Raw genomic sequence first — 72,089 nt, 5'->3', positions numbered from 1 at the left:
AAAAATGGTTGATGAGCATGATACAAGGTTTAAGTACTTACCATTGGGGAGAAGGGGGGGGAGTTTGCTATGAATACATCAAACTGCACACTTCTATCTCATGGCCATGGATAAAAAAAGATTGTATTTGCCATTTTAAGGCCCCAGGGACCCTCAACAAGAGGGGCCACAAGGGCATGAGAATGGCCATCCAGGCCATAACAAAATGGGGAGGGAGGGAGGGGGGGGGGGGGGGGGGGGGGGGGGGGGGGGGGAGAGGAAGCTCTTGCTCTTTGTACATCCAACATAACATCTTTATATCATCCTCATACACAATATTTTTGCATTTTTTTGTCCATGTAAAAGCCCCCAAGGCCCTCAACAAGAATGGCCACAAGGGCGCACAAAATGCCCATCCGGGACTTTTGGATGGGCTTTTTGTGCGCCCTTGTGGCCAGTCTTGCTGAGGGCCATGGGGGTCTTTACAATGACAAAAATTGCAAAATTATTGTGTATGAGGATGATGCAAGGTTTGTCTTTTTTTGTTTTTTTTTTGAAGTGTTGAACTTTTAGGCTGCTTTCAACATCTTCTAGCTTCCAATCAGCTCCGAATCTTTCTAGGCTTGTCTCACATGAATTTGTTCATCTCGTCACACTCTTTGACCACTGTGTGATGCAAAAAAATCATATCTTGCTTGGATTCTCCAAAAATCAACGTGCAAGTTGGCAATTTCTAAAAAAATGATGTAAAACAGACATATCTTACTTTTTCCTTAATATATGGACTCCAACGAGCATTTAAACCTAGGGAATCTAAAAATACTCAAAGAACCAATGTTTTTTATTGTGTTAAGGACTATTTCCTACATACAAAACTTTCCGAAAATCTTGCCCTAACACCTTTAAAAGTGGCTTCCAAGGAGTGCCCTCGGTCAAAATTTGAAACTGAAGGAAAACAATCAGAATGAACTCCTAGATTGTGTACAATTTTTAAAATAACAAAAATTTTCTTCAAAAAAATTTATTGCTAAAAATTTGAAAATAGGCTTCCCTTAAACTTCCCACTATGATAGAAATCAAGGGTTCAAGGAGAGGTATGGTGTCACAAGTGCATGGTAGGAATCTCACCGTGGTTTTTTCCGTCAAGATATCTTGTACTTTATCATGTCTTCCCATGTACAATCTTACCAAACAAAAATAAATTTACACTTTAAATGACTACAAATCTTATTTAACTTATCAAACAATCTAAAATATGATAGACCTAGAGTGCTCTTACAGATCAACAAACAAAAAAGTCCAAATTTCTTCTCTTTAACTTTGATAAACATACATACGTGAACAACTTCCAGTGGGTAGTGCGGTCATAGTTCTTACATCCATTCCATGACATGGTATGCTCATGGGATGACCTATCAGATAAATATCTTTGGCGGGGGTGCCCTCATGTTAGGAAAGGGTGTGTTGCTGATGAAAAGATGTTGTATTGTCCTACTAGGGATCTCTCCATATTAGCATAATGATTTTTGGTGTAGTGGGAGCCACATTGCTTGAGGAGAGCTTTGTGCCATCCTAAAAGCTTCGTGTTATGCCAGTTCCTTAAGCCATTCTTGCAAACAACGCCACTCAACTAGCATAGTAAGAGGTCACCTTGTATCATGATGTGTTAGAGATTGTTCTTCAAACAAAAACATGTATGAATTCAACATTTTCAAGCTGTATAGAAAAGACACTTGTTAAGTTTATGATGTACAAATTTGCAAGTATTTCCATCCAATAATCCTAAAATATACATTAGGATGAGATTAGCCACCTCTAATAAGCATGGATTTGAAGCACCTACATGCAAGATGTAAGAAAGAAGGTTGTTTTAGAGAAAAAGTGGTGACACGTGACCTCTCTAACCTTTCACTATTTGTGTACAAAAGCAAACTTTGTGCTAAGCACTACAAAACAAGTAGAGGCAACACCTTAGACTTCAAAGTCTGTGATAAGAAGAACACAACCAAAAGTAAGAAGTATATTGTTACCTTGCACCAGGGGGTGTTTCTTTCAAATATGTGATGATATTGGCAAGCTTCATAATGTACACATCCTTTTCTTGCAATTGTTGTTGGAGAGTTTCAACCTCCCTCTTCGAAGAGGCAATATTGTCTTGTAATGCCACTCTTTTGAGCTCAAGAGCTTGACATTTCTGCATCCAACGAATGCAAAGATGCACCTGCACCCATACACAACAAATTGCAATAGTTTAACAAGCCTACTTCTCCCCTCCCAAGATATTGAAGAACCATCAACATTCATCTCACCGATGGTACGACATTCCTGGGATGACCTCTGCTCACCCTCATCGACGAACTTCGGTGCAAACGCCGCCGACAAGAAAATATGTACGCTTTTGTTGTGTGGAGTACATGGTGGTGGAGGCATACGATTTGTGATGTCCGTGAGCACCATGGCAATTGTTGCATGAGGAAGCACAGGATGAAAAGAGAGAGGGGGGAGGGAGAGGGAGGAACATGGAAGGAGAGAAGGGGGCATGGGGGGAGAGGGAGAGAGAGGGGAGGAGGAGGAGAGAAGGGAGCAGGGAGGAGGAGAGAAGAGGGAGAGAGGAGGGAGGAAGAGAGAGGGAGAGAGGAGAGAACAAAAGTTTTTTTTTGGGGATTTTATTTTTTTAAAAGTGGACTTTCAGTGTTTGTAGGTTTAGGAAAAGGTGAAAAGTGGAATTTCAATGTTTGTGGGTTTAGAAAAATGCCAAAAAATGATTTTTTCATATGTATATATGCTGGGGGGAAGTTTTCAGTAAAAAATTAGTTAAAAAAACTTTTTTGAGAAAAAAGTCAAATTTTGGCTCTTAATGACCCACGTTTTTGCTGATGTGGCCACTCCCTTACTCCCTTCACTTTCAAAAAGCTAGAGAGAGAAAGTGACCTCTTAGGTCCACATCCTACATGTGTCTAAAAACAGGGCTAGAAAAGCCTACTTAAAACTAGCTTCTTGAATGCCCTTGTCCCCTTAACCCTACACAACATTAGTTTTAATTCCTTAAAATTATGATTCTTTACAAGGCCCATGCAAGGTCCATATTTATCATAATGACATATGGCCTTATGGCCATGTAGATTGTCCTTGATGGTGCAATGGACACAAATTGTAATATAACGAACATTTTGAATCTTTTAATAAACTAGTATGTACAAAACTTTTGACTCTGCAATTCTTTGTCAAAATAGTGATTCTCACTTAAGTATTCTACAGTGTTGATTGGTATAACTAGAGGGTTAATTCCAACTAAACAACTGAATATAAGGACTTGGTTTCCTATGTGAGCTCTAAGCATTGATCTAAGGAGACGGATGGGATCCTAGGGTCACAAGGAAGGCTGTTAGTCAAGCAAAATCACTTCCTGTGTCCTAAAACGAGCCTCCAAACATCTTATGCACATGATGTTTAAGTGCTTAGAATTAGCCCAAACTTGAAATTTAGACTCTCCTTGATATGTAAGGTTCAATTATAGTCCTACTTTGTGCTTCCAACACACATGTAGGAATGCCAATCTCTCCTAATTTTGTCTTAGTTGTTGTCAAAGATGTCTTCTAAGTCAAAGATGCTCCACATTGGATGATACTTGGTCTCTAAGCTTGTTTTGTGGTGCTAAACACCTTGGTCAGCTCTGGTCCTTGAAATTTCCCTTCAAACATCATAGACTTATGATGTCTAGCTGGTCAAAATGAGGTGAAACTCACTGCAAAGGTCTTCCACCCCACAAGCAATTCACAACAACTTGCAAAACTCAATTTCAACACTTTTTGTCCTAGATATGATCAATTGAAGCATTCACTTTGCCTAGATCCATCCCCCCTTGACCTTTACATGCCCAAAAATGCTTCAAAATAAATGGAATTTTGCCTATTTGCTTCATAAGTGCTATTGATCACAAACGTGCACTCAGATTTATCTTTTGACCCAAATTTGGCCTCTAGGACATCATACACGTATGATGTCTATTTGGTCAGATTGAAATTTTGTTTTTACCCCATGTGCTCCTTGATGTGTATAGCATGCACATGTACTCACAACAAATTTGGAAGTCAAACTTGCACAAAATCACCACTTTGTGACAAGGAATTTCTCAGAAAGAGTAAAATTCTCTCAATACTCAATCTATATGTCCGAATGAAATGAAACTTGGTATATGTGCTCAGCACAACATGCCCAATCTTGATGTGGCTTTGTGATTGCAACGACAAACTTGGCACACTAAGCCTCTGTGTAAGTACTAGGGTTTAGAATCTTGAGACCACGTTGCCTCACCGGCCTCACTATGGCCTCCCCAACTTGCCCATTGCCAAGGCAATGAGTTTTTATCGTTGTTTTTCTAGAGGAATCTCTTCAGTAGTTTAAGTAGCTTCTTCCAATTTCATTTGGCTCTCTTGAGTAGCGGTCCATTAAATGATAAGTATGGGAGCATAATTAATGAATTGATTACTTTCAATATGCTCTCAAATGGGAGGAGTAGATACTCCCACCTTCATATCTTGCTCCTTATCTTATCATCACCCATGAGAATCTTTGCCCTTGGCTTATATCCACCTCTAGAGGGGCTCGCAGGTGCCCAAACACAGTCCTTTTGGACACAATCTCCCCGGACCACACTGCTAGATCGAATGAGTCACTTTCTGAGAGGGAGATCAATCTTGATTTTTCAATATTTCACTTTGAACCTGACGCAATTGCATACATTTGGACAATCTCTAGAGACTTCCTAATCACTTGAGGACAAGTTTTGAGGAAGATTAGTGAATCATTTGCAAACAAATTCACAAAATAGCCCTTGAATTTGCTGACGTCCATCGTCGCGTATCCGCCAACATTGGTGCTGCTGCCGGGGACGAAAACCCTAGGTAGGTGACCGAGACTAGTCCTTGAGGATAGGGATTCTCTGGCTTGCCGAAGTTTTGTTTTACATTTAGATAGGATCAGAGGGTGGAGGAATCTCTAGGTCTTAGGAGGAGTCTAGGGAGCGAGTGTCTGGCCTAGATCCTTCGACTCAGGTAGACTTAGGTAGTTTTAGGTATTAGTTAAGTTGTGGTGTAGAGAGTAGGAGTTGGAGTGGTAGAGGTGGTGAAAGGATAGCTTGAGAGTCCGGAGAGGCCAGGAAGCAACCGAGACACCGAAATCACCATCTCACATGATGAGTAGGAGTAGGGTAAGTATGACATCATGATTTATGATCGAGAGCACTTCATGCATGTTATATTTGCTGGTTAGACTCATCAAAGAGTTGTAAAAGACGGAAAAGAGTGTTTAGAAGTTGAAGTGAAGTTCAAAAGTTTCTGTGAGTATTTATGAGAGAGCTACAGGGCAATATAGGGAGCACTTCTATAAAAAAAAATAAAATAAAAATTTAAGCCACTAGACATCCTACGCGTAGGATGTCTACAGGGTGTCCTGGTGAGAACTTTGAAAATCTGAATTGACCAGTGTGTTTAGAAGGTAGGTTTTACCCTATTTTCACATCGAAAGTGGAAGTTTGACCATATCTTGACAGGATAAGGCCAAAACAAAGGAAATTGCCAGACATCCTACCCAAATTGTGCCAAGACATTAATTTAAGACCAAAACCATAGGATGGCTGCATGAGCATGATCTACATGATTTATTGAGTGCATGAGAAAGGTTTCATCTCAAATGCGTGAGAAAATTGGGTTTTAAGCAGACTTTAGCATTTTGATTGAAAAAGGCTAGGATAGCTAAAATTGGGGTCTTTTGAGCCTTCCAAACTAAAATCTAAGCATAGCATTGGGTTGCTGACATCAAGGGGAAGCTGTGGCTCAAGTTTGGGGTCAAACAAATCACTTAGACATCATACGTGTAGGATGTGTTCTATGTGATTTAGCACTCCAAATCCCACTTTGAGAATACCACAGTGATTAGCACCTTAAGAGGAGTCTGTGGTTTGCATTTGAAGCAATTTTGAGCAGTTAGACCTCCTACACGTAGGATGTCTACTGCATGATATTGAAGTCAAAAACTGACTATAGGCATAGCAGGGTGTTGTATAGCCTAAGGCAAGCCTCCTAGTCAATTTTGGTCCAAATTAGAGTTGATTTGACTGGTCAGACCAACATCAGGCTGCTGGAATAGATTTCTGATCAATTGACCAGCTTATAGGTGTCCAAATCAAAAAGTAAAAACAGATGTGGACTCAGCACATCAAGGGGAATCTATTGTGCAAAATTAAGCCAAAACAGAGCAGGTAGACATCCTACGCGTAGGATGTCTATAGAGGCTTATTGAGGTGAAAATCTGATTGTGGACATAGAGTGATGTTCCAATTGACTTAAGAGTTTTCAGAAGTGAAATTGGACCTTGTTTGACCTTTTGATGGAGCAAAGACTGAATTAAGACTTTCCCTGTAAACTGACAAACATTGGAGTGAAGTACAATTTCAAATAAGCAGATCAAACCAAGACAACCAAAGTGTATAAAGTACAGTAGTGGTTGAGGTTAACCCTCCAGTTATACCAATCATTACTAAGACCACCTCTAGCGGTTAAATGCTTTGATTCGATTTCCAAAATTAAACGCTTGTGTACATGTATATTCAGCGGGGCAAGGCAAGAAGTTGTGCGGAAACTGATCCTTTGCCAGGTGAGTGGTTGGATTTGTGATAAATTGCATGGCTAATTTTGATGAATTTGAGATCAGGAAGACACATTCCTAGAGACCAAAAAGTGGCAGGTGATCAAGGTAGCTTAGTGTCCATTGAGGAGAGTGTAACTTAGGCAAGGCTAGATCCATTAGCACCGGTCATTGAGGAGGGTAGTGATACTGGCACTTCATCAGATAAGTCCTTCTTCATGATGGGTAGTCAACAGCCACGAGGTTTCTCCGATGAAGGACCAATGCGAGGATGAAGTACCTCCCAAAACCCTTTGAACGATGCCAAATTCACTATAATCTTCTTAGGAGAAACAAACTCTAGGGGAGCCCTAGTTTATTCTGACTATTGGGGATGCAAGTGTATTTATATAGAAGAAAGACCTATTCAGAGACTGAAGATAATTCGAGTCTATGATGATGGAGATAGATCCCGAGACAAAAAGGGAAACCACTATCTGATAGTTAGTAACCCTGAGGATTACAACAGATATGGAGATAATGTGGCAAAAGAAAAAATGGTCTCAGAAACTCAAGAATCGCCTCCAAAAATTGATCGACCTGGAGATCTTTTTATGTATGATAAAAAAACAACCAGGGTCTCTACCTATAATGAGAATGTGGGAATTTACAAGCATGAGAGCGAGGGAGTAGTCTCTTATTTTCGATGCAAAGAACCCTACCCAAATGAATTAAGCAAAGACAAGGTTCTTTACTTATTCTCTAATGAAATTGCTATGGGGAAGAATATTATTTTTGTTGATAGGTACGGGCGAGAATACATTCTCCCAGAGGAGGTAGAAAAGGCAATAGTTCCAGTAACATCAACATATGCCCCCGAAGAAGTGCCAAGGTTCACCTATACCCCTAGCAAGTCAACAAGTCCATTTTTAGGAGAGTACGACGCGACCTCACATTCTAACCGACAACAGACGTTCAACTACGAGAAACAACAGGCAACCCAACCATCATTGCAGGCATGGCTTTGACAAAGTGCGATATTAGAACAAGACTGAAATCGAGATGGTTATCCAACCGCACGAGGGCTAAGAGATTTACAAGAACCACCACTCTATTCACAGTATCAATGCGAGAGTAAGCCAAAAACTCAAGAGTCGATAGAGCCTGGAAGACAACCCATAGAAGGAGTTCGAAGAGATGAACCACCTCTTGCAAAGACCATTAGAAATTATGGCTTAGGGGTACCTCTGGGAGAGGAACCCTCCCACTACCGAAGGCCAGAGGAGGTATATCAAGTAGGACGAGGAGAACCAATGATGAGTTTTGTAGACCATCGTAGAATTAGACCTTCTCAGGTGCAAAAATGGGTAAACAAGAAATACATGGGAAATAGAGATCCTAGGGACCATGTAGCAGCCTTTGTGCGTGTAATTAGAGCTGAAGAGGTGCTAGACTTCCCTACCCAATTTTCAGGGTTTGGACTTACCCTAGTGGAGGATGCCACTACTTGATTTGACTTTGTGGAGCGTAGAGACTTTGAGTCTATGGAGGAGGTGTTTGACAAGTTTATTGAGGAATTCTCACAAAGGGGGATAGCTCATAATACAGTCTCACAAATCCATAAATTCAAATAGAAAGAAGGAGAATCTGTACGAAAGGAAGTCTTACGACTAAAAAGATATGTGAAGTTCTGCCTTGTGGAAGAACTGCCAACTCAGTCCAGACTTATGCTTATATTTATTCAAGGACTAAGGAACGCAAATCTCCAGAAGGACTTACATATGAAGAGGAGCACAACATTAAATGAGTTAACAAAGGAGGCTCTTTACCTTGTAGATAATTGCGCGGTCTACAAGGAGGGTGAATTCAAGGATCTTGATGATGATTCATCCTCACAACAAAGTGGAAGCAAGTCCGCTCAGACAACACTGAAAGGAGAAGTGAAGGAGTACGAGCGGAAGTGCGACGCGAGAGAGAGTGCGTGAAGAAGAGCACGACGATATGGTGAACTCGCTCTACTGTAATGTGTAGAGCATAGTGAGTTCTTATTAGGTTTTTTACAAAAGAATATGTGTACATACCTGGCGGCCCGCCCACTTACCTGGGCGACCACATTGGGCTTTATACCCCAACAACCTCCCACTTAAAGTCCAATGTGGTACTTTAAGTGTGAGAGAAGCTACTATACAAGCTAATATACAAGAGATGTAGAGAAGTGATGTACTACCCTACACCTAACTGCTTGTGAAAATGCGCAAAGCTCTCTGAGGGAAGTCCTTTTGTAAGTAGATTAGCAGGATTTTCTGTGGTGTGAACTTTGACAAGCTGAAGTTGCTTATCCTCGAGCATTTCCCTAATGAAATGATACTTCACATCCACATGCTTTGTCTTTGAGTGATAAACTGGATTGCGAGCCAATTGTATAGCACTTTGACTATCACAATATAACACAGGCATCTCTTCTTTGATTCCCAAATCTGTTACTAGTCGATTAAGCCAAATTGATTCTTTGCATGCCTCTGATGCTGCAACATATTCAGCCTCTGTAGTAGACTGAGTAACACAATCTTGTAATCTAGAACGCCATGATACTGCTCCACCAGCCAATGTAAAGACATACCCTGACGTAGACCTTCGGTTGTCTAAGTCACCTGCATAATCTGAGTCTGTAAAACCCTTAACACTTAGCTCCTGACTCCCATAGCATATACGCATACTCTTTGTAGCTTTCAAGTATCTCAATATTCCTTTCACTGCCTCCCAATGTTTCTTGCCTGGGTTTGACATGTATCGACTTACTACTCCCACTGCAAATGCAATGTCTGGGCGAGTAGCAATCATTGCATACCTCAAACTACCCACTGCAGACGCATATGGAATCTTATCCATTTCAGCATGTTCTTCCTCAGACACAGGACAATATTGTTTGTTAAGTTTCACATATGGTGGCAATGGAACACTCAATGCCTTTCCCTTCTCCATATTGAAACGTTGCAAAACCTTGTCAATATACTATGTTTGAGATAACCAAATCAACTTCTTTGATCTGTCTCTCTCAATGCGAATACCAAGTATATGACTTGCCTCACCCATGTCTTTCATGTCAAACGATTTTGCCATCTTTGACTATAAAGCTGAAATTTCTTCCAAGTGCTTGCCAGCAATCAATATGTCATCCACATACAAAATAAGGATCAGCCAACTGCCATCCTTAGCCTTCTTTGTATATAGACAGTGATCGAACTCACTACGTTTGTAGCCTTGAGAAAGCATAAACTTGTGGAATTTATGGTACCATGCCCTCGGTGATTGTTTTAAGCCATAAAGACTCTTTAACAACTGGCATACCCAATCTTCCTTGCCTTTCTCAACAAACCCTTATGGCTGCTGCATGTAAATTTCCACATCTAAATCACCATGCAAGAACGCTGTCTTGACATCCATTTGGTGCAACACCAAATCTAATATGGCAACCAATGCAAGAAAGCATCTCAATGTAGTCATCTTGACCACCGGAGAGAAGACTTCATCAAAGTCAATGCCTTGTTCTTGCTTAAAGCCCTTGGCAACAAGCCTTGCTTTGTACTTTGGCTGACTATCATGAGCGGTGATCTTATACCTGTAAACCCATCTACAGGGTAGAGCCTTTTTGCCCCGTGGTAATTTAACTAACTTCCATGTCTAGTTTTTATGCAGAGCTGTCATCTCTAACTGCATGGCCAATTGCCAATTCCCGGAGTCCTTCATTTGCACTGCTTCCTTGTAACATGAAGGCTCATTGCAATCAGTCAACATGACATAATTCATAGATGGAACAAACCTATTAGGAGGTCGCGTGACACGTCCAGATCTACGCACAATAGGTGGCTTAGGCTGAGCCACAACCTGTGGTTCCACTCTATCTTGTCCTTGCTCCTCTTGAGCCCTGACATTTTGTCTTGCACGTGCAGGTCCATCTTCTTGGAAGACAACTCTTCTAATCTCCTCAACCCTCTCTGGTTTAGAATGATATTTGGATTCATTAAAGTGAACATCATTGATGCAGACAACCTTTCTGGATTCGGGATCCCAAAGTCTATACCCCATCTCACCAGAATTACCATAGCCTAGAAAGATGCACTTTCTACTCTTTGGCTCAAGTTTGTTCCTAAATTCCTTCGGAACGTGAGTATATGCCTCACAGCCAAAGACTCTGAGATGCTTGTATGAGGGCATTTTGCCTGACCATACCATCTCTGGCACTGAATCCTTCTGCGAAACCTTGCTAGGAGATCTATTTACAAGATGAACAGCTCTTGATACACCTTCAGCCCAAAACCCATTTGGCAGTTGTGCATTAGACAACATACTTCTGACCTTCTCTTGTATGGTCCTATTCATCCTCTCAGCAACACCATTTTGAGGAGGATTGTAAGGAGCAATAAGTTCACGTTTTATACCTTTTGACTCACAAAAGTCCTGAAAGGCCTTTGAAACATACTCTCCACCATTGTCAGTGCGTAAGCATTTAAGCTTCTTGCCACTCTGATTCTCCACAAGTGTCACAAACTTTTTGAAAACACTAAACGCTTCATCCTTGTGCTTGAGAAAGTAAACCCATACTTTCCTCGAGTAATCATCTATAAATGTCATAAAGTAAGAAGCTCCCCCTAGAGATAGGTTAGGCATAGGTCCACACAAATCACTATGAACAAGTGCCAACTGTGTATCTCTTCTACTGCTTCTATGCTTATGTGGCTGCTGTGTTTGCTTACCATATAAACAATGTTCACAGAATTCAAAATCATTAAATGAAAAGCCAGGAAAATAACCAGAACGAGACAAGATTTCCATTCCCTTCTTGGACATATGTCCTAACCGGCTATGCCACAAAGAAACGTTCGGCTGCTCGGTTACATTGATTACATTTTTAGAGACATTTGATACATAAATCATGTAAAGTCCTCCAGACTTTACTCCATGTGCTACTGTCATAGAACCCTTGAATATCTTCCACATGTTCTGTCCAAAAGTGGTGACGTAGCCAGCAGCATCAAGTAAACCTGTGCCGATCAAGCTCTTTGTAATTGCGGGAACATGTCTCACATTCTTCAGCGTGAAAGAAGAGCCATTCTGAAACTTCAATTGAACATCTCCAACACCTAAGATCTCACATGTCTGCCCATTGCCTAGCCGAACATGATCTTTAGTGGTCACATAAGAGGTAAACCACTCCTTGTTTGGAGACACATGAAGTGATGCCCCTGAGTCTATAATCCAGTCACTCAGTGCATTTCCATCAGATGCTATAAGAAGAGCTGAGTCCATTGTATTCTTCAAGAAGTAGATGTCTCCTGACACTAGACTGTCATCCTCTGCAACAATGTTTGTCACATTTATTTCTTGAATCTTCACTGAGGACTTGTTCTTCTCACTATGGTCTTCAGCTTTCTCTTTGCCTTTTTCTGTTTTCCATTCTCTGCAGTCTCTTTTCATGTGACCCTTCTTGCCACAATGGTAGCATTCTATGTCACTCTTGCCTTTAGCACTGCGGGACTTGCTACGAGACTGATTCCTCTTTCCACCTTTGTACTTTTCTTTGGTCCTTCCCCTGACAACTAAGGCTGTTCCTTTGCCTTTGTCCATTGTCTTTCTATTGGTTTCTTCAGTAAGCAGACTTCCTTCTACACCTGCTATGTTCAAACCATCTGGAGGTGCAGAATTACTCAAAGCTGTGCGAAAAGTGTCCCAACTTTACGGCAATGTGATCAACAAGAACATAGCTCTAACAGGTTCATCAAACTTGACACCTTGAGCTGACAACTGACTATAGATTGTGTTGAATTCATTCAGATGATTGGACATAGGTGTCCCTTCTTTCATCTTCAAGTCAACAAGCTTCTTAAGCCAGTATACCTGTGAAGCTGCACTCTGCTTCTCATAAAGATCACTCAGCTTTAACCATGCTTGATAAGTCGACATCTCGTCTGCTACATTGAAGTAAACGCTTTCTGCCAAAGTCAGCATAATGGTAGAAAGTGCCAATTCATCCATTTCGCTCCATTCATCATCGTCCATATCTTCTGGTTTTATCCCCTTGAGATTTATAGGTTTTATCTGCTTCTTTTGTACCAACACGTTGTCGAGAAATTTGCGGTCTTGCCAGGAAAGCACCGGGTTTATGGCTATGAGAGTTTGTGAGAGAACTCAACAAAAACTATATGAAGGAGTTAAACCATAGATGCCATGAAGACTAGGGTTTGGAAAGAAGTGCAATCAAAGAAGACTCACTCTTTCTCTCTTGCATTCACACACACAAAGAAAGAACGCAAAAGAGAATGTCAAAACAATACGAAGATGAAAACATCAAGGCTATGGTCATATCGTATCATGGGTAATATGAAAGGGTTAATGGATGAGTTAATGGCATTCAATCTTGGCTGACCAAATAGGCTACGAATTGTTCTTTGGAATTGTAGTTTTGTGCTTACCATAATATATATATTTTGTCTAGTGATTGGGATTAATTGTGTGTACAAATCCTCTTGGTTCATAGCAAGATAACTACGCTTACATCAAAAGAAAAATTATAGTCTATGAGAGGTAGTATGATGGGATCTGGTGATAGAAGTATTTCATTAAGCTTTTCTGGGCCAAAGAGAAACACTATACGTTGTTGAAAGTGTATTTTTCGGCTAATCCATACGTTAATTCTAATAGATCGTACAGAGTGAAAGCGATAGAAATGATCATCATGTGGGTTATTCATCTAGGATAGTATGTGAGAAATGTAGATATGAGAAAAATGTAGATATGAGAGAAGTGAAGAGATGAGAAGTTTCCCTCCCAAGCCCTATTCTTGCCCGTAGGCAATAAGGATACTGCGGGGAGAGATGTACCTGTAGCAAGGAGAACCTAAAATTTGTAGAGAGGATGAATTACTAAGAGTGAAAGAGATAGATTTGGTTAAAGAGATGAGATTAGATACATATATATATGTTGGATTAGAGATGAAAATGAAAACAACCAGAAATCAAGAAAACATCAATGTAGAACACATCTTACTTGAAACCCTTCGGCACCATTATTGATGGGAGAGAGAAGAAGAGGGGAGAATTCAACGTTGATTGATACGCCAAGTACAACACCTTCTTTGATTAGAGTTGATCCTCCAAGGATGGCATACAAGAATGGCTAGTTTTCCTCTATGAGAAAGTGTAGGCTTGGGCTTATGTTAATGGGGCTAAGTACAATTAGGCATTACTACTCACTCCCTCAAGAATTTCTCTCATCAATGGCTTGAATGCTTGAGTTTCTTCCAAGGAAGAAGAGGTCCCCTTTTATAGCTGAAGGGAACCCACAAGGGTTTACACAAGAAGAGAGGAGCCAATGTGAACAGGAATTGGAAAAGTTGGAAATGAGCTGTCCCTGCATGATGTGGGCAGACTGGGGTCCAGTATTTTGATCATATCTCCTCAAACGTAGCTCCAAATAAAAAAGTAAAAATATGGGCAGAAACTTCAGCTCATTAGCTACGATTTTTATTTTAAAATCATTTTCCAATTCGGATTGGAACCTTGTGTAAAAAATTCATCAAAATAGGGTCCATTTCTGGCAGCAAAAGTCTTCATGTGGTCCCCTTAGCTTAGACTTTCATTTGATTCCAAAGGACACCTCATGCCATATGAAAGCATGACATTGCTCCTTGACAAAGTTTTGTAATCATGCTCGCAATAATGCATTAAAATAAGTGTATCTTTGAAATCATGCCACCTAGTGTCCCACTAGGATTTGATTCCCTCCTAGTAGCTATTTAAAAAGAAATATAAGAAAAATATGAAAAATACATAGAATATATATAGATTGGAAATTACTCTAGATATAGGATCTAAATAGGATGTGAGATAATAATGAGATGGTAGAAAGAAAGAATCAATGCTTTTTGCCCCAAGTTAAAGAGGTGGAGCTATTGACACTTTTCCCATAGTATTTTTTTGATGGTAAAGTAAGAATACATTACCCTTGAGATAAATAATAAGATGAGATAGAAAGCTTATTTTTATACTTACATATGCATATGTACATTATAGGAAATATAATTATGTATCTAAAAAGTTACAAGATAACTCTTGTAGCATGTGTTCCCACTATGTACATGTCACAGCACGACATCCACCCCCTCTAAACCTGCACATCCTCCGGTATGTGCCAAATTATTTCTTTGTAAGATCAGCCCTCTTGTACATCTTCCTTGCTTTCATCTTCACTGGATGATTCTAGAGCTTCATTTTCACTTTGATCTTCACCTGTGTTTTGCTCTTCTTCCTCATCAACATTTTCTGGATCATTGTCTCCTCTTCTCTTAAACATTTTGATCCTTTTTCCTGCAATGGGAATCTTTACTTCTGTGCCATCTAGTTCAGACAAGATGTAAGTAGCATTTTCATGCACATGTTTTACAACATATGGTCCAAACCATCTTTTTGAAAACTTACGCATGACTGTGTGTTGGTTATCAAGGCTACTATCATACACTAAAACCCAGTCACCTTTGTCAATTGCTTTGCTCCTGAGCCGATGTCGATTATCAAAGTAGTCTTTGTTTTTCAATCTTGCATTTTTGAGTCGTTCTTTTGCAGCCTCAATGTCTCCAGGTCTTCTCTTTAGTTGCCTTATGCGCAATGCAAGGAGATCTTCCCTACTAAGCCCCTCTTGCCAAGGTAGTACATTCCATGTGGGAATTGTATCCTCAATCGGCATCACTGGCTTTTGACCATGCATTAGCTCCGCAGGCATGTAGCTAGTTACTGAGCTATGTGTTGTACGATCAGCCCATAAAGCGTATGGTAACAGTTTTGGCCACTCACCAACTCTTCCTTCACAAGCCTTGGCCAAAGCTTTGATGATAGGAGGATGCCCTCTTTCACTCTTTCCATTGCCTTCAGGGTTGTAAGCTGTAGTAAGAGAAAGCTTGATTCCTAATCTAGAAAAGAACTCCCTTGCTTCTTCGGCATCCAGTTCACCTCTGTCTGCAGTGATCTTTCCCACACAACCCTAACGGCAAATCACCTCATCAAGAAGGAATTTGCACACAGCTTCTGTGGTTTTAGCTCTTAATGCTCTTCCTTCAACCTGATTAGTTAGGTCCTCTCGTGCAAGAACCAAGTACGTCATCTGCCAGAGTCTTAAAGGCATCGTGACTAGATCCACAACCCATTTATAGTGCATGGCTAGTGGATATGTAGGGTGCAATCCATCACGATGTCGAACATTTGAATACATTTGACAAGTTACACATGACTCTACAAACTGAGATACATCTTTATACATACCCTTCCACCAGTATTTTTCTTTCAACTTGGAGAAGGTTGCCCACACACCCCTGTGTCCAGCCCATAGACTCTCATGAAACTCTTGCACGAGCTTTACTTGAGTCTCTTTTTTACATATAACCCGTTGTGGTGTAGCACCCTTTTGCTTAGGATGCTTCCACAAGTAACCATCCCTTAAAAAGTACCCATATGCTTTCCTGTGTATCCTCTTGAATTCTTGTTCAGACCAATCATCCTGTTTTGTTAGAGTACTCAAGTACCTTCCAATAGAAAGCCAATCACCTTCATAAAGATCTTTCAAGAACAATTCAAGTGAATTAGTCATGCAGACATTGTTACCTTTGACATGAGAGATAGAATAGAATTTTGTGCCTACATCATCTCCCTCATCAATCATTTGTGACTCATCTTCATACCTTGCCCTTGATAGCATATCTGCCACTGTATTGTCTTTACCTGCAATGTGCTTAAACTCGGGATTTAAGGACTTAATGTAGGCAATCCACCGCAACATAGCAATGTCTGGTGTTGAGCAGCTTGTAATCATCCCAAGAAGTGGTAGACAATCTGTTTCTACAACCACACATGCACCAATTAGGTACTCTTTTCCACTTTTCAAGGCTGTAACCATACCCCATAACTCTCTCTTTATCTGTGGATAGTTTCTTTGGCGAGCACTTAGTACCTTTGCTCCAAATCTTACCACATACCTATGTCCTTCTTTGTCATCTTGCCCTATTACCCATCCAATCCCTGTAGGACTGGTATCTACTGTCACAATCACTGGCCTTTGACACTCATAGTCTACCTTTCTCAAAGTCGTTGCTGACTGGAGTAACTCCTTTAGCTTTTTCATGGATTTTACATGTGCTTCTGTCCATTTAAACTTTTGATTCTTTCTAAGCAGCTGATAAAGAGGATCAGCTACATGTGCATAATGTGGAATCCAAATAACATAGAAGACACATGCTCCCAGAAACCTTCTAACCTCAGTGATGCTAGTGCATGTTTCTTTCATTCTTTGGATGGCATCTACCTTTGATGGACAAGATTTCCTACCATATGGCCCGCACATGTGCCCCACAATGAGCACTTCTTTGACACCAAACATAGACTTTTTCCCTGACAATGTAAGATTCACTTCTTCCAACCTAAACAAAATTTTATCACAATCATTTATGTGATTTACCACAAACCTGCGACATCCCTTGAGATCCAAAGCTTCATCTTTGTCACTTTCTTCACATCCTTTGATAGGCAAATCATCAATGAAAGGCATTGTGATTTGAGGAATAAAGTCACGTAAGACCTTATTCATCCCATTCATCATATGTGCAACCGAGTTGGTTGCTCCCTGTGGCAAGGTACACATCCTTACCAAACCCAAAGGTGTCCTCATGGTTGTCAAGTCTCTGCTTTTGATTGCAAGCTGAAATTGATCATACCCTGAGTAGAGATCCCCCATTGAGTAGATTGCCCTCCCTGAAAACGCCTCTGTAAATTCATCCACAATTGGACCTGTTCCTACATTTCTAATTGTCACCTTGTTCACTGGTTGCATATCTTGGATGAAGCGTAGAGAACCATTCTTCTTTGGAACTGTGAACCACCTGTTTGAGTATGGAGCACAAGAAGGCTCCAAGATTCCCATTTTGATTTTCTCATTTAGTAGCTCTACTAACTTTGGCAAATGAGCCTTTGGAACCGGAATAGGCCGCAGATTCCAAGGCACATGAGGTATTGTGAAAATTACCATAGGAGCTACAATATAAGGATCAACACATCCTATCTCATGTGGCTCAAATGCAAAAGCCTTACCATGCTTTGAAAGAATTTCTTTGAAGCACTTTGTCTCCTCCTGTGTTAGAAACTCCTTGCAACCAATCTGCAACTCTTGAAAAGACTCCTTTGTGAAGGTATGCCCGATCTTTTTAGGATTCCGCAAACTTGGTTGTAAAGAAGCCTGTTCAATCTTTTCCCTGTTGTTGGGTGGTAAGGGTGAAGCTACTGGTTTCACCTTCTTTGCTACACTCTTGTATTTAGTTTCAACATGGACTTCTGGGCCAACTGTTTGGCTTTCTTTAAAGGCTTCTATTACTTGATACATTTCCATAGAGCAAACTTCCACAACTTCATTTTCAAGATGCACACTAGACCTCATTATAGCATCAAGCTCACCCATAGTATCTACAAAAGAAACTTGTTCACACAAACCCAAAACATTTTCAGTAGGCTTTAGCAACCCACTCTTTTTCATGCCTATTTGTACATTATGCACATATTGCCTCTCATATCTCTTCAAATCTTCAAGTTTTGTAAAACATACTGATCCATTCCTTGTTACCAAGGATCTTATCGAGAAAGTTTCACCTATTTTTGGATCAGGCGAGACCCTTTTTCTTTCTGTACCATTGCAATCCCGCTTTACAATGGTACTTGGCCAAAACCCATCATTTCTCTATGATCATGAAACTCTTTGCTTACCTTTGGTAGAGGATGTTCTCTGAGGTTGTCACGATTTCTTTCATGGTTTACACAGACTGTGAGAAATTGGACAGCTCGTTTACCATCTTTGCTACGTATTCTAGCATATGCTGAACCATCGTCCATAACCTTTGTTTCCATTCGAACTCCCACAATGTAGGGTTGTCCAAGGATGAGATGATATGAAGATGTATCCTGTACAAAGAAGTTTTGGTCAATCTTTACATCACCTATTGTCACCTTCACACCTGGACATGATGCATACAATTCACCGGATGAATTGTTTGCCACTTTTACCACCCAACCATGATCTGTGTCCATTGGCCATTTGCACTTGTTGTAGAGACTCTTTGACATTATGTTTATTTCTGAACCATGGTCAATCAAGGCAACAAATGGCTCTTCAAGATCACCTACCTTGACCAAAGTTTCTGCAGTAGCCCTTGCCCAATGACTTCGTGAATAGTAACTCCTAGGAATATCTTCTACTTCTTCATCATCATTTGAGAAATGCACTTGCTTCACTCTCCCACTAGATTGGTAGCATCCTACCACATCTCCATCATTCTCCTTATTTTGCAGTTGCATCCCTTGTGTCTTTGAGGTTTCCCCTTCAACCTGTGGACGAGAAACTTCAGCAAGGGTTTGCCTTTTTCTCTTGATGATGTCAATGATCTCCTCATGGAATTCACGCTTTGCAATGCCAAGAACTTCTCCCAGAGTAAACTCAATCTTGCTATTCAAGATCCTTTCCTCCAAGACTTTCTTTAAATCTGTAGCAACCTCAATATCAGATTGTAGTTTATAAGTTGGTCCTTTTGTCTTACCTTTCATTGGCTCTTTCTTCTTTCCTGTTGTAGACTCCTCCATGAGTACTTCAGGTGGAGATGCTCCTTGTGTTGAGGGTGTTTGAGAAGGCATTGAGTCGCTTCTTCCCCCACTTCTAGAAGCTCTTTTTGATGGTCCTTCATCAACATTCTCACGTCTGCGCTTCTCTTCTACAATTGCCTCATTTTGTTGGCATTTTGTAATGTAGGCATGCACTGACAATGAGTCCACTGGATCATTCCATCCTGTTTCTAGACGTATGCAATCACCTGCTTCATGTAGAATCCCTTTTGTAAGCTTTCCCTTTGTAGGTAATTGCATGACATTTGGCCAAATTTGACCATGATGGTCACTCACCTCTTCATCACAAAAATGTTCAATTTTTACTCCATAAGTAGCTGCCTCAACTGAAGAGGTGGCATGCTTGGTTGCCATATCTTCAACTAAGGTTTGCATTCCCCCCTTCCCAAAGTTAGTTCTCAAGGGTAGACCTGTCTCTCTTAAGTGGATTTTACCATCCTTAAAAAAAACAACATCTTTTGACAAAGCATCACTAAAATCATCACAATCCTTTCTTACATGGTCTGTACTATCACACCAAATACATCTATTAACAAACCCTTCTTTGGGCTGTTGTCTTTGCCTAGGAAGTGGCCCTGATGGTTGGCCTTTTTCTTCAAGCTTTGCAAACTTCACCTTCAAGTCACGCATTCCCTTCACAAGCTCATCTAGCATGGACTCATCAAACTTAGGAGCGATAAAAGTAGGCTTTATCATTTTGTCAGAAGTTGAGGTGGAAGGACTTGTAGTGTTTACTACCATCTTGTCCCTTCTTCTTTGTCGTTTGGCAAGCAGTGAGACAACACCTTCAACCTCATTCCAGTCGATCTTTAGTCCTTGCTCAGCATCTTTATCTTCAAGAAGAAGCTCCAAATTTTCTTGAAACTCTTTACCTGCAGCTTGTAAGAAAAGATCTGTCTTCTCTGTATCTAGTGTGGCCCTTTCTGTCCTAGTGAGTTGTGCATAGCGCCGCTCAAATTCCCTAAGTAGCTCTGTTATTGATAGTCCTTGCTTTGGCTTGACTACCCATTCTAAGAATGTCCTTTTGGTCACTCTCTCAGAGTCCTCCATGAAATATTCCTCCTTTAAAGCTACTTTGAGTTCTTCCCAATTTCTCCCATGCCCATCTTTAATTGCCCTAACATGCTCCCTAATTTTTGGAGCAACAACTAGCCCAAAGCTTTGAATCATCTCACCTTCTGACATGCGATGCAGCTCCATCTCCTTCACATACTCGCGTAAGTACTTGGTTACATCTTTGCCATTGAACTGATCCATTCTGTTGACGACCGCTTGTATGGCCTTCGTTGCTGAAATCTCCCTTCTTTCAGTAGCATGTTGTTGTTGCATGAACATTGCAAATTCTTGAAACATTTGCATTGTTGCTGGGTAAAAATGCATATCCTGTTGCTCAACATGATCACCCATGGTTACCCACAAACTCTCACCCTAGCAGATTCACGTCGGGTTCACCAAAAATATGTCGAGAAATTTGCGGTCTTGCCAAGAAAGCACCGGGTTTATGGCTGTGAGAGTTTGTGAGAGAACTCAACAAAAAACTATATGAAGGAGTTAAACCATAGATGCCATGAAGACTAGGGTTTGGAAAGAAGTGCAATCAAAGAAGACTCACTCTTTCTCTCTTGCATTCACACACACAAAGAAACAACGCAAAAGAGAATGTCAAAACAATATGAAGATGAAAACATCAAGGCTATGGTCATATCGTATCATGGGTAATATGAAAGGGTTAATGGATGAGTTAATGGCATTCAATCTTGGCTGACCAAATAGGCTACGAATTGTTCTTTGGAATTGTAGTTTTGTGCTTACCATAATATATATATTTTGTCTAGTGATTGGGATTAATTGTGTGTACAAATCCTCTTGGTTCATAGCAAGATAACTACGCTTACATCAAAAGAAAAATTATAGTCTATGAGAGGTAGTATGATGGGATCCGGTGATAGAAGTATTTCATTAAGCCTTTCTGGGCCAAAGAGAAACACTATACGTTGTTGAAAGTGTATTTTTCGGCTAATCCATACGTTAATTCTAATAGATCGTACAGAGTGAAAGCGATAGAAATGATCATCATGTGGGTTATTCATCTAGGATAGTATGTGAGAAATGTAGATATGAGAAAAATGTAGATATGAGAGAAGTGAAGAGATGAGAAGTTTCCTTCCCAAGCCCTATTCTTGCCCGTAGGCAATAAGGATACTGCGGGGAGAGATGTACCTGTAGCAAGGAGAACCTAAAATTTGTAGAGAGGATGAATTACTAAGAGTGAAAGAGATAGATTTGGTTAAAGAGATGAGATTAGATACATATATATATGCTGGATTAGAGATGAAAATGAAAACAACAAGAAATCAAGAAAACATCAATGTAGAACACATCTTACTTGAAACCCTTCGGCACCATTATTGATGGGAGAGAGAAGAAGAGGGGAGAATTCAACGTTGATTGATACGCCAAGTACAACACCTTCTTTGATTAGAGTTGATCCTCCAAGGATGGCGTACAAGAATGGCTAGTTTTCCTCTAGGAGAAAGTGTAGGCTTGGGCTTATGTTAATGGGGCTAAGTACAATTAGGCATTACTACTCACTCCCTCAAGAATTTCTCTCATCAATGGCTTGAATGCTTGAGTTTCTTCCAAGGAAGAAGAGGTCCCCTTTTATAGGTGAAGGGAACCCACAAGGGTTTACACAAGAAGAGAGGAGCCAATGTGAACAGGAATTGGAAAAGTTGGAAATGAGCTGTCCCTGCATGATGTGGGCAGACTGGGGTCCAGTATTTTGATCATATCTCCTCAAACGTAGCTCCAAATAAAAAAGTAAAAATATGGGCAGAAACTTCAGCTCATTAGCTACGATTTTTATTTTAAAATCATTTTCCAATTCGGATTGGAACCTTGTGTAAAAAATTCATCAAAATAGGGTCCATTTCTGGCAGCAAAAGTCTTCATGTGGTCCCCTTAGCTTAGACTTTCATTTGATTCCAAAGGACACCTCATGCCATATGAAAGCATGACATTGCTCCTTGACAAAGTTTTGTAATTATGCTCGCAATAATGCATTAAAATAAGTGTATCTTTGAAATCATGCCACCTAGTGTCCCACCTAGTAGCTATTTAAAAAGAAATATAAGAAAAATATGAAAAATACATAGAATATATATAGATTGGAAATTACTCTAGATATAGGATCTAAATAGGGTGTGAGATAATAATGAGATGGTAGAAAGAAAGAATCAATGCTTTTTGCCCCAAGTTAAAGAGGTGGAGCTATTGACACTTTTCCCATAGTATTTTTTTGATGGTAAAGTAAGAATACATTACCCTTGAGATAAATAATAAGATGAGATAGAAAGCTTATTTTTATACTTACATATGCATATGTACATTATAGGAAATATAATTATGTATCTAAAAAGTTACAAGATAACTCTTGTAGCATGTGTTCCCACTATGTACATGTCACAGCACGACATCCACCCCCTCTAAACCTGCACATCCTCCGGTATGTGCCAAATTATTTCTTTGTAAGATCAGCCCTCTTGTACATCTTCCTTGCTTTCATCTTCACTGGATGATTCTAGAGCTTCATTTTCACTTTGATCTTCACCTGTGTTTTTCTCTTCTTCCTCATCAACATTTTCTGGATCATTGTCTCCTCTTCTCTTAAACATTTTGATCCTTTTTCCTGCAATGGGAATCTTTACTTCTGTGCCATCTAGTTCAGACAAGCTGTAAGTAGCATTTTCATGCACATGTTTTACAACATATGGTTCAAACCATCTTTTTGAAAACTTACGCATGACTGTGTGTTGGTTATCAAGGCTACTATCATACACTAAAACCCAGTCACCTTTGTCAATTGCTTTGCTCCTGAGCCGATGTCGCTTATCAAAGTAGTCCTTGTTTTTCAATCTTGCATTTTTGAGTCGTTCTTTTGCAGCCTCAATGTCTCCAGGTCTTCTCTTTAGTTGCCTTATGCGCAATGCAAGGAGATCTTCCCTACTAAGCCCCTCTTGCCAAGGTAGTACATTCCATGTGGGGATTGTATCCTCAATCGACCCTCAACAAAGGCTGCAGTAAATCTGACAGTACATAGACTTTCTACAAAGTCATACATCCACAAATTTTTCACTGTATGCTGTAACCGCTGCGACGGTTGTTTGCTGCGTGACTCACAGCCAGCAAACCCTCAACAAACATACATCATCTCTGAAAATACATCCCATGTGGAAGTACCTGCAATGTCAGGATGAAATCTAGAATATCAAGCAGCAAACACAAGCTACCTGAAGAACTAGTGGATGTCGCCTATAGTCTGTGTGTAGATGCGCCCGTGTCGTATGTGACACGCCTCCAAGAACTGTGAGCCGTCCTTCGATGTGTAGACAGCCACAAATCAACACTCTGGGAGTGTCGATATCCTCAGCACCTGCAGTCGTAGGCTGAAAACCCCAAATTTGGAGAGTCGGATCTGCACCCGCCGAGACCACGTAGTTGAAAATGGCCTGCGCAGATCTTTGTCGAAGCCGAACGGTGGCCGAGATGACCTCAGAATGAAATTCTAAGAGCACAAGATTTGGGGCCGTGTATTCGTCTGTCGAATTTCACTCCAATCTGAGCTGGTGGCTCTAGCCTCCTGCAGTGCTGCCTCGAGCCTCGATCTGAGCTCTGATACCAGCTGAAGGAGTACGAGCGGAAGTGCGACGCGAGAGAGAGTGCGAGAAGAAGAGCACGACGATATGGTGAACTCGCTCTACTGTAATGTGTAGAGCATAGTGAGTTCTTATTAGGTTTTTTACAAAAGAATATGTGTACATACCTGGCGGCCCGCCCACTTACCTGGGCGACCACATTGGGCTTTATACCCCAACAAGAAGGAGGTGTAAGCCAGGAGCAGCTTGTAGAGGAAGTGCTAAAAAAGATTAATATGTATGCCAAGCCTCAGGCTAAACAGCCGAAGTGGTGTGCTATTGAACAAAAATGGACGAACCATGTGACGGAGTAATGTTATTATAACAAGGGATACGTGAGAGAGAGACCATATGCTCCCCAAGTTCAGGTAGCATCTCCTCAACTTCCACCGATGCCTTGGTATCAAGCAGGCAATCTACCAGGACCTGTAGGTGTAGAAAGACCACCACCAGTATTGAGGGAGCAACCACCCCTACCAGGATTACGACCAATCAGCATAAGATACACAACAATGATAAAAAAATCAGAAGAGAAGGCTTTGGTACCTATGCATGCATATTACAAAGATTCCAATGGATATGCTGCAAATCCTGTTTATTATCCACCGGAAGGACCCCCAACGCCAGAACCTTGGAGCATGATGGGAAGTACATGACCACCAACAACTGTACATGCAGCAGGAGAAGGAAGAAATAGCTTAGATGAACGAACACTGTTGTTCATAGCAAACGGAGGCATGGGCGGGCAGAGGCATGCACACCAACAAAGAGGAGCTCAAGGAGCACCTCAATAGCCTAAGAGACCCTGCTACAAGTGTGGTGGCGACCATGGGCTAAGAGACTGTCCTCATGATGAAATCATTAGAGTCAATGCATATTGCACCAAGTGTGGAATTACTCATTTGATTCTTGATTTCCCTAAGAACCCGAGCAAAGGAGCAAAAAATACTTTGAACATGTTGGAAGCAGTGCCTTCCAGTGGATGGTCAGAAAACAAGACATTAATACCTATTCAGGTAGTGACACGAGCCCAAGCTCAAAGAATGACAAATGAACCCATAATTGAAGATGCAAAGATCGATGCCCCAAGTGCAGAAATGAAAAATCAGAGAAGCACTTGGAAATCTAGAAAGGCGCGTATGAAAGCCAGGAGAGAACGAGAGCAAACGGCTCTATCCGAGGAGTGAAAACACACAAAGGATAGATTAGAGCGGTTAGAGGATCTAACTAGTCTAAGCTCACACACTGCGGCAACCATAGGGCCGAAGGAAATAGTACAATCCAAAAGTGCAGGATCAAGAGGATCAGTGCTGCCAGAAAAAGTAAATGAGCAGTTAGACGCACTTTTAAAAGCATATGAAGCCAGACTCAAAAACAACCAAACCCAAGAGCAAAGATGGATGACTTATCCATATGCAGAAATAGAAAAACAGAGGTTGAAAATGTGTCAAAAGATGATTGAAATAGCCCAATCCTTGATAGAAAACCCGCTTGGTAAACCTGCAAGCTGGCATGAGGTACCAGCTCCAACCCTTATCAAACCAACTTTAGAGAAACAAGTAGATACGAAGGGGAGACTCACGACTGCCTCTGAGTCTAGGAGAGAACCTATCATAGTGCCAAATACAACAGATGAGACAATTGATGGTTTCCAGCCTAAAACATTGGTGGAAATGGGTAAGGATTGTAACAGTCTAGATGACCTGTGGAAGCAAATCCGGGAAGCCAATGAAGCTAACAGGGTGAGCCACCAAATAAATAGCACGAGAAAGGAGAAAAATGAGATCTTACCTCCCATTGAAGAATTTGAGGCAAGATCACAAATGAACTTTGATATGCATTCACAAGGGGGAGACCGCGGTTCAATTAGTTTGGGGCATAGCCAACCAGACTCGTTAAAAACTCTACCCTCTTACCTAGGGGAGTATGAAGCTAAGTCTGAGGTGAGAGAAATCCCATCTCAAATACTTTCTTCCAACAGAGTGATGGATTCACAAGGGTTGATTGAGTTATTGTCCACCCCTGTGGCATGCACAATCACATTAGCCAAACTCCTGAGGTTACGACCATCCATGTGGACCACCGTAGGCAAATGCTTAGAAAAATTTGAAGTAAAAGACCCCACCTCGAAGCTTCAAGAAGGGATCAGAGAATTGGACAAGCCTCAACTAAACTCTAGGCCAGTACCTTTAAACAAGGTTGGAGAAAATTGCGAGGGAGAAGATGGAAATACCACACTACCAGTAGAATTTCAAGGAGTAGTTTCCAAGGCTATTCTTGACAGTGGAGAAGGAGTCGCTATCGCCACCAAGGAAATCTAGAAAAAATGAAGAAAACCGGCTTTGAGAGCTACCAGAATGAAATTGCAACTGGCAGATGGGTTCATGGAAAAGCCTCTAGTACTTTTAGAAAAATTAATTGTCACCTCTTGCGGAATCCAGTATGAGCATACATTTGCAATAGTTGATTTTGACAAAAAGAACAATTACGAGATCATCTTGGGAAGACCATTCATGAGACAATTAAAGATGGTCCAAGATTGGGGTTACGACCACATATACCTCATACATGGCGAGACTACAACCCAAATATACCTAAAAGACCATAGTTACAAAGATGTGAACCAGACACCATTGGAACAGTTTGATTCAGCTACATTGGCAAGGTCCGAACCCCTAGCATGGTTAGGGCAGAAAAAAGAGCTATGGATGTGCGGAGCTTCACATTGTGGGAGCTTAAAAAGAGAGGAATGCGTCTTAGAAAGAGCTATTGAGGACAAGGATTACATTCTGGAACCTTTTTCCGAAGATGCCTTAGAACCTCTAGAATGGGAGCCAGGTTTGTGACCTTATTTTCTAACGCAAAACAGATTGATTTCTTAGGATTATTACCTTAAAAAGAGAAGGGTTAGTAAGAGGAATCCAATACTTGAATCTTCTTCTTGCAACACCAAAAGGAAGAGTGTAGAGGGGTGAAGTAGGGAAGAAAGTAGGAAAAAAGGGAGGAGGGGTCCAGGGACGAGGAAAAAGAGGTGATTTAGAAAAGAGCAGATGGACCCACGAAGAAGGCCTATGGCGGTGGGGTTTTTTCCAAGCACGATGGTGGAAGGAGGGGGAGAGGGAGAACGAGACGTGTTTTTAGGTTTTTTGAAGGGTTGACGGGGGGGTATTTTACAAGGGGGTCTTTATGCTTAGCAAGGAAAGATGCACGTTGCGAGAAAGGAGATTTATTGAAAGCAAAGGGTTTTTTAGCGGAAGGGGTTTTACAAAATTTTCAAGGTGTCTTTTGGGAGAGGAGTTTTCTCATTTGAGTGGTGACCTCATGTTGAACGAGTTCACTCACGGTGTCTTCTTTGGGTAATGCCATTGCTTTGGCAAAGAGAGTTTCTTGGGATCTCTTTCTAGCATTGTGAGCAGCCGATTCAATGGAAGTAGCTAAATATGCTTGTAGGATGGAATTTTGAACAAAAGAGTCTAGCTCCAAGAGAGAAGAATTCTTCCACAACACAAGTTGATTGGCCCAAGCTTTGGGTTGAACTCTAGGAAAGGATATGGGGTGAGAGATTTTTAACAAGATCTTCCACGCGTTCATCTACAAGATCATGGAAGTAGTCAAAAAGTTTTTGGAGGTCTTTTACAAGGAGGTCTTGGGCTTGTATATATGCGTCAGAAAACTCAAGTTGGTATTGTATATTGAGGTTGAAAAACTTAGCATTGAGAAGGGATTGGGCACTAGAATCTTCCAATATAATGCGTGGTGGTTTCATGCAAAGACTATTTGGGGCTTTATTATTAGCACGAAGATTTTGGAGGTGGAGGAGGTGAGATTTAGCTTTGGAAAGCTTAAGATTAATCGTCTTGAATTCTTCTAAGGAACAAGACACAATTTTTTGAACTATATAGGCTTGGTGATTGTGGGAAATGAGGGGAGAGGGGAAGAGGAGGGGATAGTGTTAAGGGAAGAGAGAGAGGAGAGGAAAGGGCAAGGGGTGGTGGTGGTGAATGAGGAGGAGAAAGCACCAAAAGAGAAATGGGGAATGAGGGGAGGATTGGGGAGCACTCCTCTTAGAGAGGTAGGGCCGACGGGTGCACCAAAGCTTTTGGAACCTTTTGAGGAAGGAGGGGAGAAATCAAATTCCTCCACAGGGAGAGCTTTCTTAGAGGAGGAAGAGGGAGTGCTAGGTTGATTGACAAGTGCAAAGGGATTGATGAGGGTTGCAACCGTAATGATCCCGGAAGAGTTGTAGGAAAAGTTAAAGAAGAGGATGTGCCTCTCTCTCTCTCTCTATTATCTCCCTCTCTCCCTATTTCTCTATTCTCTCTATCTCTCCCTCTTTCTCTACTCTCTCTCTCTCTCTCTCTCTCTCTTTCTCTTTTTACTCTCTTTCTATCTACTTCTCTCCCTATTTTCTCTCTACTCTCTTTCTATCTACTTTTCTCTCTCAATTTTCTCTTTCTCTCTCTATTTTCTCTAACTCCTTTCAATTTTGTCTTTCTACTTTCCTCTCTATTCAATTTTCTCTCTCTATTTCTATTTCTATATCTTTCTATCTCCCTCTTTTTCTCTCTATTTCCCTCACTTTCTCTCTATGTTTAACTCTCTCTCTCTCTCTCTCTCTCTCTCTCTCTCTCTCTCTCTCAATTTTTATATCTCTCTTTCTCTTTCTTTTAAAGTTCTTTTTTAGGTCTTTTGTTTATTGTTTAACTTCTTTGATCCTTCTCTCATTTTTTCAATTTTTTTTGAATTACACATCTTTCAAATATGATTTTTTTAAACATTAAACATACAAAAGAAAAAAGCTTTCATTTCTTTTCTCTATCTACTTCAATGTTAACTTAGCATTATGCATTAAATCTACACTAATATCTTCCCCCTTTCTTTTCCTCTCTCTCTCTCTCTCTCTCTCTCTCTCTCTCTCTCTCTCTCCCTCTCTCCTTTTTCTCTTTTCTTAATCACACACCAAACAAGAAAACACCTACAAGCTAATCACACACTCACAACAAGAAATCAAGCAATGCAAGTTAGGGTAACGAAGAACTCAAGCAAACAAGCAAAGTGAGGACAAGGAAGCAAACACCATCTACAAATATGCAAGAGGTATGCGATTTATTCATCTATCTATTCTAATGTATGTGTGTTTAAGACAATAGGATTGAGGTGGGTTGTTAAAGAAGCTTGCCTCTTGCACTATGTCCACGATTGTGTCTTTTTTCTGTCCTCTTGTGTAGAGCCCTTGCGCAATCAGTTCTTCTTGAGATCCCATGTTTTCTTCTCATAGTCCACCCTTTACTCTCCATCGACGATGATGTATTACTCCACCAATGTGTGTGTGTGTGTGTGTGTGTGTGTGTGTGTGAGAGAGAGAGAGAGAGAGAGAGAGAGAGAGAGAGAGAGAGAGAGAGAGAGAGAGAGAGAGAGAGAGAGAGAGAGAGAGAGAGAGAGAGAGTTTGCTTATATATGTGTGTCATAAAATATAATATCTCACTAGCCCAAATGATTTTCTCATATTAAACTAATCATTTAATGTGGGAGAATAAACGGGAACAAGAGTTAGAATAGAGACATGTGATTTTATATTTATCTTAGCACACAAGACCAAATGGGATATTGTCAAGCAAAGAGCAATGTCAGGTAATGGATCTTAAAAGACCTTAGGGTTAGATTCATATCATAGACGCTTCATAGCTGAATTATATGTGTCAAAATGTGTGGTATGCCAAAAGACAAAGTATGATAGGGGAAAGCAACTTGGATTTCTCCAGCCTTTGTTAATTCCTAATTCACCATGGGAAAGCATATCCATGGATTTTATCTCTGCATTACCCAAGTCCATCCATGGGAATAGGGGAATATGGACAATAGTAGGCAGGTTTAGTAAACAAGCACATTTTATACCTGACAAAAAGACTATTAGGGAACACCAAATGGCAACCCTCTTCATATCCCAAATTTTTAAACACCGTGGATTGCAACAAACATTAGTAGTGTTTGATAGAGATCCTCGAATGACCAGTATTTTTTGGAAGGGTCTCTTTGAAAATCTAAGTACTAGGCTTAATTTCTCTTCAGCTTATCACCCACAAATGGATGGCCAAAGTGAAATAGCCAACCTTACGATTCTAGATCTACTTAAGACCTATGTTACCGAAGTAGATCAATGTTCCCAATAGAGAAAGTACCTACCTCTTGTAGAGTATGCGTACAATAACACTGTCCATACTACTACAAGAAAGACACCTTTCAAAATCATTGAAGGAAGACCCAAAAGTACCTTGCTACTTAAGGTACATGGAAAGATCTTTGTTGTCGATGAGTATAGCCGAGACCTACAAGAGTCTTTCCAAAAGACTAAGGAGGCTATATCTATCTCGTAGCAAAGGAAAAAGGCTGTTGCTAACAAGAATAGAAGGGTCTTAGCTTTCAAGAAAAATGATTGATACCTACAAAATTATTTCCAAAAGATTAAGGAGGCTATATCCATCTCGTAGCAAAGGCAAAAGGTTGCTGCTAACAAGAATAGAAGGGCCTTAGCTTTTAGAAAAAATGATTGGGTCCATTTCATTTCTACGTACTCAGTTTTTCTTTTGTTGTAGTTTGATGGGAAAATTTCTTCCTAAAGATCACCACATGCCTTTGGATCATTGACAAGCGAGGTCATATGTCACCGCATTTGGCACGGAGTATGAGTGCACCCACACGTGCACCAATGATTACATACTATACCGCAATGAGCACACACATTCCCCGGGGGATTCACCATGTAAAACTTACCGCACCACGTAAGTGCAGGGGAGGGGGGTTTTTTAACAAGATACATAAGCGTATAAGTTAGGGGTACGCCCCTAATAATTTATCTCCCAAGCTTAAAAATAAGGGAGGGGATATCATATTTATGGGGGGGGGGGGGGGGGGGGGGGGGGGGGGGGGGGGGAGTGAGAAAAGGGAAAAATGAGAGAAAGTATTTGTGTTTCAAAATCATGGCTTCCCAAAAGAGTTTGCCCTCAACCTTGTGAGTCAATAGCTACAAAGATACATACAAGAACTAACACTGCTTTGTATCAATGGATTGTTTTGTGATTATAGTTCATTTGTTGAGAGATGAAAGCTACAAAGAGTTTGTATAGATGCAAATTTACATGGAGAACCTAACACAACTTTATAACCATGCTTTTTCAGTAACTTAGATAGATCAGAATTGGACAAGTAGCTAGAGTGTAGGTTGAATGGGCACATAGTTTGGAAGTCAAACTAAGACACTTGAAGGTACATCTAGTTATCAACAGAAGTGGTTTCTTAGTACGTTTCCAATCACTATGCTACACGCACTTTGAATAGTTTTACTCAGCTAGGTCCATGTCACATGAGGGAAGTAGACGTAGCCTCCATGGCTAGCAATGATCGGGTGCTTTTTGCATGAGAAAACACCATGTCCATCAGAGCAATCACATGAAGCGGTCACCTTTTCAACAAAACCTGACAAGTTCTGTGCGCATCTCCACTCTGATTGGTTGTTGTATAGGATGGGAGGGGCTGGGCTGCATAGAACCCTCGGACACAAATCTTCGTAGCATGCCCATCACATGGCTTCCAGCTCACCAGAAGGGAAGCTTGTCCATCGATCCATGTGACAGACATTCGGGAAGGCGGAATGCAGGATTGGTCCAGCTCAGTGTAGTACATGGCCATCCGGATACGTCTATAGAGGCCTTAGATCATGTGAGACCTAAATGTTATATGTAAGATAGGGTATGATAATTTTTTGCATTGATTGTCGTATAAGCATAGAAAGGGGGTCATATTCCCTAATATGATTCATATATAGGAGTTTTATCAAAGTTGTCCACTCGCAGGTGGCGTCCCATTTTGTATATAGAGTGAATCCCCCAGGGCACATTCTACCTCATGTCCCATGTGTAGGGAAGCACGCTCCAAGACTAGAGCAAACAAGGTGCACCTACCCCGCAAGGTATTGAGACACATTCCACTTAGCCCTTGAATACAATACATGTTTAAAAGCAGGTCTATAGTGGATCTTCTCATATGGCACACCAACCACCACCCAAATGTTGGGATGATGCATGTCCCTGCCGATTCACCAGCATGGAGGCACATTGGAACTCATTGGCCAAAGTTTGGGCTAGATCCTTGTCACTTGAGTCTTGGTTTGTCAAGTGACGATGTCAATCCCTTTGGCATCAAGTCTACATCATGGAGCACTTGTCCCGTGGTGATCATCAACTACAATATTACACCATGGGAGACAACCAAGAAGGGCAATATACTTCTCACTTTTCTTGTGTCAGGGAAGTACAAAGTGGAAAATATGGTTGTCTACCTCAAGCCCCTCATTGAGGAGTTGGAGGAGTTGTGGAAGGGCATTCCCATTGTGGATGTTTCAATTCCAAAGGAGAACAGAGAGGCCACTGAGGGACATTCTTATATAGACCATGCATGACTATCCTGGCCTTGGAGAGATTTTGGTATTTTACGTACATTCTTCTCTCTTTTTACCATTTGAAGTTTGAAGCTCCCTCTCTAACGATATGATATGAGTGTAGGATTCTCCACATTGGGTCATGATGCATGTCCTACTGGCCATCATTGGTGATAGAGTGGCCAAATTCCTTAAACAAGGTAATCTATCCAAACAACCATCATTTTCTACCCCAAAGTCACATCAAATACAAGGCTCCAACAAATGGGAAAACACCTCTAAAGCTTACAATGGAAGATTGGGCAACCATTTAGAAAGAGCACTAAAATAGTAATTCACCCTTGTCTACTCCACCAAAAGGTATGTCAAGGTGCTCCATATTTTTAAGGCTTCCATATTAGAAGGACTTAAAAATACAACATCTCTTGGACAAAAGGTAGAAAAGACATGTATATTTGCAAAATGTAATGATTAGAGAACTGAACTCCACTTTTATCATGTCCTTGCAAGTAGCTCATTTTTCCCGCTAATTTTGACATATCACTCATGACATCATGTTTATTATTGAATATGGTCGAGCAGACTATTGGGTAGATTGCAAAGACCTTTCAAGAGATAAAAAGTCATGATATTACTACCTTGTTGAGCATAGGTACCCGGATGCAACTTGTGCAACAGTTGTATACTGAGTTCAAGAGTAAGGAGAAGCTTGAAAGATCAGCAAAGTGTATGAGAGTGGAAGCCATCTCTTCCAATGTTGCTGAGGATATAAGAGGCGCCATTAGAGTAGAGCCTATTGTGTCAATTGCTATCACTTAAGACCACTCTCAGATCCCCCCTATTTTATATCTTTTGCCAGATACTGATATCTTCAACATACAAGCTTTGTAGGTGGGAGAGGTAAGATGGGTACATGTGAAGCATGTGGGTATCACCAATCTTGCCTTTAAAGATCCACTGTACCTTGCAAAAATGCTCAAAGTACACTTGCATGTACCCATGGTGGATCAATGGGTTAAAGACAAAGCTACAATTTTGTACATCGCCCATCATAGAATTATTTATCCAGTTGCCATGGATTGTCACATGGAGAGTCCAATGATCATTTCAAGATTTTGGAACGGAGGCTATGTGGAGGAGTGGATGAAAGAGTGCAATATAGATGGAAATTAACCTGCCATTCACGATTACGTAGCCACTGAAGGAACACTAGACCTCCTCCAAAATAACATTTTGCTAATTATTAATGCTCTTCTTCAAACCCTAAAGTATCTGCATGCACATGACTACCTCCTTAATGATCTCCACTCTCAAAACATGATGCTTTGTTTTGGTCAGAAGGGTGTCCACACATGCATTGTGGATTGGGGCTCATACGCAAAAAGACCAAAACTACAACCCACATTCCTCCTCTCTGTGATTTAGAGATAGAAACGATAAAACAAAGTGAGGGAGATTTTCCATGGACCACCCCCAAGTGTACATGCCAGTCCTACTTCAGCTTTCAAGCCTTCTCCTTTGTTGATGGCCCGCACACTTAGCATCTCGGTGGCCAGTTATTGTGCATGCATCATTGTAAATATGTACTTCAACAACATCAATCTTGCTTTATGTATTTGGATTCTTGAGAATTTTTTGCATCAGTCTTATGGCATCGAGGCCCATGCAACCGCCAATATACATAGTCTGAGGCCCCGCAAGGATGTTGTAGTAGTGGTAGATAGAGTGAGATGGTCATACATCACTCTATCCAAGAAAGGCTCTAGCAATGGACTTTCAGCTCCTTGCACACTCATTGTAGTAGTTGTAGGTGCATCTATCACATATAGTTCTCGAGACACTTCTCATGTGTTATCTACTCATTGGCCCACCTTGCATGACGTGTGCTTTAGGAGATAGTGGTTTGATATAGGGCATGCTGAGGATCTTTGGGTGAGTAGTGGACATTATCCTTGATACTCCCTCACTCTGGATCCATGCATGAGAGATCTTATAGGTCAATTTTGAGAGGAGAAATGTGGTACACTTTATGTGCGAGTGAGAGACATGCTGTTGCAAATATCTTGATAGTTCTAGATGATGTTTGTTGTGTTTTGTACTCTTTTTCTGGCCATGCTGGAGAGTTTCTGATGGGGCTTCAAGACTTCATCCAATATTTGCTATGTGAACATGTGGATAGGGAATTCTACCATCAGATGTTATGTGTGGAGCAAAAGTGCACCCAATGTGGGGATCTTTCATGACTTACAACTGTGCTAAGTGCTAGTGATGTGGGCATTAAATGGTAGCAATATGAATATCAAACATATAGAGGGCTTAGAGGTGGTACATCTTGGAGGTTGCAACTTGTGCCTTCTTCATGTAGACTTTTAGGGCCTCTGCGTATCCATACGTGCAACACATGCATCATGCAAAGTAGAAGGATCATCGACTTTGTGCTTGCCTTACCTCCTTCCCCATGGTATTGTCATATCTGTCATGCATTTAAAGTCTCTATAAACTGGTAATAATGCTTCGGAGTTGCAGGGTTTAGATAGCGGTGAAGCTCACTCTTTGACATGTGTTGAAAGTTTTATACTATACCTTTGGAGACAAAATTTTACTGATGTTTTGTCAGCTTAGTGTCTGCCATATCTGTAAGATATAAATGCAAACCGTAAACATTATGATATGAATGCGAACTATAAAACCTATGCCATGATTGCAAACCATAAACACTATGACATAATCTGTAGCCAAAAATAGTATGATATGATTGTAGACCATAAACAATATGTTGCCGGATATGCCGCGACGGACGTCAGCACAGCGAGAACTCACCTAACAAGATTTGTCAGCTAAGGAGGAAGCTCGACCCGCAGGCGCATGGAAGCAAGCATAGGGTGTCAACCTACACTCGACCGACTCTCGACTAATTCCTATAGAAGTCTCTACCCAATGTCTAAGCTACAACCTTCAGGAGTACACGAGAGGAGATTTCCTACAACGCTTTCAGGAGCCAAATACCCATCAAACATTCTCAAAACGCTACGGAACTTGAAGGAAACCCTATTAACACCAATAGGTCGCTCTCCCTAAGGTCCATGAACCAAAATCCCAACCCTAAACACCCAGTGCAAAATCACATAGGATGTCTAGTCAAAATTTGCAAGGTCGTCATTTCCAAAAACTAAAGTGCCTAATGTGTAGCTCTACTCAATGCAAACGCGTGGATATGATGAAATGCAAAAACAGACAACGTATGCTCAACGAATCACGAGATATAGCTCGTAGGTAGATCTTGTGAAGCCGGGCTATACACCTGCAATGTAGGTGCTGGTGCGTATCTCTCTTCGGGGGCAACACGCTACACTTCTCCGCACTCGATTCCGACCACCGGTGCACGCATAGTGTCAAGATAAAACTCTCAGTCTCTCTCGTACACAGAGTACACTCAACTCACACAGACAAAAACTTATAAAATTTTTTGCATTAAGGTCAAAAGTGGTATAAATACCTTACAATCTCAAACCCTAATGTTCCAATTTAACCATTCACTCAGTCTAAATGTCAAAAATGGGATACAATCCGGAATCTTCTCCAAGCCCCACTATTTACAAAGGTGAAATGACGGTTTTTCTCAATTAAAGAATAATTACAAAAAATAATATCCTGCCGGTCAATCATCCTTCGTTGGGTGTGTCCAGCTACTAACACTCCCCCCCTCCTAGTTCATGTCGTCCCCGACATGGCAGTAGAGCTGCTTCTTCAGTGGAGGCTTTCGCGCATCTTCAAAAGAGACTCATACCATGCATGTTGGGCCAGTAATGTTGGGCCGAATATTTCTGTATTGATGGTGAAGAAACTGGTGTAGAAGGCGTCTTCAAAGGCCTGGAGGTGATACGAGGGGCAAAACATGATTCGCTGATAAAGGGCATGTATCACCTCATGAGAAGGCTGAGCAGACATATCATATGCACATCTATATGTGTCTCGGAAGAAGAAGATGCTGTCTATTGCCTGTCCAGGTTTAAAGATTTCAAAAACCGCCAGAAGGGTTTTACAGATTTTTCTAAGCATGATGCAAGAGAGGTCAGGCGAGCCAGTGAACAATTTAATGGCTCCCGTTAGGGTTTTCACCATGTATTGCTCACTCATTCTCTCACCTACCTTCAAGCCTAGCAGCTTTGGGTAGTTGATTGATGTGGGGTGGCTTTTCTGCAGCATCTCTTGTGATTTCCAGGTCCGCATCCTTGGTAGAGGAAAAAAGCTAAGGTTGTCTCTAATTCTTTTAGGCGCCTCTACCAGATGAACTAAGTACTATGGGTATTTGGCTAGCCATGCCTTTCTCCATTTTGGCTGGGAGTCCACAATGAGATTAACTCCTTCTGGTTTGGAGATATCTTCTTTGTATAGTGGCACTATTGGCTCCTCTTTAATCCGCATGTTTAGTGTACAAGCTTCATACTTGAGAAGAGGATGTGGGAGAGAAGGTTGTAGCCATTCATGCCAAATGAAATTGGAATCTAACTTTTGAATGGTCATAGACTTAAGTACTCTGTGCTCCCACTCCATTGCTTCTTTGGCCGTGTCTGTTATTGCCGCTTCTATTGCCTTTTGTAGATTTTCTTCTTCTTCTTGTGTCAGATCCTGGGACTCTTGGGATGGTCCCACAAGGATGTCCTCTTGCATAGTGGTGTCCACTGGATCTGACACATTTTCTATGTCAATGCCTTCCATTGGTGCTGACCCTGTGCTCAAGTGTTGCTCTTCAGTCTTCTCTTGGCCTTTCAGCTCATCTATCTGCTTCTGAAATGCTTTCTTTTCTTATTCAACTTGATCCCCCATGTTCACTAAGAGGTCGTTCAATTCTGCATTGGCTTTTTTAGCCTCTTGTAGATTCCTCTTGGTGTCTTCATTTTCTGTTTGCAATCTCTTTTGGTCCTCGTCCATCTTCTTTTTCAAGGCTTCTAGCTCATCTTTCATGGCCTTGTTCTCATCTTCCAGACGGTTTTGCATTACTAGGGAGCCCTCGGCCAGCATCAGTCTTTGTCTCTTCTCTAGTGTCAACTCCCTTTGGAGTTCCTTCATCTGTTCTTCATATAGATCATTCTTTGAAGCAGTGCTAATAAAGGTAGAAGCTCTGACTCTGGTCGGAGATACCCTTAGCCTCTGGATGGTCTGATCTTTCACTTTCATTTGATCTTTTAGCTCTATCACTTCATCCTGGCTTGCCTCATGTTCTAGCTCGGCCTTTTTCTTAGCATTCCTCAAAGTTTCAACCTCTTTGGACTCATCAGCAAGCTGTAGTGTCAAATTGTCCCTCTCTTTCTCCGCATCTGTCAGTGATTTTCTGATTTTCTTGTACTCCTCCTCTGCTCTTTGAAGCTTTTGTTCTGCTGCCTGACTCTGTCTTTCCATCCCTTGGCATCTTTGTAGTGCCGTGTCCAGATTGGCTTGCAGCTTGGTTTGTTTCTCTGTGTTCTCTTGGTCCCGCTTTTGTAGTGAGTCCACTTCGGCTTTGATGTGAAATTCATTTTTTTTGAGATTATCAAATTCAATCTCAGTGGCCATCGACCTTGCTGTGAGCCCGATGAGTTTTTGCATCACTTCATCCCAATAATTGGTTTGTGGATGTAAATCCACTGTATCTGTGGCCATCTCCTTCAACTCCACTAATCGAGGGCTCTACATATATTCCTTGGGTCTAGTGCTCGACAACTCAAAAGCTGCATTAGTTGCCTCTTCTCGAGAGTACCCAACAGCTAGGAGATTAAGAAATATTCTATAGTTTCTTTCTTCTGGATCTGGATTCTCATCTTTTGGCTCAACTTTTGCCTTCTGCTCTTCCTCGGAATCTTGTTGTCCCTCAGGTTTATTCAACTCCTCTTTTTGTCGGGTTTGGGGAGGACTAAGAGGAGGTGGTGATGGTGGTGGGCTGGATCCTCGGCTGGATGGTGGAGTTGGTTGCTTCTTCTTGAAATCCCGATCCACCTTTGTTTTCCTCTCTCTTTCTTGGCCTTCCTGCTCTTCTAGCAGCCGTCGTCTCACTTCGTCAACCTCTTCTTTTGTAAAAGGTATATATGGGATATTCTCTGTTGTAGCATCTAAGATCTAAAAATTCTTGATATAATCTTCAAACCAATCCCTTTGAATCCTTCGGGATGATCTAGACATAGCCTCAAGTGATGGCTTCCATAACTCACTCAGATCCCCTTTTAGCGCTCTCTCAACTCTGAAACTTTCCATTAGTCTTTCTAGCCTTGCCGCTTTCTGTGACTTTGTTTCCTTGACTAGCACTTGTAGAGTTTCTTTCTTTCCCTTCTTTGGCTCAGGTGGCTCTTATAGCACCATCTCTAAACGGCACTTCAACCTTGTGGCTACCCTGGGCGCCCTAGGAGGTTCTTCTTCTTTGTCTTCCTTCAGCTTGAGCCAATCATTTTGTGCGGGAGGTAGAGGCCAATTTCCCTTGGCATGCAATGCTCCATAGACGACTTTGGTTATCAACTCACTAGGCACAATATAGGTGGGATTTTTGGTCCCAATCTTCACAAGATTGTCGTGGATGTAAGCGGCATAGTTTATCTCCTTTGGTTTGCTCTTCTGCATTGCCCAGGTGAAAAGTGGTGGCAATAGCTCCAGGTGGCATTCTGTATTTCTGTGGCCGCTTGGTACACATGTGGAAGTATTGATTGTATAGTTGGCTCATGATAGCCACCTTCGGGTTTGCAATATCTTCAAATGCATAGTTATTCTTCTTTTCTGAGTAGACCTTAATGTCATCTTGCCTCTTTGTCACATTGTCCCGTTTGTTAGAGATGTCAAGTGTTGCTGCCACCACCTTCTCTATGATGACAATCATTGTATTAGGCTTGCCTTGCAGATCTGTAACTCTGGCTATGCCGTCCTCTTTGATTGTGATGACAAATTCCCACACTCTTTTAACATCAATCCCTGCTGGCAAGGCTTCAAAGTAATTGTGGAGATCCAGTTTCTCTAAGTAGTCCCCTATCTTGCTCCTGACAAATTCATTGAGCTCTTGAGGTATCATGGATAGATCCACTACATTTCCCTCCGGATCTTTAAATACTCCTTGGTAGATTCTCAGATCATTGGTTTCTAGCAGTTCATCTTGAATCCAAGTGCTTGTGGGCTTCAGGGTTCCCTCTGAGATAACAAAAGGCTCCACTTCTTCTAAGTAGTCCTTGATAGTCATCCTCTTCTTCTTTGCAGGTGATTTTGTGGCTGCCATGGATCCTGCTGCACTCAGTAGACAAAAAATAGCGTTTTTTACAGATTAGCTGATAAAATGAGTTCTGACTACCCAAATGACTTGAAAATTGAAATAAGAACTCAAAAGGAACTAGGGAAACCCTGCATGTGCCCACAATAGATTTTGGACTGATAAATAGTCATGTAGACATCCTACGCGTAGGATGTCTACCTTCTCTGTTTTTTGTGAAACTTGACAAGCTTGTGGCCCTTGACCTGTGTAACATGGCTATGTATTTGGAATTTGGTTTGGACATCAAAAAGTGCAATTTTGAGCAGATTTAGGCTTTTGGCTCACAAATTGGGTAGGATGTCCTAAATAGGTGGAAAATGATATTCAAGTGGGTTGAATTTGATATATAGGCTTCTTATACCATGTAAAAGGCTCCCATGAAGTCAATCCCTGCACAGAAGGTCACTATATGACACTGGAGACATCCTACGCGTAGGATGTCTATTTTCTCAGAATGACTTGAATTTGGTTCTGTGGGTAGCCCTTAGCATGTAGAACATGGCCCCGCTCTTAGATTTTGATTTGGATAAGCATTGGTGTTGTTAAGAGCATGTGTAGTGTTTTTAGGCTCAAAAAGTGCATCTTGGAGGTTTTGGGAGCCAAATGTGATGGGTATGGCTTGAAATTATATACATGAGCTTGTGAATGTGTTATAAAGATATCTGGAACTCAAAAACACTTGCTGGAGGTCAAATAGGTCATTTAGACATCCTACACGTAGGATGTTTATTTCATTAATTTTCATATCCGACCCCATAGTTAGCTTGGCAATGTGCTAATGAGTATATTGTGCAAGTTTCATGTGATTTGGACTAGTTTTGGTAGGTCTATGACCCATCATTGCCTCTATGCTCTGACTTTCTGTTTTCTGATGCATATAAGGTCAACTCTTGTCCAAATGTGATGAAACTTGATGGCTAGCATGTATAAGCTATGTAGAAGCTGTGTATGAGGTGAGATGTTGAGTTTGATGCCCAAACATGGCCTTGAGACATCCTACGTGTAGGATGTCTCCTTATGAAGTTTTTATGAGAAATGCTACTGGTACATGGCCTGAGCCCCCCTGAGTCCCGTTTAAGCCCTATTTCAATAAAAAAGTCAAAAAGATAGATAGAAACTCCCTGTTGGCTTTCAGAGCCTCTAACCCGTTTTCTCACTCTTGGAGTGCTTTTCGGCGATGAAATTTCTTGATGTTAGTCTCCATAGCTTCATGGTTCCTTGGGGATCCTTGCCATATGGTTTTTGTTGGCTTTGGCTTCACCGGAGCTCCGTTTGGCAATCTGTTTCTCTGGAAGCGCCCGTGGTTGCGTTTACATGTCGTCGATGACTTGTGGTGGTCTACCACCATAGGACTTGATTGTTGATGGTCTAGGAAAGCTGCTCGTGAAGTTTGGTGGCAAACGGATATCCGGTTTGGCCGTGAGAGCTAGTTGACGCTTTGTGTGTCTGATGCTGTTTCTAAAGCTTAGTCCCACTTCGGGTCGCCTTATGGCCATGTGGGCTATATAGCCTTGTAGAGCATGTCGAGATGCTCCAACCCATGAGTTTTGGTAGCATTTGGGCGACTTTCCACCGATTTACCACTTGGTGGCCTCTTGCAGGGCTCTAGAAGTTAGGGTTTTTCCCAATGGTTTTTTGCCCCCTTTGTGCATTCAAGAGTGGTCTCCTATATTAGGGTAAACTGCTTATTGCTTTTGGGTTAGCCGTTAGGTGGCCACCTCTACCTGTAGGTCTCTACTGTTCGTTTCCCATGGGAACTCTACACTAGTTTTCGCGATAAAATATCAAACATACGCGAAAAGCTCAAGGTGGTGAGCCTACCTCTCATATCTAGAGCCTGTCGGGTGGTCGTGCGCGTCGTAGAAGCTGCTGGAAGTCCGGTTCGCTCTAGGTGGCAAGAGCTCTCTCTCAAGAAGGAAATAGTAGAAATGAGCTCTAAGTGAAGTGAAAAAATCTTATAATGGGGGTCCCCAAACCACTTTCTATGAAATTTGACATGTGCCCTCAACTTCTTGCGAGATGCGGTTTAGGCTCGAAAAGTTCTTGATTTGGACTCCGTTTTCCGAGTTTCCGAGAAATTTGACGTTTCGGTCAAAATCTGGCTAAAACACGCCTTCCGCTCCATTCACATAATTGCACCCCCATTGTACCATAGGTTGTCCTATAGTCACTGATTATCTCTATATTATTTGTTTTTCATTACGATCGTATTTCACCTGCTTTTTGTATTTTTGAAGTTTTTATGTCGATAATTAGTAAAATTAAAAAGAAAATAGCAAATTAAACCAATAAAGTCCCCAAAAATCATAATAACTCAAAAACATCCCCACAAAACACTATATACACTCACATGCAATTTTTATGGCCGGATTTCTCCGTTTTACCAATATTTTGCCCAAAAAATGGCTAAATACACACACCTAGGGGCCTGATTTGGTGTTTTGCCCCATATACTTGTAGATTCGTGTTGTATAAGGGCATATGTACTTAGGTTAGTCCAGAAAATTTCGCAATCAAACGAAAACCCTTCAAAATAGTCGAAAAACATGCCCTCTTTTGCTCTTTTGACCTTCATTGGGTCCGCATTGAGAATGCCTCCCCCCTCCTAGTCAGAGTCCTCCCGGACAAGGTATCGCCTTGGGGTATGTGCAGTGTATGGGTTGAAAATTGTGCTAATACGCGGCCTTGTAATTTGGCCCTATTTGATGCATACTCAGTCAATGCATGGAAAAATCAATGTTGTGCAAGAGGAGTGAATAAGCAAGATGCTTATTGGCATTCGACGTTGAGGTTTCTTGTTTGTTGTTGCTTTGGTTGCCAGATTTTCTTTGCAAGTAAAAGTTGTAACTCTACGGCTCTCTGTTTGATTGTCTTTCTTGCAAAAGTCGCTTGGTTTGCCGCTACTGTCGATATGGCCATGGTTGTCTCCGTGGAGAGAATTGTTGTGGTTGAATTGTGGCTGTAGTCTTTTTCTGTTTTGCTTGCCATTTGTAGCTTTGTTTTGGAGGTTTTTGTAGGTTTATTTCCACGTTCGTGGTTGTCATGTTGTTCTGCTAATTGGCACCCACATAGATCGGTTTGCCGGTTTCATATGCAGTGTGTGTCCGCATGCTGGTGTTGCTTGTACTGAAGGGAGTTCCTGTTGCTTTGGTTTCGGGATCCAAATGCAAGTCGCATTTAAGTTTTTATTGAGCATTCTCTTTGGGATCCATATCTTTTTAATTCCCTTGGTTGTTGGTTGAACTGTGTTCTTCTGTTGACTTTTGCTATTGTATTGTGGTTTGTATGCCCTTTCACTTCTATCCTTCTGCACCCATACTTGTTTTTCGCGTGTTGCTAACCTTGATCTATTCATTGTGGTCTGTGTTGTCTTACTTTTGTAGTGAACATGGTTGGCAGTTCCTTGGTTGTTCTCCATGGGTATCGTGTTGTTCTTTAGTGGCACCCATCGTTTTGGTTCTTTATCCAGTGATTGTGGTGCTGTCATCTGGTTGTTCTCGGTTTGCTGAGTAAAGGCTACCACCTGGTGTTCTTGTGCATGCTGAATTTTGACTGTATCCGAATTCCAATCTATCTGCACATTATACTCTTTATGCCAAGGTTGTCCCAACAACATGGGGTGTAGTGTGCTCGCATCCTCAACCACGTAAAACTTGTGGGGATAAATATATTGATGTATTTGTACATGCAATATAGTCCAGCCTAATTTTCTTAGAAAATGTGATGTACTACTTTCTAGCACTTGTGAAGTAGGATGTAGGTGATCTTTGGGCTTGAGCTGTTTATATAATTTGTAAGAGATCAGATTTGCTTGAGCTCCAGAATCAAGCAATGTCGTCGATTCTACTTGATTGCTACCCACTTTGACTGCAATTATTGGTTCCACTATGTCTTCACCAAAATTTGTTAGTTGAATAGCATTTATTTGCAACAGTGATCCACTTTGTTGTTGTTATCGTAGAAGCCTTCTTTTTGCAATGCATTCTTTTGCTTTTTCTTGGGCTTCTTCTCGTACCCTCTGTTTCTCCTTCATCCGTTGTTTTCCTTGATGGATTTGTTGAAGCATATCCTGTGTTAGTGGTGTTAAGAAATCAATGATATATTGACTCCATGCAGGTGCAATGTTTACCTGAAACAATGTCGCATGATCCACCGGTCGTTTGACACTACTTATAATACAATTCTTAACATAAGCATGTGTGTCAGCATACATAGTTGGCTAATAAACTCCTGATTGTTTCAGTCTTTGGTGTGTTTTCATTGTTGAACAATGAAATGCATAATTCTGGATGTGTGCTTCTTCAAGATAACACTCGAATTCCTCTGGATTTATACATAATCGTAGAATTTCGTCCGAGCCTAGATGGTACAGTTGTCCTGCAATCAACTGAAAGTTTTTTGTTTGTTGAAATGTTTGCTGTTTGGATCTATCTTCCTTGTTATCAAATCTACCTCCAAAGGAAAGAATGCTAACAATTTCCTGAGACCATTTGGGTATCATTTCAATATTGAAAAGATAAGCATCAGGTATGTCATCGTCTACTCCTTCATGAGCTTCCCCGTTTTACAGCCTTGAAAGATGATCCGCCAGTAGATGAGTTTTACCCTTTTTTATAACCACTCTGAAGTCAAACTCGAGCAATATAATAAACCAGCATACAATCCTTCGAGTATTGCATGGTTTATTTACTAGATACAAAAGAGCTTGATGATCTGTGAAGAACACAAATTTGTTTGCGAGCAAGTAATGCCGAAATTTCTTTACAGCATAGATCATTCCTAATCCCTCTCTTTCAGTGGTGGTGTAGTTATTTTCTGCACTATTTAGCTGTCGGCTCGCTTAACAAACTGGGAAATCCATTGTTCCGTCTCCAGGTTGAGCCAAAATACTCCCAATTTCATATGCAGATGCATCAATGTGAACATGGAATATCTTTTTCCAATCTGGTGCTTTAAGTATAGGTGTTGATACAAGGTTTTCCTTAAGCTTTTGGGATGAAGTTTCACACTCCTCAGTCCAGTCAAAACTGACTAATAAACGATACAGAGGTTGTGCAATGACTGCATACATATATATGAATCTTTGATAATATCCACAGTGTCCCATGAAGGATTGTACTTGTTTGGCATTAGTAGGCCTGGGAAAGTCTACTATGACTCTTATTTTGTCTAGGTCAGTAGTTATGCCATTTCTTGAGACAATATGTCCTAAGATGCGGCCTTGCCTAACCATAAAAATACACTTTTTCGGGTTGAGACAGATTCGATATGTTTTGCACTTCTCAAATACCTTTTGTAAATGGTCAATAGGTTCTTCTCGTAGAAGAGAGTGGACACAGAGATCATCCATATATATTTCTAAGAATATTCTCAGGTATTCTTTGAACGCATGAGTCATTAACCTTTGTAAAGTAGCTGGTGTATTGGTTAGGCCAAAAGGCATAACTCTATACGCATATATTCCCCACTCTGTGGAAAATGTTGTTTTGTGTTGATCCTCTATTGCAATTGCCAGTTGGTTATACCTTGAAAACCCATCTAAAAAGGAATAATCCCGTTTCCCAGCCACCCTCTCAAGCACATGTTCTGTGATCGGCAAGGGATAATTATCCCTTATTGTGGTTGCGCTCACTTTTTTGAGGTTCACACACACACGCAGCTTTCCGTTCTTTTTGGGGACAACCACAATGGGTGACACCCAATCTGTATGCTCGATTTCATAGATGAATTCAGCATCCATCATCTTGTCAATCTCCTCTTTGATTCGTTTAGCGAATGTGTCATTACACCCTCAAATTCTTCCTCCCTCCCAATACCTCTTGGTACCCTCCTACTCCTTCTCTAAACCTCAAAAATATTTTCTTCTCTCTCTCTCTTCGCACCTAAACACCCTTTGGAAAAATTATTTCTCTTCTAGTCACTTCTCACCCCCTTCCTTTTCAAAGAAAGCCCTTCTTTCTTTAAAAAATGATCCTTCCATTGTCATCAAGCCAGCCGATAAAAATTTAGGACCCGTAATCCTATCTAAGACATGGTATGTAGAGGAAGCCTATAAGCATTCCGGGGGATTCACTCTATATACAAAATGGGATGCCACCTGCGAGCGGACAACTTTGATAAAACCCCTATATATGACTCATATTAGGGAATATGACCCCCTTTCTACACTTATACGACAATCAATGCAAAAAATTATCATACCCTATCGTACATACAAAATTTAGGTCTCACATGATCTAAGGCCTCTGTAGACGTATCCGGATGGCCATGTACTGTAGTGAGATGGACCAATCCTGCATTCCGCCTTCTCGAATGTCTGTCACATGGAGCGATGGACAAGCTTCCCTTCTAGTGAGCTGGAAGCCATGTGATGGGCGTGCTACAAAGATTTGTGTCTGAGGGTTCTATGCAGCCCATCCCCTCCCATCCTATACAACAACAAATCAGAGTGGAGATGCGCACAAAACTTGTCAGGTTTTGTTGAAAAGGAGATCGCTTCATGTGATTGCTCTGATGGACATGGTGTTTTCTCATGCAAAAAGCACCCGATCATTGCTAGCCATGGAGGTTGCGTCTACTGCCCTCATGTGACATGGACTTAGCTGAGTAAAAATATTCAAAGAGCGTGTAGCATAGTGATTGGCAACGTACTAAGAAACCACTTCTGTTGATAACTAGATGTACCTTCAAGTGTCTTAGTTTGACTTTCAAACTATGTGCCCATTCAACCTACACTCTAGCTACTTGTCCAATTTTGATCTATCTAAGTTACTCAAAAAACATGGTTATAAAGGTGTGTTAGGTTCTCCATGTAAATTTGCATCTATACAAACTCTTTGTAGCTTTCATCTCTCAACAAATGAACTATACTCACAAAACAAGCTATTGATACAAAGCAGTGTTAGTTCTTGTATTATCTTTGTAGCTATTGACTCACAAGGTTGAGGGCAAACTCTTTTGGGAAGCCATGATTTTGAAACACAAATTCTTTCTCTCATTTTTCCCTTTTCTCACTTCCCCCCCTTGCCCGCCCCATCCCACAAATATGATATCCCCTCCCTTATTTTTAAGCTTGGGAGATAAATTATTAGGGGCCGAAGTAAGTGAGTTCCGCCACCACAGGATCTGCATCAGAGGACCGTCGTCGACTAGACTGTTCAAATTTTTCCATGATTCCACAATCTTGAGTAAAACGCTTTTTGTTGATCCGTTCCACCCTAAAATGTCGACCTTTACACCATGCTGCTGTGTATGACTTATACTACAACCAACAAAGATTATGAGTGGCCGTTCAAACATCTAGAATTTCACTAGTCGTACATTGCAAACTTACCTTGGTTGCGCAACCCCAAGAGTACTCCCAGTCTTCCTCTGTCACTTCTTCACCGCACTGTTGTGCGCTTTTCAATCGGTTGTGCAACCATCTTAAGCTCATGAATGTTGGTAGGCTCTCCAGACCCGTCGAATAGTGCATCGGTGGTCGTCTTCCTCGTCTCCACTCGTTCCGTGCCCTTTGTCGCTCTTGCTTTGCATCCTCATATTGTGAAATCCACTTTTGCATCACTGGATTGTGAAGCATGAAAAATTGGTTGATTTTAGCCTCTAGATCTTCCGTCATCTTCTTCTCAACACCGAGATTGCACATGACAATCCCAGATATGCGCTCATCATCTATGGTTCGCCATAGTGTGTCCCGAGATTTATCAAATCCGTCTAGCCACTCTCCAATGTACACTAGGGACTCTGATACCAGCCAACCTTCTGCCATGCTACCCTCCAGACGTGCCGTCTGACGCACATATTCCTTGAGCGTTTCCATGAAACTTTCTAAAAAGAACATCCATCTGGAATGTATTGTGCCAGCTATTTCCACCTCATCAACGATGTGAACAAGAAGATGCACCTGAATGGTTAGCATGGTAGTAGGAAAATGTTTCTCAAACATGCACACAATCTCCACAGCGTTTAGTTTGGTGAACGGTATGGAGTCTATGTTGATCTCCTTTTGTGAGATCCATTGCACCAACTTCGCAAGTTTGTAGATTGTGTTACGGACGTCAAGAGACAAACATCCCTCAATGGCAACCGGTAAAATAAACTCTTAAACACGTGCATCAATGATATTAAAGTCCACACACGCATTTGTTACACAATTCCCACTATGATATATTCCACTATGAACATACCTAACACATTTTATGATGGTCATGTGACTTCAAACTTCCTTCTTTAGTAAAACACATTCGGAGCGAGTGCATTACGCCAGTGGGGGTCCACAAAGATCAAATGGTTTCTTTTACTTTGCATTCTTGGGCTCCTGTGAAAATCCATGGTGCTTTAGGGAGTTTTATCAATCCATCGGACGCTATTTGCGGCCAATATTGCTCCATACGATCCACATTTCTAAGGTCAACTCTGGCTCTCAAAGTATCTTTCTTGCCGGTCAGATGGTCCCATAGTAGATTACCCACATTTTTGAATATGTGCATTGGATTGAGCAAGTGATTGATCATGAGTCGGGGCCAGTATGGTAACTCGTACCATAGAGATAGTCTCTTCATCCCTGGGGGCAATCCGTCATCACACATCTCCTTCTGCTCTAACCATGCTTGTGCAGACATCCTCGGTGTCTCTCTTCCCAAAAAGCCATCGCGTAACACATGATTCTCTAGAAGATACGCTTGATGACCTTCGTAGATTTGCTTCTTCAATGAGGGCGCCCTATGTGCATTCAGTCTAGGTCCACATGTGACACATGCTCTGTATCCGCTTCTTTGAAGCCTTGCATGTATACACATGATAATAGATCAGCTAGTCAATAACCAAGATTTACAGTGTCTGAGTGAGGAGTGTAAATAGATCGCGTGAGCATTCTGTTAGTCCGGGATATTCATGCATGGTCCACATTAGAATGCCTCTAATCAAAGCATTCCGTTGACCTGTGTGTCGGCTCATATCCACCACTTCTATGCCAATCCACAAATGTTGTAGCTCTTCCAATAGTGGACAAAGATACACATCCATATTCTTCACTTTATATCGCCCCGGAACAATCAAGCTTAGCCATAGGTGCCCCTTCCTCGTAGTCAACCACGGGGGAATGTTGTAGTTGACGATGACAACGGGCCATACGCTATAAGATGTTGATCTTTGACCAAATGGATTTACGCCATCCATAGCCAGGCCTAAGCGCAAATTTTGAGCTTCCCTGGCAAAATCCGACCATGTTTCATCTATATGTTTCCAGGCTGCACAATCTGAAGGAATCCGTAGCACACCATCCAAAGATTTATTCTCCTCATGCCATGATGCTAGGGAGGCCATGGACTTACATTCGAAGAAATGCTTGATGCAAGGAAGCAGAGGAAAATGTCGCAAAACCTTTTGCGGAATTCTTGTTCCGTGGAGATCTACTCGATATCTCTCGGAATCACATTTCGAGCACTTCTCCATGTCTATGTATTCCCCTCTGAAAAGAATGCAGTCATTAGGACAAGCGTGGATCGAATTGTAATCCATCCCCAAGTTTCGCAAAATCTTTCTTGCTTCCTCTCGGGAATCTGGCATCACATTATTAGCTGGTAGTATGTGCTCTTTGAGCAATCTACACAACATAAAAATACGGTACAATTGTCTAAAAATCTATCAGAACATTATACATTCAGAGTTTTATTAGAGTAAACTAATTGTAATAGATCACCTGAAAAGCGTTGGACGCTAGTGTCACTCCATCCAAACTTTGTCTGCTTGTTGAGAAGAACCAGGAGCGCTTTCAATCTAAACACACGTGCTCCATTATACAATGGCGTATCGGCTTCGCTTTTCATATCATCATAGATAAGCCTTTCTGAATCCATGATCGTCTGGATCATTTCATCAATCTCGGGCTCAAACATTGCCTCATTGGGAATGTGGTCTGCATGATCATCCCCCGAGCTGTCAGAGGCTACATCTTGTGGCCTCGCATATGCTGCTTGACCAAAGCGCCTGCGAACACGTCTATTGGGTTGCAAGATTGCTGCCTCTTGGCCAGCATCAGAGTTGGACGAGTTATAAATAGCAACAAATCGATCTATAATAGATGGATCGAACTCGCCAAATTCGCGAACGTGCTGCAAAGAAACGCGTCTTGTGCATCGCATAGCATGCTTGCAATGATTACAAGGACATAAGATCCTCGTTGAGAGATAGGTGTTTCAGTTGGATGGCCCCACATCCTCGTCACTACTCATAATGAGGGTAAAAATATTATAACCTTGACAATAAATTTAATCTTCTCTCTCTCTCTCTCTCTCTCTCTCTCTCTCTCTCTCTCTCTCTCTCTCTCTCTCTTTGTTCACACTGTAAACTACCTCACATTCTCTAGTCATGTCCAATCCCCGCACACCTTGGTCTAGAGGTGCACGGAGATCAGAAGCACCAGGTTATAATCTCGTCTTTATTGGTCAATGCCTGTATTTGTGGGTACAAGAAATCTACACACCCACGTCTACATGATACTGCATGTAGTGGACAAAACCCCTTTGCCTCTTCTCTAGCTGTAGCATTTCACAACATCTTAACATCTTTTCACAATAGATCTTTGTCTGTAGCATGCAGGTATGCCATTCTTGCAATGTAGCTGATGCCTGCTTTACAATGTAGTTGATGCCTACTCAAAGTACTTAATTCTTACTCTAGATTTGACGGGGTGTGTAGTGTGTGTGTGTGTGTGTGTGTCTGACCCTTGGAATCGTCATCTTGCATCACTAATTTTTGTGTAGGCTGAATTTTCTCTTCCATTGGCTGATCATGATGGCTTATTGTATGGTAGCAGCAGTCGAACATGCAGGTGGAATTGCCAGTCCGCATGGACTGTCGAGGCTACGAGTGCAGGAAATTTTCTCATGTAGGAAAATGGAGTCTTTTTCTGTGTTTTTCATATGAGCAAGTGTTTTTCATACAATGCTTAACATCATGAGCGCACCTTCATTGACATGCACTAATATCTAACCTAAATCTAAAAAAATCTAGTCCATCGAACATAAATCTAGATCTAATTTGGTCTTAAACTCAAAATAAACCTAAATCTAATCTAATCTAACGTAAATCTAACTCAAAAGAAACCTAAATCTAATCTAATCTAACATAAATAAACCTAAATCTAATCTAACGTAAATCTAAATCTAACCTAATCTTAAACTCAACATAAAAATAAATCTAAATGTAATCTAGCCTAATCTAATTTAAATTTTAACATAATGTCTTTAATTTATCTCTTTGTTTTCTCCCCTTACCTCTCTCGTAAATAAAATAAACCGAATCTAAATCTAACGTAAATAAATTTGAATAAATCTAAATCTAATCTAATATAGCGTAAATCTAAATCTAACATAAATAAACCTAAATCTAATCAAACATAAATCTAACTAAAAATAAACCTAAATCTAATTTAATGTAAGTCTACATCTAACCTAATCTTTAACGTCTTTTGGGATAGTTTCCTACGATGTTAAAACTCTCTTCTTCTTGTATGTGTGTGTGTGTGTGTGCCAATAAAAAGAGAAAAATGGTATAACCTTTCTATCACCCAAGTGTGGTAGATTGGTTATGCCATTTCCCTCTTGAATAACAGATCTTGATTTCAACTCCTCCTCGGCTAGATCTTTAGGTCTTTTTAATTAGTTTCCTACGACGTTAAATTAAACTCTCTTCTTCTCAGGTGTGTGTGTGTATGGGTGTGTGTGCACGCCAATTAAAAAAAAGAGAAAAATGGTATAACTTTTCTATCATCGAAGTGTGATAGATTGGTTATGCCATTTCCCTCATGAATAATAGGTCTTGAGTTCAACTCATGTCGACTAGATCTTTAAGGTCTCTTGGGATAGTTTCCTACGATGTTAAGACTCTCTTCTTCTTCTTCTTCTTCTCTCTCTCTCTCTCTCTTTGTTTTATATCTTTCTCTTTCTCTCTCTCTCTCTCTCTCTCTCTCTCTCTCTCTCTCTCTCTCTCTCTCTCTCTCCTTTCCTCTTTCAATGTGTGTGTGCATTCTTTGTTTATGCATGTGTGTGTGCGTTTTTGGTTTATGCATGCTCTCTCTCTCTCTCTTTTTCTCTCTCAATGTGTGTGCATTCTTTGTTTATGCATGTGTGTGTGCGTTTTTGGTTTATGCATGCTCTCTCTCTCTTTTTCTCTCTCAATGTGTGTGCATTCTTTGTTTATGCATGTGTGTGTGCGTTTTTTGTTTATGCTTGTGTTCTCTCTCTCTCTCTCTCTCACACACACACACACACACACAAAAAAAAAAACACAATGTGTGTGTGTGTATGTGTGTGTCACGAGAGAGAGAGAGAGAGAGAGAGAGAGAGAGAGATGGAGAGAGAAACAGGGGAAGGGAACATGAGAGTGAGGAGAGGGAAGGAGCATATTTGGCTCTCCTTCCTCTCCTCGCGCGCGCGCGCGCGTGTGTGTGTGAATTGAAAACTCAAATCTGAGATCTGAGTTTTTGGATGCTCTCGATTATTTTTTTAGCCCTGACGGCATTGCTATAGGCGTCGCTAAAATTACAAGTAATTTAGTGACGCCTATAGCAACACCGTGGTTTTTCACATTTGAGCGTCGCACTCTGAGCGTCGCTACTATTAAGTACTTCTTGTAGTGGTGTTTGTATCTTGACTTGGAGAAAGTTGGTGAGGAAACACTTTTGGACATTCTCAAACTCTTTCCAAGTAGACTTCCCGATGCTACCACCCCACACCTCCACTCCATAAAGAAGCATCTGTGTCACCAATGTGTCAAAGAGGTACTTTTTGAGAGCCCAACAAATGATCTCTCCAGCATTGCACATGTTGTCAAATGCTTAATAACCCTCTTTCCGGCTTCCAAGAAACACATTGCACAATCCTTCCATTTATGATTGGATGGAACCTCAAGACCAAGGTACTTGAAGCTATCTACCACTTCAAGTTGCTCATTGTTGTATACAATGCATGGATTTTTTTCATTGAGGTTCTTTACAAGAATAACCTTGGTTTTGGATCCATTCACGATCAGCCCGCTATCTCTATCCATATCCAAGCGAGCATAAAAGTTGGAGTCATAATGAGGAATGTAGCAACCAGGGCCACAAACATGACTTGACCATTTGGTGGGCTGATTTTCAGCCATAAGTAGCGTTTATACGTATCATTGACAATGGAAACATCTTTCAAACCCTTTTTGATCGTACATGCTACGCCTCCTTGGTCTCTACGTTGCTTTGCATTTTTTGCCCACATCAAAGAATGCACATCGTATTTGTCAAATCCAAGAATTTTTTGCGCATCATGCTCCCATGTTTCGACAAAGAAGTATCACATTGGAGTCATTGGTAAGCTCATCAATGCCAATTCCTACGTTCCATGGATACCCGTTACAATTCCAAAAGCTTATTCACAAGAGTGAGTTGGTCTCATAGATCATGTGTCCCTATTTTTTGTGTGGACTTGCATCCTCCTCAAGTGACTTTTCTTTTTGAGATGAAACCTTAAACCTTCTTGCTTCTTTCCTCATATGCTTTTCAACATACCTTTTGTTGCATGAAAGTGTGATCCTCATATAGATTACAACTTGTTCCTTGGAGGTAGATCCAACTATTGTCAAGGATGATCTTTCTCTTTACCTCATCAACCATGGTATATACAATAGGTCTTTCTTTCCGAGCGAGGGACTCCTTGTTTTCCAACTCAATGTGCACATAAGCCATGATTCCACACAGCCAAAGTCTGTAGCAAAAAAATTTTCAATAGCTACCACAAGAAATTGGGGTATTTCCATGATTTCGTCCTTGATTCCATGAATGACGATGTTCTTTGAGTGTTTTTTCTATTCTTGCAATTGAGTGTCTACATTCTTTGCTTGGACAACGGCTTGCGTGATCGGAGATGTAGAAACCACATTATCCTTACATATATTAGCCCATGATTTGGATGCATTTCTCATCTCACATACATCATGTCGTATTGTATCTATTGTTTCCTCTTTCAATACATGATCACTCTCAACTTTGCTCAAGCGCTCTTTCAATACATTCATGTCAAAAAGAGAGAACTTACATTCTTTAACTTCATACTCAAGATGCATCAAGCGTATTGTTTGCATTTCAAGAACCTTCTTGAGGTGCTCATTCTCCACAACAAGAACTCTTAAAGTGCCATTCTCCATTGCAAGTGGGCGTAGCTCTTCGTCTTGCTTTTGACGGTTTCTTGTAATGAGACCAAGTAAGCCATGATGATTGCTTCCGTTGTTGTAGATGATATGGTTGGATTAGCATCCAAATTCCTTGGAGATTTTGCATCATTCTATCTTTACATCAATGCATAGAGGGCTTCATGCTCTTTGAGAGAGAGGAAAAGTAGATAGAAAGAGTATAGAGAGAAAACTGAGAGAAAGAAGTAGATAGATAGATAGATAGATAGAGAGAGAGAGAGAGAGGTATAGAAATAAGGAGAGATAGAGAGAATAGAGAAATAGGGAGAGAATATATATATATATATATATATAGATAGAGAGAGAGAGAGAGTAGAGAGAAAATAGAGAGAGAGAAGTAGATAGAAAGAGAGTAGAGAAAGAGACAAGGTAGAGGGAAAGAGACGGAGATAGAGAGATACAGAAATAGAAATAGAGAAAGAAAATTGAATAGAGAGGAAACGTTGAAAAAGAAAACTGAAAAGAGGTAGAAAAAATAGAGAGAGAAAGAGAAAATTGAGAGAGAAAAGTAGATAGAAAGAGAGTAGAGAGAAAAGAGAGTAGAGAGAAGTAGATAGAAAGAGAGTAGAGAGAGAGAGAGAGAGAGAGAGAGAGAGAGAGAGAGAGAGAGAGAAGATAGAGAGAGAGATAGAGAGTAGAGAGAGAGGGAGAGAGAGAATAGAGAAATAGGGAGAGAATAGAAAGAGAGTAGAGATAGATACATAGAGAGAGAGAGAGAGAGAGAGAGAGAGAGAGAGAGAGAGAGAGAGAGTAGATAGAAAAAGATTGGAGAGAAAATAGAGAGAGAAGTAGATAGAAAGAGAGTAGAGAAAGAGAAAAGATAGAGAGAGAGAGATGGAGAGAATAGAGAGATAGGGAGAGAGGGAGGGAAGATAGATATATATATATATATATATATATATAATATATATATATATATATATATATATATATATATATATATATATATATATATATATATATATATATATATATATATATATATATATATATATATATATATAAGAGATAGATAGATAGATAGATAGAGACAGAGAGAGGGGGGGGGGAGAGAATAGAGAGATTAGAGAAAGAGAGATAGAGAAAGGGAGATATAGACAAAGAGAAAGAGAGGGAGAGAGAGGGAGAGAATAGAGAGAAAGAGAGAGGGAGAGATAGAGATATGTATCTAGATAGAGAGATTAGTAGATAGAGAAATAGAGGGAAAGGTAAAGAGGGAGAGAATAGAGAGAGTAGATAGAGAGGGAGAGAAAAGAGAGAGTAGATATAAAGAGAGAGAGAGAGAGAGAGAGAGAGAGAGAGAGAGAGAGAGAGAGAGAGAGAGAGAAGGAGAGGGAGAGAATAGAGAGAGAGAGGGGGGGGGGGGGGGGGGGGGGGGATAGTGAAAGAAAGAAAGAGGGAGACATAGAGTAGAGAAAGAGAGAGAGTAGATAAAAAGAGATGGAGAAGGAGGGAGGGAGAGAATAGAGAGAGAGAGAGAGAGAGAGAGAGAGGAGTAGAGGAGGGAGATAGACATTCTCAAGAGAGAGAAGAGTAGAGGAGGGAGATAGACATTCTTGAGATTCCGTATAAATGTATATATGCTTGTATATATGCGTGTGTATGCAAGAATATATCTATGTGTGTATATGTCCATATCTATGTGTAGATATGTATACATGTGTGTATGTTCATGTATGTGAACACTAAGCAAGGGAGCACATCACTGGATGGTTTAACACTTTCTCTTCGGTATAGTCCCTTTTAAATCATGGTGTTACGGTCTATGGTCCACTCATGTATGGATTATTGCAACGTACCCTTGGTTTTACCACATTTGAGATTGTCATGATACCTAAAGAGATGCCATTAGACTATTGGTACTACTAGCACCTACCTAGGTCTAACAGTATATTTCTGTGTAAAATGTACTAATACTTACCTAACTTTATTGTATATGCCAAACGAGAGAACACCTACTGGGGAGCAACCCATAGTCATTCTTCCTTTGGTTGGTTCACGTCCCAGATGGCCCCTCTCCAGGGTGGACGTTGCCTCTTCTGGACCCAAGTCTTGAGGTGATAAGTCAAGCCTTGGATTTAAGCGTATTTGTTGTTGATTTTTGGGGAGAATGAGTGTAGATTTATGTTTATTAATTAGCAGCCATGGCCCTCTTACACCTACGATGGTGCAGGGCCTCTAGGGCGCACTCTCTTTGCGAGATGAGTACCACCGTGTGAGAGAGGGATTGTTTGACCACTACACTAAGTAGTAGCTTGTGGCCTACGGTCTTTCTTAGAAGAACATGCCATGGGGGAGCCAAGGAGGGACTCCGTACGTCCAGAGACTCGCACCAATAGCACCTCCTTCTATGGTCCCTTCTTACCGACCTACTCCCCTTCCATGACAGGGCACCACACCATTTCATTTGACTCCTGCTTCACCTGAGCATTGTAAATAGTCTAGAGGTGGTCAACAAAAATTCTTCTTGCAGCATGCACCGACATTCGTCTCAGGGTAGCAAGTGCCATGGGAGACAGAGCGGCGGGGGATCATGTGGATTTGTTTGTTTTGGTAGTGGAGGGGGGATGAAATCCCCTATTTCAAAGCGTGCTACTCCAAACATAGAGGATGAGGACACTGATTCACCCATGCCAAACACGCATGGATGCTACTCCAGAGTAAAGTATGCCAGTGAGGTGGACTTTGGTACATCACAGGGGTGGATGTTCTGATGCCATCTTCAGATTCTTATACACTCAACATATATAATTGTTTTGCAAAATAGAACAACATCCCGATCATGCACATCACATCAAGGAAGCATTGCATGCTGAATTTCCAAATGCCCCCAATAAGCATTTTTTAGCACAATGGTTGGAGGGCTATATAAAAAAAAAGTGAAAAAAAGTAATCAAGTATACATCGTGCAGTGGACAACCATGTTGCAAATCTAGACAGGAGCTATCATGGCGGCAACATGGAAGATGCGAAGCAAGAGTAGGCAATGCTGAAAAAGGGCAAACAAGCTAGAATAGTCTCATCCTATAGTCAATAGTGTAAAACAAAAAATATATTTAAATAAAGTACAATGAGTAGAAAAAGAGAGAAAAACTTAAAATCATATTGAAAATATGCAATGAGTAAGAAAAGAATGAGCGCCTTAAAAATAATAAAAAGAGGTACTAAAGGGGGTTGAAAATTAGAGTGGGGATTGCAAAAAGACTGCAACATCAGATATTTTTTTAAACGTTGGATTTTTAGGAGCTCAATAATATTTGTGGTAATTGCCGCCATAATATCCACGATAATTACCGCAGTAATATCCACGGTAATAACTGGCGATCATAAAAAAGAAATAGAGCAAGGTATGCCACTTTTGGGCATACCTTGCTCTTGAAACATTACCGCCATCGGACCTGCAACCACTCCCTGTCCATCTCTCCCTCCCTCCCTCCCTCTCTCTCTCTCTCTCTCTCTCACACACACACACACACACACACACACACACACACACACACACACACACACACACACACACACGCACACACGCACACACACACACACACACACAAACATACAAACACTCTTTGGTGGAACGCTACATCATTATCGATGGAGAGTAAAGGGTGATGGACCGTGAGAACACAAGAGGATGTCAAGAAGATACAACCGTGGACATAGTGCAAGAGGTAAGCTTCTTAAACAACCCACCCCCGCCTTATTGTCCTAAACACACATACATTACAATAGATAGATGAAAAACTTTCATACCTCTTGCATATTTGTAAATGGTGTTTGCTCCCTTGCCCTCACTTTACTTGTTTGCTTGAGTTCTTGGTAGCCCCCACTCGAATTTCTTGATTGATTGTTGTGAGCGTGTGATTAGTGTAGGTTTTTTCTTGTTTGGTCTGTGATTAAGAAAAGAGTAAAAGGAGAGAGAGGAAAAGAGAGGGAGAAAGAGAGGGAGAAAGAGAGAATAGTGTAGATTTAATAATGCATAATGTTAAGTTAGTGTTGAAGTAGATAGACAAAAGAAATGAAAGCTAGGATCAACTTTGGCCCCTTTGCTTGTTGTTTTAGGATCCAATTGCCCCCTTTTCTTTTATAAGGCTAAGAGATCCATGGCCCTTGCCAAGAGCAATCCAAATTGAATAAAATTACTTTATGAGGCAATCAATGATGTCAATTTTAAGATAGAAAATAGGAGGTCAAAAAACATCCCACAAATAAGACCTAAACACCTTTAATTGAAGTCTTTAAACAAGTGAAACTCTCTATTCTCCCCCAAAGTCACATACAAGGCAAGCTTCTTTAAGCACTCTCTCTCAGTTTCAGTATTCTCTCTCTCTCTTCTCTCTCTCTCTCTCTCTCTCTCTCTCTCTCTCTCTCTCTCTCTCTCTCTCTCATGCAAATACACACACTTGCCACTTTTCAAGCTTCAAATTGTGCTCTCCCTTGCATGCATTAGACCTTAGCACGTTGTCCCCCCCCCCCCCCCCCCCCCCCCCCCCCCCCCCCCCCCCCCCCCCCCCCCTCTCTCTCTCTCTCTCTCTCTCTCTCTCTCAATTTGGCTAAGATCCCATATTCCAGGGAGGGGTAGCTTATGTGAAAGCCGGAAGGTCCTTTTCCAGGAAGACTCTTTTCTCTCTCTCTCTCTCTCTCTCTCTCTCTCTCTCTCTCTCTCTCTCTCTCTCTCTCTCTCTCTCTCTCTCGTGTAAATGGATGTCTCATGCATTGGGAGAACACAATCTTACGCTACAGACAGATGCATGGGTCAAGACCAAGGATACGGTCACTTCTAGAACCGAAGTTAGGATCTTGTTCAAGTAAGAAGTCATGCCCAGCAGGGTGAAAACTGCCATATGAACGTGTGTCTAAAACTCAAGACCTACACACTTTCCTCTCCCAGCCAAAGTGTGGGCTCTCCATTGCGACTCTCATCACCACAATTTTGGAGAATCGAGAGTCACTCATCAGCCATACACATACTACATCACATGTAACTTTGGTCCCATAGGTCATATTTGACCTCTAAGGATGATAATAAAATCTATCTGTCTATCTATCTCCCCCCCCCATATAGAGGCTTGTTGTAGCCTCCCTCGAGTAGAGAGGGAGAGTCGTAGGGTTATTGAGGTGGGAGTTGCGTGTAGCCTATCTATAGACGAGGGTCGCTGAGCAGCTTGTGAGTGCCATTAATGGGGAGGATCGCCCTCTTCATGCATCTGCACGCAAACTCAAACTGCGATGATCTTCTCAATCCTCTTGTGACACAATATAGTTGCACAAAAGCAAACCTAAATTGTGGCACCAAGTATATGAGCACACTGCTAATCCGCATGCGCGCACAGATGATCAGTGAGCTCATGCTATGAAAGACACTTTATACAAGCACATTCAACCAACACAGCAGGCGGTGAGGCAACAACTAGCTTAGCCTTGAGCCGGTTGGAACTTCACAAAAGCAATTGAGAGTCCCATCATTTTTTCATGATTTTATCTTGTAGTCATCATTAACCACCATCATTTATGATGTAACAGTTCAAAATATTATGAAAATGATTTCTTAGAAGGAGTTTTTAAACATTGAAATTTCACATTAAACATTACAATCTATATTATCATAATTAGATCTACTGGTTTAAATTAACCAAACCCTTTTAACATTTATTGGACACTTGGAACAGAGAACTACAATAGGAGTGGAGAAGAAATTCTTGCTTAGCAGATATTATATTCAGTGCCTTCTTCATCCAACTAAGAAATGTATTTCTTTGAAAGCAATAGTGTGCGTTTGTTTAGAAAGAATGGAAGTTGAAACCCCTTCCAAGTGGGATATTGAAGGGAATGAGCACTATGTATTGGACGGAACTCTATCCACAGAGTACTTCATTGATCATTCTATTGATATGCAGAATATTTCATATATTTGGGAGAGAAACTTTGGCACGAAGGGTAAAGAAAAAGGTTGGCACAACATTCCATGTTCTATAGAAGATTGTTTTGAGATAAACAATCCATCAATTCAAGAGGAAACAAAGCCCTTTATGTAATTGGACTCCAAAGGTGACAATGTGCATGATTTCACAAGAAACTTCATCCTCCCATGGATTTTAGGTAGCCAAATATTTTTCAGACTTCAAAACATGATTTAGAACAGTAGAGAAATCAAATAGGTGGCCAAGATTTCACAAGTCTATGATGGTGACATTGCCTTTGAGCTACCCCCATCCAAGAAGGCTGCAAAAGATGGAGCAAAAATCTAGTGGTGGTAATCTTCAGACCAAGCCACATAAAACTAACATGTCTCTAAATTGTATTGCTAGGCTTATTTATTGTTTAGGTTCATTAGTTTGCGACAGAGTCATTTAACAATATTACATCTATAAGATGTCAACAAAAGGACCAAGGTTTGGTATAGACCTTGTTGCATTGCTTGGGTACATTTGGGTCATACACGTAGAGTAGATGGATGGGCAATTATGTCATGCTCTAACTATGATCCTAGGTAGGTTTTTTATATTCTCTAGCACTTTCTTTTGTCACCAAATGAAAACTTATTGTGGTTAATATTTGTGATCTTTTTTTAGTTTGAGGGGATTGATGGTAATCTCTATTTTTGACACCAAAGGGGAGGATACAGACACACAAGTATTATTTTGGAGATCTCTTAATGATGTGTTGATTCAAGAAGGTTACCTGATAATTTATTTTGCAGTTCTCATGGTAGAGGAGGCTGGAGCAAATTGGGATGTTGCATACAATCTACAATGGATGTCAAGATAGCATCATGACTAGTAGAGAAACGTCTTGTCTCTTACATTGGGAAAAAGGTTTATAGAAACATATTAACAAATATATACCTAAAGATAGCTTGAGCCTACATAGACATGTGTGAAACTTGGCACAAATCTAGGACAATGAGTTTGGCAACAAGGCAAGCAAAATAATAAGAAGATGGCGGTCATAGAATGTTGCAAGCAAGAGTATCAAGTCCCTCAAGAGATGGTTCAAGTGGTGGGAGACAAGGATATCTCATTGGGGTAGCCTTCATTGTGAAGTATGACACAATTACAAACCTCACTTTGACCTTCTCTATGTTGTGCTTTAGTAATTGAAGCTTTTTGTTTCTGGGATGTAGATTTCTATGAGTCCTTGGCAAAAGGCTCATTTCGTAGTACAATTTTTTTCAAGACTGTTCGTGCATCTTGTCTTGCTGGCAAAGATGGTAACAAAAACATTTCTTTTGTATGATTCATGTATCATTAATGTGATCAATGCCTACATTCAATACACAAACAATATGTCTATGTGATTGGTAGATACATAGGGCTTGCTCCTAACATGCAAAATTTTTAGAGAGATAAAAAACAAAAGAAAAACCTCCTAGCACATGCATGTTGGTTAGTGCTCTCCGAGGTGGAGTGACGAGGACACCATTTTATGAGCGGCTTATTTTGCAGAGAGATAGAGAAAATGTGCAAAGAAAGAATGCTAGAGGGTCTATGGAAACAATGTTATAGAAGCGTGGCTATGCGATGGATTCCAAACAGTGAAAAGAGCTCAAACAACCAGGAAAGATTTTATTTGAGGTGGGCATGGAGATAGAGGGACAAAAAAATTGATGTGAAATATGCACATTCCATGGATGAGGAGCTCAATGAGAATAATGACATAAGAGAGGTCACTATAGACACTATGGGTGGATATGGTTTTGATGATTTTGAGGTTTATTTTCCAAGGGGCCATTGGGAAATAAGATGGATTCCTTGAAATGTATCTTGTTAGTACTTTGGTGTGGTTGAGGGGAGAAGATGAGATATTTTCATGCAAAGTAGGTCTCCAAGACTTATGGCCCCATGCTTTTGGGGAGATAGAACTTACAAAGATCAGAGGCGAAACTAGTGGTTGTGGTTTTGTGTCCATGATGTGCCACACACTAAAGTTGAGGCTAAACAAGGACTGGAACCACCAGAAAGTCCAACGTCTTGGTTTATAGAGAGTTGGACAAATGTATCAAAGGAGGAGCATGCCAGTTTTCTTGGGGTGGATTTTGTGATTGGAGTTCCTTGTCCAAAGGAAGGAGAGATAGTAAAAATCTCGGGCAAGTGTAGAAAAAAATGGAGATCTGGTGTCTCTAAGGAGCCATGTAGAATCTTTGACATAGCATCACATATGGATGCTTGTTTCCTGCAAGAGATAAATTTGTCACCTAATCGTTATGCCTAATTAAGATCTCAACTCAAGATGTATATGATGTGTTTGCGGCTATGGAGCCCTAGTGCACACACCCAGATTTTCAAGGAAGAGATAAGGTAAAGAATCCTTATGTGGCTTGTAAGAATGTATACATTGTCTACACATAGATTCTTGGACTGGATTGTAAGCAACATACTCGGGGGGGGGGGGGGGGGGGGGGGGGGGGGGGTTTCACGTAGAAATATATGTGCCAATCACGTGCATACAATAGAAGAGATTATTTAAATCTATTTTTTCCACATTTTCACATAAAGAAAGGGGTTGTTATAAGGATCTTGGAAAAAAAAATTACAATATGAATAGAAAAAGGGTCCCTTTTATTTGTTAAAAATTTACAAATAAGGGGATCTATAAACAGGCCTTGAACGCATGCGATATACAGGTTTTACATAAAGTGGCCCTCTTGAGGTAGCATATGAATATACATCAAGTAGCACTATGTGAAATAGAGCTCACATTCGTCTTAAGTAAACCTCAATAGTTGATGTCTTTAGAGAAGTGGAGGACAGGGAGCTCCCAATAGCTTGCACAATCTTCATGTATAACAAGTGTTTTAGATTTTGGTATGTGATGTGTACGCTTTGTGAGGGCTATATTTTTTTTGCACTTGTAATAGCTCCTCAATGGCATGCTTGCTACCTTGTCTAATGTGAAAATTAAAAACCTTAATTTTAAGGCTTTTAGTGGATTTTTCTTTGAAATGCTTGTATTGTTTGTAGGTTGTGCAAGTGTGTTTTTAGTAATTAATAATGACAAGTGCAAAGAATGCATTTTGTGTGGAGGCCTTACGTAGGTTGTATTTTACTTTTGTTTTGATACGCTAATGCTATTGTGGTGATGGAATTGAAGTATATATTTCATGTTTTAGTTGTTTCATTATGCAATACTCTACTTTGAACATGCAACCTAAAAAGACCTAAACTATGTGAGAAAGCTCGAAATGAAAAGCTTTCAAAAAAATTGCACTCTTCATGCTTCTGGATGCTAAGGGTAGCAACCATTTCTTCTTGACTTGTATCTCGAGGGGTTCACTATGTGTAAAACTACCATATCACGTGCGTTCAAGACATGTTTGTAAAACCCCTTATTTGTGAATTTTGTTAAGAATATAATGTACCCTTTTCTTTTAAAATCTGTAAGTGTTTTTCAAATTTGAAAAAATAATGCCCTATATATTTTTGTAAGTTTCAAGAACTTTAAATACCCTTCTGTTGAACTCACGTGATAGGTTACATTTTTATTAGGTGACCTCCCCGAGACTTGTATGCATACCTCACATTGCTTGGCTATCTTGTTTGCATGGAGTGATCTCGAGTACTCTTTGGATCTTTTTTGAAACCATATTGCACTTTGCTTCTTTATCCAATAGAGTACTGCATCTGACACTAGATCCATTTTCACTATAAAGGACTATGGCTATTATCATTTTTGGTTCTATTGAAGACTTATGTTCATCTTTTGCCATAGTCTCATCCTAATTTAGCTCTGACTCTATGGAAGGTGACTAGGGTGGGTGACTAGAGACTTGGTTTTTGACTAGGACTTACATCTATTGACTCTCTTGGTGATGATCAATTGAACTTTGGACTTCCTATTTTGTCGTGGTTGTTTGCAATTCTTTACTTTCGGTGTTGATTCATTTTTCTGCTCAATAGCTTTTGTGGTTGCTCTTTGATTTTTTTGATATGCACTTGCTATTGCTTGATCTCCTTTAAGCTCTTCTAAAGTTATATTGGGTGGAGATGATCCATCATCAATAAACTTTGGTTTATCATCGGTCTCCATTTGAGTTTTACTCAAGGACTTTGTGCTATCGTCCACGGGTGACCATTCCTAGTCCTCGTTCTTTGTTGTTTTTGACAACCGCATCTAGTTTGAACTTTGTATCTCTATAATCTTTTGGTCCAATGGAATTCCCACTATGATCTTATCTATTATATCTTGTGTTGTGATCATATGAGATTGATCTATGATGATCTATGAACCTATTTGAATGGCAGTGGAATTTATTTCCCAACCTTTTTCTCATTTGTTTCCAGATATGCTAATGAATTCAAGAGCATATTTTAGTTGTGGTTGGCCATATTTTTTGTGCTTAGGTGAAAATCTAGATTTACTTTACTTGATAGCTTTTCTTTGTTTTCACCAGTAATATTGCACTTGATCGTCTCAAGATCTTTTTCTGTACTGACTAAATTTTGTTGTGGTTGTGTCCTTGGGTTGAGTTTTTTTTGTGTCTTCTTTACTTTGCTCAGCTGCTTCAGCCGATGTGGACTCATTTGGCTATGACACTGCACCTTTTGCGTGCAATTATTGAGCATTATCTACTTGCATCCGAGTAACTTTTGATCTTAACACTAGTTTTGTTGGAAACGTCAACACCTGAAACAACACCACCCATGCATGTGGCAGTGTCTAATGTTAACTAAGTCAATGCCAGTTAACAAATACTGCTAAAGGCCAAGACATACAAATACACATCAAACATGAATACAAGGAAGCAATGAATATTCGGTTACACATTTTTTATAATTTCCCAGAATGGCCATGTATTGTAACGCTCGAACATTGCATATTTTTACCCTAGGTATATAAGGTAGTGTGTAAATGAAATTAGAGTTCTAAAGCTCATTTGTTGAGGCCACTCTTTAGTGAGAGCTCATGAGGTGTGTAGCTATGGAGTCCTTGAACTTCTCCTTGCTCATGGACTTTGATTAACACTAGTCACTATAACACTAAATGAAGTTATCGACGCATATATATCAACGGCAATGCTTTTCCACGCGTATATCGACGACATTAGCGGGCGTCGCTATACGCGTTGCTATACACGTCGCAGTGTGCGTCGATATACGCATGGAAAGGTTTTTATTTGCCACACGTATAGCGATGCGTATAGCGACGCAAAAAAATTTGGGGAAAAAAAGCGAAACCCGCGCGCAGGGGCAATTTTCGCTTGCTCGGGTCTTGGCCGAAACCTACTGCGCAGGTATTATGTCCATCTCCACCCTCCCCAACCCCTCTCTCTCTCTCTCTCTACCTCTACATCGTGTGTGTGTGTGTAGAAGAGAGAGAGAGAGAGAGAGAGAGAGAGAGAGAGAGAGAGAGAGAGAGAGAGAGAGAGAGAGAGAGAGAGAGAGAGAGAGAGAGAGCGTGTGTGTGTGTGTGTGTGTAGAGGAAAGAGAGAGAGAGAGAGAGGTGTGTGTATGTGTGTGTGTAGGAAATAGAGAGGAGAGAGAGAGAGAGAGAGAGAGAGAGAGAAGAGAGAGAGAGAGAGAGAGAGAGAGAGAGAGAGAGAGAGAGAGAGAGCGGTGTGTGTGTGTGTGTAGAAAGAGAGAGAGAGAAGAGAGAGAGAGAGAGAGAGAGAGAGAGAGAGAGAGAGAAATGTGTGTGTGTGTGTGTGTAGGTAATCACAGAGAGAGAGAGAGAGAGAGAGAGAGAGAGAGAGAGAGAGAGAAGAGAGAGAGAGAGAGAGAGAGAGAGAATTAATGTATGCTTAGGAAATTAAAATTAAAGAAAAAAAAATTAAAGAGAGAAATGAAATGAAATGTTATATTAACGTCTTCGAAAGGCCAAAGTGACCTATGAGACATGAGACAAGAAAGTTACAATGTGATGGATCTGATACAAAGTCAAAGTAAGAAGATGACAAAATAAAATATTATGGAATCCTAAACTGCTGGGTGTGGACTAAATGGCTAAACGAGCTAGTTGGGATAGGTAGATCTCCTCCATGGTCAGTACTCTGACCGGGCGTTGTGCATGTCGAGCCAAAGTGACCTAGCTAGATCCTATGATGCAGCCTCTGTCGATGTTGTGTAGTCCTCCGTAGTCGTGGGCATCTAGATCTCCCTAGATCAGTCGCTCGTTCGATCATTAGAGAGATAGGAAAGTAGAGAGCGAGAGAGAGAGAGGTAAGTAGAGAGAGAGAGAGAGAGAGAGAGAGAGAGAGAGAGAGAGAGAGAGAGAGAGAGAGAGAAAGATAGCAAATAGAGAGATAGAGAAAGAGAGTTATTATATATATATATATACATACATATATATATATATATATATATATATATATATATATATATATATATATATATATATATATATATATATATATATATATATATATATATATATATATATATATATATATATATATATAGAGAGAGAGAGAGAGAGAGAGAGAGAGAGAGAGAGAGAGAGAGAGAGAGATGGGGAAGTGGAGCTCCAGGAGTTATGGCAGAGAAATAGGAAAATAGAGAAATAGAGAGAGATAGGAAAATAGGGAAATAGAGAGAGAAAGAGAGATAGCGAGATAGCATTGATTTCTGTGACATAGCACCTACATCTGAGAGAGAGAAAAAAGATTATGCGTGAAGGTCCGACCAATATAGAGCCACGGATGGAAGCAGAAAAGGTCTTACAGACAGAAGACGATGGCATGGAGGAGATGCTGGATGCCTTCTTCTAGACAAGCGAGGAGAACGCAAACGAAGCAGCACCAGAAGTCGTGCGCCTATCTCCTGAAGACATGTTGAGGAAGTTGGCACGTCAACCAATCTATGAAGGCGCCAAAATATCTGTGCTTCGTACTTGTCTGGCGTTTTTGAATCTTCAGTCAGTGTACGGGTGGTCAGATGCAAGCGTCATTGCTTTGTTTAGGTACGTAATTTACAAAAGAGATTTTCCGATTGAAACAGTGATGTGCTCAGAGAGCTTTTTAATTTAATGTGGCTTAAACAGGTTATTGCGGGAGTAACTTCTCCCCGATGGCAATGAAATGACCCCCTCCAGGCCAGACGCAAAGAAACTTCTGACCTGCATATACAAGATTTCACGGAGGAAGTGCGGACCTGCAACTTTAACAGAGGAAGTGCGGACCTGCATATACAAGATTTCAGAGCTAGTGTGGTGGATCTCTTCCAAGGAGATACGGGAGGAATCTATTGCAGTCGCAAGGGCTAACTCCATTGAGGCAGTTTTCATGATTGAGAAGTATCTATGCACGAGCTGCCTAACTATCCAAATGCACTTGCTCGTCCATGTAGTAGATGAGGTTACAGTGGCAGGTACAATCCACAGCCATTGGATGTTCTTTCTAGAGCGGTTCATGAAAACACTTAAGGGTTTTGTTCTCCAAAAAGCGCATCCAGAGGGGAGCATGGCAGAAGGATGGCTGGTGCAAGAGTCTCTTGTATTGAAGACCGAATTTCTATCCGTTTCTGACCCAGAAATGCCTCGACTGTGGAGCGAGAAAATGAACCTGGCCATGCGAGAAAAGATCATGAAGTTCTGTATACTAAATTCAGTGCCGATGCAAAAATGGCTTGAAAGGTACGAAGAAGAGAAAGAGAGACGCAATCTAGAGCGACAGGATTTCAGGCAAAGTCGAACGACTAGAGGCTTACCCTTGCCAGACTATCTCGCTCCTCTACCTGAATTCCCTACAATGGCATGGTTGGACAAGACAGTGAGAGCAGCTCGACAGATCGGAGAACCCATATCTCTAGAAGAGGAAGAACCGGCTATTGGATGTGACTGGAAGTATCATACATACATGGCACTGTGGTCGCATGGAAAGAATTTCAGAACACAACAAATTGACAGCATAAGAAACACGTTTGACAGTGGGGTAATGGTTAGTTTCATGCAAAAGAGCAGGGCCAGTGCTAGAGACACGAATGAGAGCACTAGCAACCTGGATTACTGTGGTCTGGTGTCAGATATCCTGAAAGTAAGCTTCAAGCGGTTTGAGATGTTTTTGTTGGATGTGAAGTGGTTCAAGGTGATTACTTCTGGTCGCAATGCAACGGTACGCAGAGATGGAAACAAACTTGTGCAAATAGATTCTACAAAGATTTGGACACATGCTAGCGACACATTTGCTCTCCCCGAACATTGCAAGAAAGTGGTCTTTGTACCGGACCCTCGAGAGCGACAATGGTGGTTTGTGGTTCAGGTTGATCCAACAAATAAACAAGTATTTGAAGGGCAAGATCTCCTGGAGGAAAGTCAGTCAGACGACGTCCATACTACTGTGACATTAGATGAGATGGACGGAGGTATGGCAGAGGAAGCTGACAGATATACGAGGGATGACGCAGATGAGCCAGAATTGACACTTGTAGATGAAGATGCAATGGATGAAGACAATCTGCCAGAACGAGTTGGGGCAGAGTTATGTTTGCAATTAGTGATAGACGATGATACGGTGCAAGATCTTATCGATGATGCCTCACTCGTCGAGGCCTAGTCCTGTAGTTAAGCTTAAAGTTAATTTAAACAACTGTGTTCTAACGCTTTATTTTACTTTCTTTGTGCAGGACTTTAGTATGGCAGACGAGATCCCAGATCCCGCTTCCATGAGTTCAGATGCATTCATGGGCTTCATTACACGGATGACGCCTGCTCAGATGGCAGAGGCTTCTTAGTACTGGTTAGCCGGAGGCACGGGTACTACGCCTCCGGGCTTCACACCCGAGGGTCCGACGCCTAGGGGGGCGACTCCTACGGGGTTCAGGACGCCTATGGGTACGACGCCTTCTTCTCCCATCATGGTCGCTTTGACACCTAGGGGTGGGGCAGAGGCGGGTACGTCCTCATCTCCGCAGCACAGGCGCACTCGCCGATCACGGCGATCGTCAGGTGGAGGTGGTGGTTGCTGTGGAGGAGGGTCCACAGATGCTTCGACCCCTCCTCGCTCACGACCCCTATCCTACTCAGGCACACCTCTCGACACACCTCTTGGCACACCTCGGACACCTTGGGGGGCACACGATCCTAGTGCCTCCAAGCTCTATACTGTACGGGGAGATGGTTCTGTTGACATGGATAGAGTCGGGACTGAGATGCGACAGCGGATTCTCCAGCTCGTGGTGCTGCAGTTTTTGACCAGCATTCTGACGTCTTGGGATCAACAAGAAAAGAAAAAAGTCACTTACATAGTGGAGACCATCCTGAGACAGTACCAGCCTACTCCGGGTTCTTTCGTTGTTCCGGTGTGGTGGATCAAGGGTGTTGCACGGGACACCTTGAAACATCGATGAGATGAAGCTCGAAAGGCTTTCAGGACCGGCTCGTCGAAGCCTTTGGGCATCCCACACGAGACGTGGCTGCAGATCCGGGAGGATGAGCGGACAGTGGCCACGCAGTTCAGACAGCAGCGTGAGGCCGCGCAGGTACGACAGATGACTAGGGGGACATCTCATCTTGGTAGCAGAGGCTTCGACACCTTTCGCTATGAGTTTGTGAGTTTCTAATCCAATCTTAACTATGGCGTTTTTTAAAACGCGATGAATCATGTATTCTTATTACTTTGATTTTTGTATAAACGCAGAATCTTGCAATGCATCGAGCTCCGACACGCGAGGAGGAGTCAGATGGATATCGCAGAGGTATCAATGAAGTACTAAATGATCTTGAAGCTTTAGGAGAGCCCGTAGACTGGGAGGCCTTACAGTCTCGCTGATCGCTTGAGGTGAGACGTTAATATGTGTAAGTTGATTTAATTAAGTCAGTATATGTGAAGTAATATCAATACTAATTTTGTGAGTTTTCCTATGTGCAGGTTGCGACGCCTAGTCATTAGTGGACCAAATTTCATATATATGCTTTGTGAGACACAGACACGCTTCTCTGTCTCTTTTTTGTACAAACACTTATGTTCAGATAGTTATTGTTTCCCTTATGGTTATGATTATTGTCATTGTCATTGTATAGACAGTTATTGTTTCTCTTTTTGGTTATGCTTACGGTTATTGTTAATTTTGTTTATGGTTATGGTTATCTGCATTATGGTTTTGATCAAAGTGGTTATAGCCAGTTATGGTTATGGTTCGTTATGGTTATGCTTTTAAGTTATGGTTATGGTTCATTGTGGTTATGCTTTTAAGTTATGGTTATGCTTTTCAGTTGGTACGGTTGTCTTTCATTGGCCTTAAATCTCATGTGAGATCCTACATGGATAGCATGTAGGAGGCGTATACATGATATGGTTTTTTTTTGAAAAGTTTATGTAAAAACAAAGGGAACTCTGCCGAAATTTATGCGCGTGGGAGCATTGTTGATATTTTGGTGCTGCTCGCTTTCTTGGGCAGAGGGCAGGAAGTCTTGCTGTGGCTGTGTCCATCTTTTAACGGGGTAGAGGCCAGGCTACCTGCCCTCTGCCCAAGATTTTTTTTTTTGTTATGGTCGTCGCTATGTGCGTGGCAATCTGCGTCGCTATATGCATGGCAATCTGTGTCTCTATACACGTCTATACCTCCCTCGCAAATAGTGACTGGTTTCACAACGACGCGGATAGCGACGCATATAGCGACGCATATAGCGACGCGCCGCGTCGATATCTGCGTCGATGACACCTTATTTTTTTGTAGTGAGTTTATGCTTACTTCTCTTTCACTATGCCTCTCTCATACTTCTTATGATTGTTAATGATGCTTTGATTAGCTAGATTGTAACTAATTAATGGTTAATATTAATGCTCTAATCTTGTGTGATTGCCCTCTATTCTTTGTGTGTGCATGTAGGTTTAATTGGAGTGTGGATTCTCAATGGATTTATGTGTGTGCGCTTGTTATTAGTGTGTTGCATGATAGGATTAGCAATGTGTGCGTCTTTACAATCATTAATGTGTGTGACTAGGTTGATTTGGGTGAAGAGAAGTGGATGTGGAGATTGTCAACCTTTGTGGACTAGCTCCTCCATAGGTGGAGAATCTCACCTCATAGATTTTCCATTCATGCTGTCCTAGCCGGGTAGCTCATCCCTCCGGATTCACAAATATTGTTCTTCATTGGAGGTATGCTACAATGGTATCCCCAAAACTTGGCACCGTTTCTAGGGAGCGATGTCATACACTTGTGTAATTATGGAATAATCGAATTGGTTGTTTCACTAATTTTTCTTGTGTGTTTATGATTTTGTGGATTTTGGATTTGTGTGCATGAAGCAATGTGTTAAATTTTCCCTAATTTGATACCATATCTTGCTAATAGTGTGCTTACACACTCTAATTTCACACTAATCCCTTGCTAATTTCATTATTTTTTGCTAGCTTACACACTAAGTTTCTACTAATTGCACGAACATTTTGTGCTTGTGCTTTGATATTTGCCTAATTAGAGGCTTGGGTTGCATTCTAGCAATGCCGGTTTGTGCTAATTGCTTAATGATTTGTTGAATTTGGGATGCAAGATTAGGGCTTTGGAGCATCGACGAAAGCGGCCTACACATTGTGTAATCGACGGTTGGATGGTGCCATTGGTTTCAAATCTTGTACAATATGCGTATCCATTGTTAATTTGTGATTCAGAACTTTTGATTTTGCACGTTTGCATGCCGCCGTAATGCCAAAATTTTCTTGGAATTGAATGTGAAAATTGACGGTTTCATGTGCTAATGTGTATTGTAGATTTGCATAATTGCATGTTTGAATGGTCAATTGCAAGTGTGTGCATCAAAATCAAGTGTGTGTGTGTGTGTGTGTGTGTGTGTGTGTAGGTTACGAGACCAAGGCTCATCACAACATTAACAGATAGAGAAAAGGTGACAATCTCTTGATTAATGAAAACATCAGTAATTGACCATACTACAATAGTGTGCCATTTCCAAATCATATAAAGACTTTTCTTGCAGAAGCTTTTTAAGGTGAGGGTATCCTCTATACCTATCACCATCCACAGACAATAAGAAAAATTCCATTAGTAAGTGGAAGACAAGTGTCACAAAGAAAAACCCACTTGTTGTAGATGTCAACCAAAAATTGCAATGCAAAGAAAAATCCTCATGAAAGGAGGATGTCACTTGTGTAATGATCTCCATAGCTATTGGATTGTGGTGTATGTATGAAAAGGGGCCCAACAACTGCTCTGTGAAGCCAAAGGTGGTATTGTCATACACTAGCACTTGAATGTAATACATCTCCTCTTGCA

Source organism: Adiantum capillus-veneris, chromosome 22 (assembly GCF_014529385.1).
Source record: "Adiantum capillus-veneris isolate H3 chromosome 22, ASM1452938v2, whole genome shotgun sequence".
Taxonomy (NCBI): Eukaryota; Viridiplantae; Streptophyta; class Polypodiopsida; order Polypodiales; family Pteridaceae; genus Adiantum; species Adiantum capillus-veneris.
The sequence above is the reverse complement of the archived record's forward strand: the minus strand, read 5'-3'. Positions refer to the sequence as shown.